Below are 72,089 nucleotides of genomic sequence, written 5' to 3' on the forward strand. Positions count from 1 at the left end.
CAATTTTGCTATGACACTTTCATGCTATGGCACCTTCCATTCAAATTCAGGTCTCTTTCTCCACAGTCCACCAGCAAAACAAACAGGCAAGCAGCTTTCTTTCATAGGCCATGTGCAAAGCAACAGGGATGAGACTGAGGTATTTTGTTATAAGTGAAACAATACTTTTTGCTTAATGCAGTGCCAGATTCTTGCTAGACAAAGCTTTGGACAAGTTAAATGCAAAGTTATTGTTCTTAAATTTGTGGCTGCAAGAAATCAGGAGTCYCATTTAATACAATTTTAACAGCATGATTTTTTAATCACAGTATGGCAAAAGGAGCCTTGACCTTTTCCCTACTTAAGCATAAAGTACTGAAACCTTTGTGTCTTCCCACACTGAGAAGTAAAGAACTTTTTCTCATGTGAATTTATAATATTCAGTACAAGCTTCTTTTAAACTTGCCTGTTGTTGGAGGTACATTTTTCCTCCCTCTACTCAGGTCCTTTTAAGATATAATTTATTAGAGGTTTACTCTTTCTTCCTTCCTGTACTTTTCTGCTCTGGATATTCTATTTATAGTTTTTGTAATGTCAAAATTATCTCAGAGGAAAAACACAGAGTCATATATGTCAGCCACATAAATGGCCCCCATTTCACTGCCCAGCCCAGCTCCTTTGCACCTCATTTTTCCTTTAAACAGRGGAAAAATTTCTCCCAATTCGTATTTACATACTAATTTCCCTGCATTTAATCTACATTTAATCATTTTATCTACATCTAATTTATGCTTATACAGTAGCCTTTGTCACTCCACATGTGCATAGACCCCATCTCCCATTGCAACCCCTGCTAGGCTGGCACAAAATGTTCAGCCTAAAACTTAACCCATATTGGTCTGGAGGAACAATTCCTTCCAAAGCCTCTACTCCTCACAAAGCAGTTATTCCCAGGCACAGCCCCACTTTCCATGACTGTACTGAAGGGCTACAGCAAACTCAGTGATATTTGTTCTTTGCAGGTGCTGCTTTGTTTTCTGGGGGTTTTTCCACAGAAAGTGAGGAAACATTGCATCTGGAAAATTACAAGTTCTGGTCATGCCAATAGCTATTTCTGGAGAAGTAGCCCTGTGACACCATTAACACAGTTAATTAGTAACAAACCGCRAAGATGTTTCTTAGGTTACGACAAGGAGAGATAGTAGAAAAAGTAAGAAAAAATAAAATTCTGGGTAGGGGTCTTCAAAATGGGAAATTTCCTGAAGAAACTAATATATGAGAATTAAAAAAAAATTTAAAAAAGAAAGCTGAGTATTTTAAGCATGTCAGCGAAGCACAGAATYACAGAATGTGCTGAGTTGGAAGGGACCCACAAGGATCATCAAGTCCAGCTCCTGGCCTTGCACAGGACCATCCCCAAGAGTCACATCATACACGTGAGACTATTGTTATCTGAACTCTGCCAGGCTGGTGCTGTGACCACTCCACTCTTCCACTGCCCAACCACCCTCTGTTCTTCAGTAAGAGAGAGAATTTAATAGAGGGGGGGAAAGTATATATTTTGTTTACAAACATAGGTGCAACAGACATACAGATAAACAACAGAAACAGTCATGTACAAACTCTGTCCAAAGATCTGGCCTCTTCCATCTGCAAAACCTCACAGGAAAACAAAGAAAAYCTAATTTTGCTATAATATTTTCCCAAAATAATTATTTCATCTGCCAGTGAATTTATTATACTAAATTGTCTGCTTATTTATCTGTGTTAATTATTTATTAAAGGAGAAGTAGTAAAAATAAGAAGTGCAAGAACTATATGCAATAAGAGGAAACTTCATATTGGAAAATAATTAACTATTCATAAATAGTCTTGTTAAACCTACTCTTTATAACAGACTCAAGTATAAGCCATTATAGGCAACTCCCCCTGCTCCTGTTAAGACGTATTTTATATACATATGATCCTAATTTTAATCTTTTCCCTCTGGGTAACAATGCTAGGTGCTATTCAGGTTAATATCACCATTTGCATTTATTTTACTTCTTTTTATAATATCAAAAAATAAAATTGAAATGTATTCACACTTACATTTGCTTTGGAAATCATGCAGCAAGACTTTTGGAGACCTTTTCTCCTGCCAGGTTTCACTAACCCACACTTACCAATTCCTTTTAGTGGTTCCTTTCAGGAGATCAGCTGCATTAATTTAACTCCTCTACTGTGATTTGTGATTAAGGAAGACTTAACCTGGGATAAAAGGAGCTTGGTGAGTGATTTTGTCTATTGCTATCACCTGCTTGGTCTGAAGGTAATGGTGGCAACATGGGCAACGTTTTGGTTTTTTTGTTTGTTGGTTTTTTTTTAAAAAAAAGAAAAGAGGAGAACTTCAGGTTTGCACTCTAAGAAACACAAGCCAGAGAGAAAGGGAGAAGTTGTTGAGAAAAAAGCTGAGCAAAGATGAAAAAGCATCTTTTTACCTAAATTTTTCCTGTTAGGCTCCTATTTCAGATGTTTAATGTATCCAAGCAGCCAATCCAGCACTGCACTACCATCACAATCTATATGATTGCCCACCACSACTCTGAGTTCTCCACATCCCTGCATCCCCTCATCTTTCCATCCAGCAGAAAGGACCATTGAGCTGGGCTGTTTGCTGGTGCCAGAGGCCACACTGCACGGGAAGCAGAAGGGGTGAGACCTGCAGATCCTCTGCACCCCTGCAACGTGCTGGCATTGGAATATGCATGTCCAGAGATGGGATCCGTGTGTGTGTGTGTGCACAAGTCTCTGTGTCCCTCCCTACACTGCCTTTGGCTGCCTTGTGCCCCAAGTGGCTCTGGGGAGCCCTGTCCCCATGGGAGACACTTCTCTCAAGAATGATGTGTCTCACAACATAAATGGCAAAGAAGCACCTCAGTCTCATTTCCACCAAAAAAAAAGTCTTTTTTTTTTTTTTTTTTTTTTTTTTTTTTTAGTATCTAAGCTCTCTAAACAAGAGGGAAGCAAAGGGCATTATTTAGCTCCTGCACAGTAATGAGAAATATGTGGCTAAAGCATGACAAACTTAGTACTACAGCTGAAAACCAAAACACCTTAGCACACAAAGAAAGCATCATTCAAAAAACATAAATCTGCAGATGATTTCAAAAGGGCCCAARTCCCTCAGGATGGGTGGCACTGGAAATGTCAGGGGAGGGCTGGGACATTCCTCAGCCAGTCTTCAGGGCCTGGGGGACACATTCCACTGCAGGGACACGCTGTGCTCRCAGGTGAGGCTGAGGAGGGAGGGATTTGGCACATCCCAGCAAGACAGGGAACTGCATCAAAGACTGCCAGAACAGTCCCATAYATCCAGAAGGCCCTTTGTATGTGCCTCTTCACTGCCTGCAGCTCCAGGAGCTGAAAGAAACACTTTGTGACTCCATGGAGATGGGTGCAAGCATGATCATTAAACATCAGGGGAAGTAAAATAAATCACAAAAAAAAAAAAAAAAAAANCTGCCAGAACAGTCCCATACATCCAGAAGGCCCTTTGTATGTGCCTCTTCACTGCCTGCAGCTCCAGGAGCTGAAAGAAACACTTTGTGACTCCAAAGAGATGGGTGCAAGCATGATCATTAGACATCTGTGCCTGTAAAATAAAAAACAAAAAAAAAAAAAAAAAAAAAAAAAAAAAAAAAAAAAAAAAAAAAAAAAAAAAAAGATAGCTAAACAAAGCAAGAAAGGAATCTTTTTATAAAACATCAGGGTATCTCAGATACATCACTGTGATCTGTAAGTTATGAGCCATTGCCTAATACAGCTTATACCACTTGGTGGCAACACTTCCATGTTTGATTTATTGAACTTTTCTCATAATCTTTCTTCTGATACTTAAAAGGACAAGTGTAGGCTCTGGTATGTGCAATTAATTACAGCAAAGAATAAAAATTAAAGGTTTGAATGGATTGCCACTACTTTCTGTCCAGGACCCATATAAATTCTTTTCAAGACAATGTCATGTTATCTCCTTAGACATTTCTAATAGGAAAATTTCACATTCACCAGACATTGGTGAGAAGCCTTGTACAGCAATCTCATGTTAAATACTGGCAGAAGATAATTTCTTTCAACGTGCAACCAGAACCAAGACAGAAGTGTTGACCAGYTCCTTGCAGAGCACAGGTGTTCAGGAAAGACAAATCAGATGGCTGCCACTGTGCAGGTTTCTCCATTGCAAGTGTGTTTTAAGACTGCAGGTGAACAACTGAAGGGCATTCAAGCTGTATGTAGTCTTGCATGGTGCACAAGCAACAGCCGTGCCATGGCTCACTGTTGCCGTTTAAGTTTGATCTGCAAGACTCATTCTTCCAGCAAATGTCACTCAGTATCCCCACCTGCACAACTCTGGGTACCCTGCTAAACCTGACAAGCAGTGTCATTTATGTCAATAATTCCTAAATTGAAGAGTGTGCAAATTCACTGGCACTGGACACATACACCTGCAGTTTGTGGTGTCCTGTTCTGCCACCTTTCTCTAGGTTAGCATGTCACCCTCAGGCTACCAAGGGCCAGGCAGGGCAGCTTTGGGGAAAGCAGCCCAAAGTCACTCAGCGACCATGGGGTGGTTCTGAGAATGGGGATGCTCCTGGGTCTCTGTTCACTGTCACGGGCAGATTCTGGCTGTCAAAGCAATCCRCAGACAGCTGCAGGTGAGGCCCATGTGCTGCAGTAGCCTGCAGACCATGGCAGCCTCAGCCAGAATGGGAACAAGCACAAGGCACTGTAATGACCAGGTGACTGGTCAGGATTTAGGAATGCTGAATCAATGCAATCACTACCACTGCTGGCCTCCGTGGGTGCCCTGCTGCATTTCAGCTTCCCTCCATGAGACCTCTAACTACAAGCCCCCTATGAGACTGAGGACTTTAAGGGTTTTTACAAGAATAGGTTTTTCCACCCATATGGAGCCTGTAGCCTGGGTTGCATTTGCCATAGAAGGAGCTGGGGATGCTGCTGRAGCTGTGCTGGCAGCCATGCTCCTTCCTGCTCCACACACAAGCCCACCCCAGCCAGACAGATCAGGCATTAGATCAGTCAGACACATGGGGAGCCTAGCTCTGGCACAAGCCCTGTCCTGCAGTCACAGCCTCCAGGACAAGCCCCACAGCCCCAGCCCTTCCAGCCCCAACACTCACCTGCTGATTTCCAGTACAGGGAAGGTTTCTGAACCACCCCAGCTTTCTGATTTACCCACGTGCAAAATCAACAGCAGGTATTAATTGATACTGTTGATCACTTGAGCTGAGTGAGCATAAGCTTGGGCTCAGCTGGAAGGTGGTGCAGGAGGCAGGTGTGAGTGCAGCCAGGAGCCTGTGGAGCCAGTGGGAACTGGGCAGCAGGGCAGGCAGGAAACGGGCAGAGAATTGGAACCAAAGGCACCAGGTGCAGGAGCACATCAGGGAAGCAATATCTTATCAGCCTGAACTCCCCCGACCCAGCAAGCTGAGACTCACCATGGCACCAGTGCAGTCCCTGGCAAGGAAACACTGCCTGGAAGAGGCTGGCAGCTGCCTCTGCCCTTCAACAGGTGCTGGAACAGGAAAGGTCTCACCAGGCTGCTGTAATGCCAGGTTCCAGCAAACCATGGTCCTGACCTGTGCCAGCACAGCCATGGTGCAGAAGAGCCTCCTGGCTCGCAGCTGGACACTCCTGAGCAGCACATGTGGCCAGGGACCTGTTAAACATAAACAAATATGCCACAGATTCCTTGCACGTGTCTGCATAGGAGGTGACCCTGCTAGAGCCAGATCATTTTATGGTCATTAAAATCTGTATCTGGCTCTGGGATGTATCACCCAGCCCTATCACACCCAGGGAAACCAGCTCCACTTCCTGCTCTTTAGCATTCCCATCAATGCTCACCACAACATCCTGGCTTGGGCCAGAGCAGTAGTTTTCTCCAGCACAGGTGGAGAAAAACACATGCTTGCAAGGCTTTCAAAACTTCCCTTGTCTCACATCGGGAAAGGTGAGCAAGAGGAAAGGCGAGCAAGAGGAAAGGCCACCCATCCCAACACCTCCCCACTGGGGACCTTGCTTCCCTGCCTATGCTACCCTAGCAAGGGCAGCCACCCCAAAGCTCCCTCTGAAGGTTGTCTTCCAGCCCAGGGCAGCAGCAGGCATCTGACGGTGGCAGCTCTCACCCACTACAGAGCTTATCCTGGAATGTTTCCTAAGCTGCCTCGTGAGCTCAAAGGACTCCAGCAGGAAGATGTGCTCCTCCAGCAGCTGTGAAACCACAACCCACAGCGAGTTCCTGCCTGCTGGGTGTCCATAGCGTGTATCTCGACAGCAGCGTTCCAGGCCTGTGGGTGGGGGTKATGGGATCATCCATCCATCATGAAGATGGCAATGCAGGGGATCTCATTGTGCACGGGGTGCACACCTGATCCTGCCCCAGAAAGTCCTTACAGAAACCCATCCAGCCCCCATGGGGCCACTGCTGCAGAGGCGCAGCTCTGGGTGATGAGACCGGCCATCTTCACAACTGGGGTGCTCTCAGCTATTCATCAACTCTCAGGAGACAGAGCACAAAGAGAATAGCACAGAAACCTTGAGATCAGCAGTGGACACAGCAAGATGAGACACTGAGTCTTAAAATTGCAGGGAGAAACCTCCTTTGTGCTGCTGCACAGGGTGATGCTGGCCAGGGTGCTGGCATGGGTGCCCTGTCCAGCGTGGAGGGCAGAGGGACCCATCCCCTCAAAGCACCAAGCCAGCTTGGGGAAGACATGTCCTCCAAAACAGCCTCAGCTGCATATTATGGTCATGATTTACTGACAAGGGGCATGAAAGGAAACTGAGACTCCAACAATTTTCATGTGTTCCCTGGGCAAATTTGCACATAAGCAAAGGAAATACACTAACAATAAAGGGGAAATGTTTAGCTTATGATATTAACATGTTTATAGCAGCAACAATAGCATAGGTTCCAACATTATATAAATTTTGATAAACTGCCAGTTTTAAAAGTGAACAAAAAGTTTGCAAGAACTGCTCATGGTATTTAATATTAATAAAAAYATATCTAGGCTCAAGCACTGATATTCAAAGTGGTTGAATTTATGATCGCATTAGCTAATTCGAGTTCTTTCAGATGTGTGAATTAATGACTCAGCTGAGAGTTACTTAAAATATACTTGAAAATCAACACAAGTTTGCAAAGGGGAGAATATGTTCAATGGACATAGAAAACGCTGACTCTCAGGCAGAAATGCTCATTCTTTTTAATCAGAACATGAACTTGCAGAGAAAGGGGAGGTTCCTGCCTTTAACACCATATGGCCCCAAAGGCTAACTTCTGATACCCCACTGCATCATTTCKTCATCATTCTCTTTTCTTTACCCTCCTCCCCCCCCACCCCCAGCATTAATTCCACTAGTAGTGAATGATTGGAGATGACCTATAACTACACATTTCCTAGAAAACAAAGAATCCAACCAGTTTCATGGCTGCTCTGGACAGGAGGGCAAGTTGATTCCTACTGTACCTTGAGTCTGGTTACAAAGAGGCATCACACTCAGAATTGCCCTGAATCTGAGGCAGGAAAAAGAGGATGAGAGGGATCCAAAGCTTTAGGTTCAGACAACAAATAGGACAATAAGCGTAACCTGCATGGACTATCCAACAGCAAGCGGGCTCAAAAGCAGATAGTGCAGGAAACATGGGATCAGCTCTTTGCTGCCCAGGAAGACAGAGGTGGTGCTGAGCACAGAGCAGTGCCAGGCAGCAGGATCCTCCTCAGCTGTGTGCTCACCAAGCCCAACCCTCTGTGCAGTGAATGCCGATGGTACCTGCAAGTGGATCACGACAGAAACAAAAGGGCAGAACAACCACTCACAGCAGGGTCTGGCTGAACTGCACTCCTTGGGAAGGGCAGCCCTGGCCTAGTCCTGCAATAACACATGGTAGTGCTCTCCAGAGCCTTTACTGGAACAGGACAACCTCAGATCTCTTCCCTTCATGGGGTGCCTTGACCATGTAGGCTCCAAAATAACGCCTTCCACTGCATGTAGTCCTTGCTCACTGCTCCAAGAGATAAAAAATCACTTCTACTTACACCACTCCTAGCAGACATTTCTCCAAACAAATCTCTGGTAAGGGCAACTCCACATCTTCAGGCACTCCAATGGTTCAGCACCCCTGCTGTAAGAAAGCTTTTCCCACCAGCAGACTCGTAACCTCCTTGCAGCTATTTTATCCCATTATTTGTGTGCTATGTATCACAGGTATAGAAAACAAACTACTTCCTTATTCTTTGCAGTAACATTTCCAGTATTTTAAGACCCTCATAATGCTTTTACTTCCTCCTTCATTTGTCTTCTCACTCATGCCTGGAAGGAAGAGTACCAGACCTTTTAGCTTGTCCTCACCCATTATATTTTGTAGGCCTTTGATCATACTCCTTTTTTCTAGCGGACAGATAGGGGAACATTTTATTCCACATCTTTCTTGAAGACAGAAGCCACAATATTCGAGTTCACATAAATTTCCTCTTGAATTAATGAAAAGATATTTATTCCCTCAGAAATGCAACAACTTCAATGGGTTCACCAGAAAGRTCACACTCCTCCCTCACCACATGACATGCTGCACAGCTTAATACTGAGGATCTTCTCCTGTGGGATAAATGAAGTCAGTCTGACWCTCCTTGGGTAAGCCTGGTGTCTGACCTTTAGCATCCTGCATCCATGCACTGACAGACAGGGACCAAAGAAGGGTAGAGGGGGCATTCTTCCCCCTCCTGCTTTTGTCTCAGTGCTGGCTTTGGCCGAAGTAGAGTTAATTTTCTTCGCAGTGGATTTGTGCTGAACACAGGGTTGATAATACAGAGATGTTTTCATTATTGCTGAGCAATGTTCCTACAGAGCCCAGGCCTTTTCTGCTTTTCATACTGCCACAGAGGCTGCAGGTACTTGGGATGCTGGGAGGAGACACAGCCAGGACCAGTGATCCAAAGTGACCAAAGGGATATTCCAGAGCAGATGACACCATGCTCAGTGCATAAAGTAGGGAGGAAAAGGAGGAAGAGGGGGACATTCGGAGTGATGGTGTTTGTGTTCCCAAGTCACCGTTACACGAGAGGGCCCTGCTCTCCTGGACATGGCTGAACACCTGCCTGCCCAYGGGAAGCACTGAGACTTMGGCAGCTCTTGACCAAGCAGCAGCAGATCTGTTGGTGCTCTGGCAACTCTGCTAAAATAAAAATAGGTGACTGCAGTTGTAGGCAGGAGGTTGGGAAGGTCCAAATGTAGATCTTTGGCACACAGTGCAGCACTTGGGCACCCAGGGCCATATGGTTATTAGTTTAAAAAGCTGAGCTGCTTAACTGATGGTGGCTCGGATTCCTCCATCTTCTTGGTCCTGGGACGGACCCAAGCACTGCTCTCATACAATTGCACCAGAGACAACAGCACTGGCTTGGCTCTGYATGTCTGTGCATTAGGATTGTAGTACAGGGAGCTAGAAATAAAGCAATCAACCTTTCCCAAATCAAAGAAAGATACTGCAAGTGAGAATGAAGAGAGCGGAAGCTAAGTAGAAGACAAAATAAAACATTTGAAGAAAGAGAAATCAAAACAACTTTCTATATTGACACTTGTTTTTAAACTAAAGACATTATTATGCTGTAGCGAGCCTTGGCTACAGAGAAAAACATTTAGTTGGGAACTAATTAGAGAATTAGCCAGTGTTTAGCTTCTCAYAGATAAAGAAACATAAGCTTTGAAACATAAGTGTTTGCAGTATGCTTTTGAAAACTCTCTGAAGACAGCCAAGCTGAAGTCTATTAAGACACTTCCTTTGACTATTAAATGTCTGTTCAGATACCTTTTTTTTTTCCTTCCTTGATTTTTTTTCATCTTATAAGAGAAGTTCCTGGTACCTCTTAAGAGCAGGCATTTTCTCCCTTGCTTGGAGCATGTCACAGGTATTACCATGTATCACAGGTCATCCACTGTGCCACCATGTAAGTGGGACAAGTGTCAAAGTTGGCATAAAGGACAGTGATCGGTAAATTAAAAGCAACCTGCTGCCACTACATGCCGCATCAACCCTGGAAGCTTATGTTCTAACCAGACCTTTCCCAGGCACCAGGGGGATCAGCACCTGTCCTTGATAGACAGCCTCCGGGTGCTGCAGGGGATGCCAAGTCCCTTTCAGGAGGTTAACCAAGTTCTTGGTTCAGCATGAGGGGACAGTGACAGTAAGTGCTGTCTCTCATCACCTTCAGCAGCTCAACATCCTCTGCCAGGGAAGGGATAACCCATCCTGAAGAGCAGGAGTGACCAGATTCTACACGGGCTCCCATGGTGTGTATCYGGAGCTGGGTGCTCCTCTTGGGGATAACTTGGGCCTGGCCTCAAAAGCAACTTCTCTGCTCTGCTCGCTCTGCCCAGGAGCCTGATGGGAGCCATGAACTCATGTAACCACACGGGATTTTCAGAGCTCTGCTAGTTTGGACTGCAGGTTCCTTCTCTCCAGCYCCACCTGTCAAGGGCCAGTTGCACTCTTGACTTCCCTGCTGTCAAATCGGTGTCCAGGGTGTTGCCTATGATCAGGGATCGCAGACTGTCTCCTCTCTAGCAGAAGACTGTGGGTGCCCAGCAAAGGAGCACTGGGCATGCTGGCACTGACAGTGTTTGCCACCACATAAGAACTGCTGTTGACTGCAGTTGACCCAGTGTAATTCATTTAGCATCTCCAGCTTTGCTTAAATAAGCACACATGCAGATTAAATTATCCCTATTTTCCACGAGACAGATAGTTTTTTTATCTATGCTTTGTGGAAACGGATGAGAGTTTTACCAAGTCTCTGAAGTGGAAGTACTCCACAGAGACAACATTATGTGGGAAAGGGGAATCAATTTTTACTAACCTCTCTTCCACTGTCATGCTACTTTGCAATTTTCAGTGCAACCTCTGATATTCTCAAGAGTCATGAGAATTGTCAGTGCAAATATATTTAGCCATATCCCTTTGGGTAGGTGRGGGAGGAAAGAAACCCCTAAATAGCTGTAAGATAACAATTACTCCAAACATATTTGCTTAGAGAAAGTTTAGTCAGAGTTCAAAGTCCTTGGCAGCTGGATGGCCAGCGGCCAGCTTSTTCTCAAGCTGTCCCTACAAACCTTTACTCTTTGAGGAGCATGCTCAGAAGAGAAACCCCTCTGCTTTCCATAGGTCTTCTCCATATGCTCTAAGAACTACTCAGTCTAAAAGAAATGCTTAAATAAATGGCAAATTATTTAGACATCTCTYCCCTCTTTAACAAAAAAACTCAAAAGTCAAATCCAAGCCCTTCACGATAGAAACCATGTTTCAAATAGGAAAAGGGAAATTCTCACTATTCATAACATTGCAAAGGAATCAGAAAGTTCACAGCTCTACCAAATGAGTGAAAAAGCCCTGGCTTTCATTCAACTGAACTGTTAGTGGGAGTCAGGAGAATCTCCCACACAGCCACAGGAGAAAACTGTGGGATTAAGACTGGAAAAGTAGTAGGGGGAGGATGTGAACACTGTTAAAAATAAAACTTATCAGACAACAATTGAATCGTGAGAATGTTATCTGGTTCAACAGGAGCATGAARACAAATAGGCATTTCAAGAAGAGGGTCACTAGCAAGGTAAATAACTTCAAAATACCAGGAAGTTACCGAAGAAATGTGCCAAGCTGAAGGCAATTTAAAAAAGGTCTCTCCAACAGCAGAAGACAGTCATGGATACAGGTTTCACTGTCACCCTACATGCAGCTGCGTGGCACCCACCCCTTGCATCCCTGACCACAGTAAGACACAAGACTGAAGAGATTTGCACAGGACAATGTTCAACATGACCCAGTGTTTATTGACTCCTGCTACATTTTTTTTTTTTTTTTAAGTAACAGGAACACAAAATGTGATGTGTGGTAAAATACTACTAGGGAGTTTCTATATGAATCCAATGCAAAGTGCCAGCATTGTTGACCAGCATACAACCTGACAAGAGAAGATGTAGTCATAACTCACTCTCAGATATTTGCTGGGAGTATATCACAGTCAAAGTACAACTAGTTATTTGCCTGCAAATATACACATTTTTTCCTAGATGCAAGTGGTGTTAGAGCCAGCTATTTTGCAACAAGAAATACATATAATATATTCCAACATTTAAAAAAAAACCACAATCAGAAAGGACTAAAACTGTTTAAAAATAGAAGGAAAAATATGAGTGGATTTTTTGACACTATTTTGTAGAAGTCATTCCTCATAGAACCAGAAGTCACCTAGACAAAAAGAGCTACTTTGCTCAAAACGCCAGTGTTGAGAATAGTCTCTTCATTTTCAGCACTGACTCCTGGCCTTTTTTCCTCCCTGCACAACAAAAGCCACCTGTTGAAGACTGTGGCTTCATGGCTCTGCACATTTTTCCCACACAACTGCATTAGAAAAGGCAACCATGTTTTTTAAAGAGCCATCCAAAACTTGCATGACACGCACATGTGGCATCTTCACAAATTCGAATGACGAAGGCACATTACCTAAAGGTTAAAAAAAAAACGAACCAGAACTTTTAAAGGATTCAAAGCTAAATGCCTTAGAGAACGCACTCTTTTTCACAACTGGCTGATAAGGGCTGTTTAGCCATTTGATTCAAACAGTTTGCTATGAAGACAAATACCCTCTTTACTGCAGCAACCTGCTTCCCTTACACATTTCATTCCTACAAAGAAGTTTGCAACAATTCTAGAGACAGGTAAGACAAATCTACATAGAAAACATCACACCTGTGTATTCCTACATGACCAACATGCCCACACCCCACCCCCAATTAAACTACAGCTTCTTCAAAGAAATCATCCCAGTGGAAACAGAGTAGAGATCTGAAACAGAGGACTGAGGAATTGGTTTCAAGATCCCATAGCCTCAATTGTTTCTACATTTGATTATGTATGTTAATACAGACAATGCTGTCTGCCAAAGAATTAATTGCTCTGACTTCTATATAGATGAGGAAGATATTGGCTAAAAGTGAAAATATGTACTTTATTTACAATAAATGCAACTATTTTGCTCCATGCTCCATCCACCACACGTGCTGCTGATGACTGCAGAAACCTGGTGGCAGCAACAACGATAACTAAAGTACCTTCCTTTTTCAGCCCTTACACAAAGCCTTTCCCCTCCCACATTATTTTCCACTGCTCCAGGCTCCAGTAAGATGTGTACTAACAATGCTTTCTAGTTCATTTTCAAGGTTACAGTTTTCCTCCTTGTAAAATCATGTAGGAGTTTCAAATTTATGTGCCATTATCAACTTTGCACAGTAATACAGCAGGTTGTATTCCACAACCTTCTTTAAACAGTAATCCTGTGGGCCCCCCTTTCTCAACACCTCACATTTAAAAGGGTTACCTCTCACTCGCAAGGAAGAGCGCAAACTCTTTCTCCTCCCATATGAACATTTCAAAACGACAATTTCAAGTTAACACTATGTTTCCTTCAAGTCTCTGGTGTGTTACTTAGAAGCAACTGTGGTAGAATAATGTTTTTCCTAACATTAAAGGGCATTTATCTTACTCTTTCTAGTCTTGAGCTGTAGGAATATTTGTCACACATGTTCCCTCATATTCCTCTTTTAAGGTGCACAGTGGTCAGGCCTATAAGACCGTAGCTGGATCTCTGGGAGAAACCACAGGTTTCTTAGCACTACAGTGTTTACATTCAGCATCCATGGACAGGCTGAAGAATGCTCAGCTTTTATTTTTTTCTTTAAGATACAAAATTGCTTTAAAAAATATTCTATTTCTATTATCACTTTTTTACGTCATGGAAGTTATTTCTTTTCTGTCCTATGCAGCTGTTACCCTTCTGTCCCTGACATTTAACAGTTGCCATTGCACACTACTTTTCCATTCCCCAGCTCAAGTGCAGCCCCATCACAGCACAGCTGCCCAGCAGAGCATGGGGAAGCGGGCAGGGGCTGATGGTTCAGACAGACAACCTTCACCATCATGGACAGGTGGCACAGGAAAATATGGGACACTGRAGGGGGCATCTATTTGGAACATTTAATAGGGTCTGACATATAYACTGACAACATGAGATAAAAATGAATGAAAGTGAGTGCATTAGGTTGAGAATAATTAGTGTGAGTGATAAACACATCCACTGCCAGCTCCCAGCTGCATTAAGAGCTGTTCTGAACTGTGTAGTAAGTGCTGGTTGTAGAAGCTTAGACAGATTGGAGATAGGTCACCAGTTACTCMTTGAGTCTCAGTTAATCAGTTTAAAAAAGAATGGAAAAAAAAAGTGTGCTTTGCCATTGAATAACTCTGATCTCACAGCTTGGGCTCAGCAGTAGTAGTTAACTGGCATATTAGATCAATTGAAATGGAATTGCAGTTACATTCAAATTACATATGCATGAAAAATTAAACAAAGTGTGTTCAGTAAGAATATGTGGCATAAAAATCAAGTCTAAGTTACCCATTATTATGCCAGACACATCTTTCGATTCATTTCTGTGTCATACAGAACATAGCAGATGGAGAAGCCACAAAGCAAACACCTGATATATCATTGGCCTTAAGGGCCAGTGCATTGTGTGCCACAAGCCTTCTAAATTTACCAAACCTTTGGGAGAAAATAGCTGCTTTACCAAACTGTGAAAATAGAAAACATACAACCCACCCTGCTCAAAACAGGGGGAAAAAGGTTTTATAAAGTTGTGAACAGAAACATAACTACTTTGCCTTCGGTGCTGGGACAGAAAGGGCAGTACAACTGTATGGCTAGGACTAGCCTCTTGAAAAGCAAACAAAATCCAGAAAACGCAATGACTGTGYAGACAAAAATCTGGGAAGTCATGTTATTGAAGAGCTGAAACAATGTTCTGCRCAGCAAAATGATGAACAGTACATCAACAGGTCCATTTGGGACAGACTGTAAAATGACACTCTACAAATATCCAATTTCATTTCACATGTCCAATATCTCTCTGTGCCCATTAGCAGTCTGCCACGGATTTTAAACTTACAAAGCTTCTTCCCATTGAGCTAGAATTTTTTTTTCCCCATAAAGTGCAAATAAGACTCAGGTTTTTACCACTAGTTCCAATGACCATTATCTTCGTTTCAAGAGTGATCAAAAGCCAGTGGGCTGAGCCACTATCACTGGGCTTAGTGATACTCTTGCTGTTTTTTTTTTAAACCCTGGTTATTTTTTCCAGCAAAAGGCAAAGAGAAAACAAGTCTTTCTTCTACCAGATGCAGCATGAGAGGAGACTGCTTTAAGTACCATCAGCATAAGATGCACATGCTAGACCAGTGCATTCTTGCGCATAAAAATGATTTGCCCTTGTTTGCTGGAAATGGAAGTCATCTTTGGGATCTTATTTCCTCACAAAGAGTTCATGAACAGTTGATCAGTCTTCATTAAGAGGTGCTTCTCTCTTCCTTGCATCTACAGCAAAAAGAAGAAAAAGCAAGAAGTGGTTAAACTAGAGGTTTCTGACTGTATTCATCTGAAAACTCAAAACCAGAAAAAAGTTGTTTTGTTTTCAATGTACTACACTTTCCATTTCAGAATGAGGGTATGAATCCACAATGAAGACTGAACTGCTATGTGATGCCACAGTATGTTAATAAGGACAGTTACAAAAAAATCTTGTACAGTTGTCATGCTGAAAATTGAAAATTATTCATGCAGTACTTAGGTAGCCCAATAAACTTTGAGACCCCAGATCACCTCTTGGCCCCTTTTTCATGATCCTCTTTAAGGGTGAAGCCAGTGTTTGCTTTGCATACAAGCTACAGAGATGACAACAGTCTGTTCCAAAAATCATTTCACTAATTGACTAATTACAACTTTGCCCAGCTGCACACATTTTAAAAAGACAAGTGCAATCCACACTGTATTTTGAGGAACCACCTGAGACAGCCCCTTAAGGTCAGATCTTAAACTACTCTGAATAGCAAACATTTGATCATGGTCCCAGATAGGATGTTGGAACACATCTGGACAACTCAGTCCATGACTCATGTGCCATCACTGCAGTAGCAGGCACTGTGGCTGCCATTACAAAGTTGGGTCACCTTTCTGTGGGCTTCTGCCCGTTATTAATATAGAAGACAGACACTTCTTACRGAATAGAGAACATAATTATTGAACTGTTGATGAAAGTCTCATGAATTGGTGCTAAACAAGGTTTGGAGGAGGCAAATATACTTCCCAAATAACAAAAGAAGAGCTGACTTCCTGTGACTGGAGTAGCCACCTGGGGTTGGAAAAAATCTCAGTCATTYGGGACTCAACTCAGAAACTCTCTCCCATTTTCCGCATTTTGCTCATCAGGGATTCTAGGGCCAGGTCTGAATCTTCTGTCACAACTTCTCCATTTTGTATAAAGTAACTCAATAGTGATTAGAGGTGAAAAAGTTTTCTAAAAATGCATTACATAYGCCTCTAGCTACAGAATCATTCAATCTGTCTCTGACTTTGGAAATATCAAAATTCATTAATTTCTTTCTGATGAACATTCATTAAAAAATCATACCAGTTAAGTTCCTGAACTTCTTTTTGGCTTCTGCTCTTTCTTCGGCATCAAAATACCACACAGTCATGGCATATCTATAAAAGAAAGAAACCTTGAAATTGTTTCCACTTTTGATACTAAAATAGAGCACTGGATTTTAATGCTCATGGAGAAAGCAAAAAACAAAACTGATAAAGTAGACTAAAAAAACAGGATGAAAATGACACATCTTTATAGGCAAACACAGACAGCATTTTAGTGTGTATTTTAACAAGTCAAATAGAAATATAGGTGAGAATTACTGCTGGAGGCACAAAAGAGAGCAAAGCCCCTGGTAACAGAGGGCAAAAGTAGCTTCCAGACCTTTGCATGTTTTTCTGTTCTGGGAAGCCTGTAGGAAGCTTGGAGGCTGCCCTGTGTCACATCAGCTTTTCACAGCTTGCTGACAGATGGTAGTCCCAACAATCCCTGTAGTGCTACAAGGGCAAAAGAATAACCCAGCACCTCCCAGCTAAATAGCTGTGCCTGGCTTGGAGGATTTCTCCTGTCAATGGCTAAAGGACTTTTCTTCCATCACACACAGAAACGTATCATTCAAGCTTGCTCCTCCTTATTTAATGAGAGAATTCCCAGTGATTCAAAACCAGGAAATTCACTCAAAACCTGTTGATTTTTTTATGCACATGTATTTAAAGATGATGGCCATAATTTGGGATACAAATTTAGTAGAAGCTTTGGGGTTTTTCCTAGTCAAATGCCAATACCAAATATGCTATCTACCTGGTTGCATAAGAAGGCTGGACTTCATGTGGGTTCCTTCGATCTGACCAAAAAAAAAGTAATCGGTCAAAAATCGGCTCCACATCTGCTACATAGGACTTTCCTTCTGGGAATATTCGAAGAATTCCACCATGCAGCTGAAAGAAAAGGAAAGATTGCTATTTACACATATAAAGAGCCACACATACATATGAAAAGACTGATTTCTCCCTCCTCAACACCTAACAAATGGGGAACAAATATCTAATGATAAACATGACAGCTATATGACAACACTGGAAAACCTTACTGTGTCTCTTGGCCATTTTGATTTTCCCAGTTTGTAATGTTTCAGCATAACACCAACCCTACAGCAAACACTGGGAAACTTCTGAGCTTCCAGTTAGATTTCTAAGCCTTCTGAAATGTATTTTAGATCCCAGCCACCATTTTACCTACTTATAACACAGCCTGGTTTCTCTACCATATAACTTCTGTCTTTCCATGTGCCATGATTTTCAGGGAAAAGGTCTGGCGATCTGCACCCACTCTAGAAACTGCAAGAGACAAAGATGAACCCTGCCTCCTCCTGCTGCTAAGAGGGCTGTTTGGAGACTTTCATGCTGCACCACAAAGTGCAGGGAAGGTGCTGTCAACACAGCTCTGAGCTGACATGGTACCTCCACCCCACATGCAGACCTCAGGGGGGAATTATTAAGTCAGGTTTAAAGCTCCATGGTTGCTTTCAAAGCCCAGGATGATTATACTCTTATATTGCATCTCTCCAGCATACACTTAAATAAAATCACCATCACATCTACATAATAAATTCCATCAGTGTCCTGGATTTCTGTTAGCTTTTCTTAATGCTCACTTGGGCGCTTCCTCACCATTTCAATAAGGGCACAATGCACAAAATAAATTGGGTATTTGCATTTCCTCCCACATCTCCACCTTCATTTTATTACATTGAGATGTTTCACTGTCATACTCTGTAAAGGAAAGTGCTTTTCTATAACAGTGCATTTTTCAATGGTATTGCCTCTATATCTGAATTCACTTAGGGGGTTCATAGTATTTACATGTGCTTAAAGAGCATATTGGTCTAAAAAGAGGKCCGAGAAGCAGAAAACATTGGACAATTTTCAAAAGATAACCCACGTGCATGATTTGTGCTGCATTATAATAACTGACTTGTAGACATTCTGCAAACCCTTCTTTTGTTTCTAACTTAGAGGTAAGGCACATTCAAGGCTGACCTAACTGCCYTATGGTAATATAAGAAACAAGAGCTCCATCCTGTCAAGACACCCACTGGTGGAATCAAACCATGTGTTTGYTCTTCTTACTAAGCCCTATTGCTTCATAAATAAGAAAACCACAAAGGAAACTGCCTGAATATCTTCTGCAGGTTAGTCCTAAGTATCAAGGACAATTAAGTTACAAATTTGGGCTGTCATTTTAATCTGCTCCCAGAATCTATTTATTCTGTAATGGATTGTTCTTCTGCTGTTTCCTCTAAATAAAGTGTTAAGAGCACACAGCCCAGTGCTTATAGCTTTATTCTGTAGCAACAAAATTGAGGGGGGAGAGGATAAGGAAACAGTTCAGATTCTTACTTCCAAAGGATTGCCAAAAACACCCAGAATAAAAGAAAAAAAATTAAAAATAAATAAAAAAAAATAAATAAAAAAAAGAAGAATAGACCAGCAGTTCAGAAGTTCAGCAGAGTTCACAGAAAYAGCAGACAGCTCCAAAGCTCTGCTTCCAAAGTAGATTTTCCTTCCTGTTCTGCCTCAGCCGCATGGCTTACTCACCTTGGAGTCCCAGTTCTTATTCAGATAATAAATACAGGTGATGCAGCGCCCGTCACCATTTGGATTGTCCACATGACGAACATACCCAGTTCCATTTCCAGGATAGCAAGCAACCATAGCCTGAAAAACAAAGATTGTAAAATAATTAATTCTACAAGAYGCCTACCTTCAGTTTTAATTTGCTRAACATCCTCCCACAATCATTTTTCAGATGATCAATCCAAAACCTAGAGCAGACACCAGCTGAAGGTATCTTTTCACAAACTTCTTTCACAGAACAACTCAGCCAGTGCAAAATTCCAAACAGGAAAATAAATAAATACCCTTCATAATTCACAATATATAAACTAAAATAAAAGGAAAAAAAATGAATTAAACTAAAGTTCTGGTATGTATGATACAGGTTTGTTGTCATTTACAAGCTACGTGACTTTGAAGCAGTTTCAGATTAAATTTGCTTGGGTTTCTAAAGGTAAACAGTCATTGCAAAACTGATTTTCCAGTCATAATGAAAGCAGAAAGCAATCCCAGGACGTCATGCTTCTACCACCATCCTTCTCTATTCATAGCTTGCAGTYGTTGTCATATAGACCCCTATGGCCAACACAAAGTGAGGGTCCCCAGGACGTGTGGATAGAAGTCCACAGAGCAAAGTCTGCAAAAAGCTGCAACTCTTTTGTGCTGTGTTTGCACAAAGCAATGCATGTTTGCTTTCATGGACTGAGCCACAGAAATAACCAAACAGCTTTCAGAGCATACTTCTCTCTTTGATCATCTTCAGACTTGCTGATAYAGCCACTTAATTCATGGTTTAAATTTCACCTTGAATGATGAGATAAGCCTAACATGAATTACTCCAAACCACAAGAAAATCAACAGGCCTTAAAAGGTTTTTTTTACAGCAAAAGCATATTAAACRGAGTTGACATGATTAGCAGCTTAAGCCGGGAAGAGCAGGTAAGACTGCTAGCAGGGTACTAAATCTTTGTCTCAGAGTCACTCTTCACTACTGGGGCTGCTTGGTAGTGATACTGATCACCACTAAAGCTGTGACAACGGAAGTCTTGTCTTGTTCCCACTCCTCTGACATCTCCAGATTGCTTGCCAGAATTAGAAGCAAGAGTGATGGGAAATGGACTAAATTCAGTTGGGAAACTGCAGATAGTGCTCAGATGTGGTTTCCACAGAGAKGAGGAGAGTGATAATCACTTCTCAATCTAGATGCTGTGCTCCCATAAATATGCTGTGAAGGAAGCATACCATAGGCTAATGTTCAGCTCACGGTCCACCAGGACCATCTGAGGCTTCCTAGGTTCCCCTGGGAAGTAGAGCTGCTGGCAGCCCCCAGCCTGTACTTGTGTAAGGGGCAGGAGCAGCCTTTTGCCCATGTCTAATTTCAAAAGGTTCCTGTTAGCCTGTTTCCCCAGACCCTCCATGCTCTTTTTGGTGGCAGCCTCTCCCTCAAGGGCATCAATTGATCCCCCTCAGTTTGGTGTCTCCTGCAGGCTTCAGGAGAGCACATTCTGCCATCTGCTTCAGGTTACTGATAAATAAAGGTGTTTAACAGGACAGATCCCATGACAGATCCCTGGAGTGCTCCATCTGGTACCAGCCTCCAGGTATCAAATGTTTGATTGACCATGACCCTCCAAGTCCAACCATCCAATCAGTTTTTACTCGTCTAGTTTTCCATCYATTCAAACCATAACAACCATAACATCCTAACTTCAGATATAAGAGTACTTTATAGAATGAGGATATGACTGTGCACCATTTGTGTGACCTGCCCCAATGATCTGCCATGCAGATCAATTATATTCATAATGTAATTGATAATTGGACACTGACAGCACAGGCTTCACTAAGAGCAATTGAAATCTTTATCTAGGAGCCCCAGAAGTCTTGTTTTCTTCTTCCAAGCACATGCTAAAGCACATGCTGTTCTCATGGGACCCATGAGCAGCTAATATAGCACATGCTGGTTAAATCACCAAGGAAATTTCACTGTGCCAACACCAGCCAACACTGTGTCAGCACAGAAGCTACTGTCAGCCAGCAGAGTGGATCCCTTGAACCCTCTGCTACCAAGAATAAAATCTATCTGGAGGAGTCAACCATGTATGAATAATTTTCCTCCTCTCAACAAGCACCAGAACAGTACCTGCAGGCAGCAGTAAGTCACCAGGGCCCACTCTCCACACCTCAGGCCACAGATGCCTGGAGGCTAGTGGCCTGCAGGGGGACGATATTATCCTAAACAAAAGCAAGTACCTTAAATTCCAAGTAATAAGCCCTGTTCCATCGCAGCTGGCAGTTAGGTAGATGCCTTGCTGTAGGTTCTATCTGTTCTGTTGTCACTGTGCTGTTACAAATGGCTCCACAGGTGTACTACATTTCACTATCACTGGAAATAGCAGTAAGGGCCAGCCTACAGCACAGTGCTCCAAACAAGTTTGTTTAGGGTGTAAGTTTGGTGGAACCACAAGCCAGCTGTATCTGCAATGTAAAAATGTTCTGAGGGAGCTGTGCCCTCACTGGTGAGGATAACCCACCTTGTGCATACCCCCCCACAACAGTTGCTAGCACAGCACCTCATGCAGGTGCACCTTCACCCATCCCATCAACAGTGAGCTGCATCAGGGCTAACAATAAAATAGCAACCTTTTGCAAAATGGGATCATCGTACACTGGGAAACATCATCGTGGAGCCCTTGAAGCCAATCCATCACTCCCCTCCTCAACTGAGCACAGCTCCTGCCGAGGACAGGTGCACCCACACCACCAGTGAGGCTCAGTGGGGCAACCACACCAGAGGGATGATGAACCATGGCAATGCTACTTTGTTGACTGATAATTCCTCGTTTTCAAGTCAATGTACAACACAAAATTATGGCAGCCTTAAGGCTCTCTTTAGACAGTATACATTACTCCAAGATTACTGAACTGCCCAAAAATCAATCCAATATTACTGCTATTTTTTAATGCCACAATCAAAAAGTTACTGAACAGCAGACTGAAGAGCAGACCCTTAAAGGGATTTAGGTGCTTTATTTACTATGGAAATCTGGGCAAAAGGCCAGAGTTTTCCCTGGCCTTCCCCACGTAATATGTTCTCTTAGCAGAACATGTGCTTTGTTTCCAACACTGATGCATAATTTATTTATTTACAGTGTTCACCTTTTGCAACTGAAACATTCAGTCCCTAGAGATCAAGTGGAACAATTCCCACAGAACCCTAAACCACTGGCCACACTATAGCTCAGCTTTCAGAAAAGCGAAGAGCAGCAGCAGCAGCAAAAGAAGAAAAGCAGAAGCGAAATATCCTTTTTCCTGGCACAGCGAATATTTGAATGAAACCTTAAACAATGAACGGAAATCATTCTGGTCCTCCTAGAGACTGTTGTAATGATATCGAGCTTTATCAGAGCACTGGCTGGAGCAGTTCCAGAGCAGATCAAGCTGGCCTCAGCAGGGATCCCAGCTGTTAGCAGTACTTTTGGATTCATTTAAAGCAAACAAGAAACAGGAGATGAGATGCGTGACCCAGACTTAATTTAGGTAATTTGTGAACACTGGTATTTGCCAGTTTAGTGCACAGTCTGGCTACAAAAGCCAGAGGCTTGATAACAATAATCTAACCATTTACCGGGTGTGCACGTGGAGCGTTAGTAAAAACTGTTTCCTATAATTTCGGCTATTGTGTCCAGAAGAGCATACTCCATTTTTGGAAGCCATTCCTCCCTTCATTAACTAACTCCAAACCTAAACTAGGTAAACTACCTATAGCAGGCAGTAATGAGCAGGAACGTACCCAACTTTCCTTTTCAATACAATCCATTGCAATGGCTGTTTGTTGGCTTAACCTCCCAGTGTAAGCACTCAGAAAATTTCTGCAACACTGCCCTCTTCTAAGTTAAAAATGAAGCGTTTGTCTAACACAACAGCTGAATAGTTAAAAACTGATATCCAGATGCATGCCTTTGGAGTCACACAGACATACCGCCATATGAAGACCAATGCTCTGGTAGTCTAGTCAACAGACATAAATTAAACCCCACAAAATTTGGACAAAGAAAAGCAAATCATGAAGAGTAAAGTTTCTGCTCTTTTATTTTTAGGGATGCTAGCTTTCTCAAGAGGGTGCAAATCAACCGGAAGTCAAACAGGCAGCAATTACCAGCTTTAGTAAGAACCTAGGAATCATCAGCAAATTCCACATTGCACAGAAGCTTGCAAAAATAAGTTATCTATCATTCAGTCTAAGTATTACACTCTAGTCAGCCAGAGAAATCTGCAAGTCAAACTGCAAGGCACTAGTGAAGTTTGAAGGCAGACAAAAACCAACTGTTCCATTGAGAGGATTTTTCTCTGCCTCCCAGTGCTTCTAGCAAGGAGAAAAACATATTCTCTCAGCTGATGGCCAGGATCATGCTGTGAGACATGATTCTGCTACATTTCACAAAATAAGCAGGGCTAGAGCAGCCTGATACTTGGAACAAAACATTTCAGAAAATATCTCCGATAGAAGATGCTTGTAAGTGGAAATGAACAGTGCTTCATAGGAAGCAGTGGTGACACCAGGTCAGAAGGAGAAGCTCTCCGTGCCCACTACCACAGGACCAGGGCCCCAGTGCACTCCCAGTGCAGACAATATAGATGGTATTGTAACCCCAAACTAATCCTATATTTTTCTCTCAAAATTAGTATGGTCTTGCAACGAGCAGAGAAAATCCTGACCTGTGCAACTCTATCCTGCCAACACCAACCATCCTGGCAGATTAAGCTGAAGACTCCACAATATGCTTTACCATTTTCTATGCCAGATTTATACAGTATATTGTTTAACAGCATCTATTTTTGGATCCTATTGTAGATCATCTCTGTGTACAGCTTGCTCATCAAACACTTAAATTCAGAAATTACTTGTCAAGTCAGTTGAAAGGTTCTATATAGCCACAAAGCAATGCTAATCTACGATATCACGATGACGGTTGTCTAGAAAATCAAGATATTGATAAGAATTAATAATGCAATAGTCACTGCAGCTTTCACATATATTTTTATTTGGCTGCACACTTCCCAAATTTCAGCCCAAAACATGGTTCTCAGTCCTGAACTTGAGGACAAACAAAAATCACTTTTGATTAGTCCTCTAGGAGTTGAGGACTACCTGGGTTCACTTGATTGTCTTAGTTCTGAATGCATATTGTGCTCAACCTGTTTCTAGTCCATAGATGTGTACAGTCTGTACATCCAGAAAGGGAAAGACACCCAGCATGCTCTACATTAAAAGAACATGAGTAGTCTGACATTTCATGATCAAAGACAAGAGATTCTCAGCTTAGGCTTGTCTGACACACAAACACTATGGGGTGCTTCTTAAGTAATTTCTTATTGCACCCAAATGCACCCAAGTGTTTTCTGCCGCATAGCTTATAATGGTTACGTATAAAATATTCATGAACATTATTAAATACTAGCTTGTTTGCATTTATGAAAGTTAAAATACTAAACTGCTATAGTGAAGCAGTAACTAGGAACATTGGTCTAACTTAATACTCAGTAGAGATGAGAAGGAACAGAGGGAAGAAAATTATGTTAAAACACCAGCAAATCAGAGACATTAGCTTAGTGCCTGCTGGAAAGGGAATCACCAGTCCCAACAGGGAGTGAAACCCTGCTTGATTCAGTCAAGCAACACATAAAATGGGCATTACATGAGAAACTGCTTCCTCATCTCCTCACCATAACCTGGTTATCAGTCTTCAATAGTTACTTGAAACTATTAAAAAATTCTGTTTCCATGGATAGCATTTTAGCCAGGTGGTACCTGCTTCTCCTTGCTTACATGCAACCTTGATCATCAGATTCAGATCTTCCAGGAGCTGAAACCTCATCTCTCCCTTTTTATTTTATTCTCTTTTGCATGCACCATTGTAGTATGCTTGTTGTTTGCAGGTACATAATGCACTTTGTAAAAGATTTTCTTGAGGAACGGCCTGAGAGAGGGAATTGTGGAGAAGACGATTCTATCATCAGCAGGAAAAAGATGCCAAGACACTGGTTTATTTTTGCTTACCAACCAAAAGTCTGTTATTACCTGATAATATTCTAATTATTTTAAGATGGAAAACTGTTCCTGCTTATTACATTTCTTCTAAGAACGAAGGGTAGAAACAAGAACTGCTCATGAAACTACTCTGTTCATTGATTATCTCCATGCCACACAGCTGTTGATGACTGGCATGTTATCTGGTTGTAGYTCAAGGAGTCCCTAATAAGCTTTCAAATCATATGGAATGTGTCTGTAAGGAAGCCAGTTCACAGACTGATGCTGCTTTAAAAATGAGCTCACTGTTAAATTAATCTGTGATGGGGTTTAGGAAGTTTTCCTTATGATTGGCAACAAAATTTAGTTTTTCATAGCCTATTAATATGAAGGACTGTTTCAGCCTGTGACTACTTTTTTTTTTTCTTTTTCTTTACAGAATGCACACTTAGAAATAAATCTGGATGCCCTTCAAGTTCAAGCTGGCTGCTAGAGCAGTGCCTCAGTGAAATGGGAAGGCAGGGAACTGCCTCGCATAGGCAGTGGCCATCTKCAGCTGTCAAGAGAAGAGGCAGCATTTGCGGACCAGCCTTTGGAGACAGCACTGAGCTCTGCTGAGTTGTCCCCAGTGCCGGATACTTCCTGAGATCCTATGGGATCCTAAAGTCAAGGGACAATTAACAAACTGTGAAAGGATCAGACCATGGAAGAAGTTTTCCAGGCTTCCAAGGAAAGAAATCTGACTTGTGGCTTCCTGGGCAAAAGAGTCCCAGGCATACATCTTCCACTGTATACAGTCTACATTGCTCACATTTTTTAAAAAGCCAAGTAAACTAACACTGCTTTCAGACCACCACCCAAATTCTCTATATTCAGCCTCTGGGCACAGCAAGGAGAAAACAGAACAATGAAAGTTTAGGCAACAAATCTGCAATTGCCATAGTATCATAACTGTCCTTGCAGTGAGCATCTTTGACTGTTGTAATAATTAAGAGCATTAATCTCCTTCCTTGTATGTTTAATTAATCTACACATGTCTGAGTGCATGCCAATTAGCACTTTTCTCCAGTACTTCAAGTGCTCCCCTCATCTGCAAATGCACAATCCGCTAAGATTTTTATTTTACATCCTCCTCTGACCTAAAACTASATTTTGGTCCGGGTCGTTGTGCCTCGCACGCACACAGCGACACCGCCGCTCCAGGAGCGATTAGCGCGCTGTGAAGAGCAGGCATACCATCGCGGCAGGACCTGAAATTTAAAAGGCTATTGCCAGTGAATCAGTTCAGTCAAGGATATTCAGATTAAGTCTCCAATTAGCAGCTGTAAACATGCGCAGTGCATCGATGTATCAATAAAGGCTGTTCAGTTGAGAGAGACCGCCCGTCCCTGCGCCTCGGAGCCCTGGCTTGGGGCCAGCGAGATGATGGCTTAACGACAGTGCTACGTGCGGAGCGTGAGGCGATCGGCGATCAAATGCAAACTTTACTCCAGAGTGCACTTCAGACACAGGCTGCGGAGGGAACAGGGGAAACCCACACAGGCAGCGAGCACACAGGCGCTCAAGGCACTTCTCGGCTCTCGTTCTTACTGGGCTTCCTCTCCCTCCTGCTGCACACACGCTTACCTCCCACACATAAAAAAAAAAAAGTCTCATTAAATTTTAGGATTATTTTTGCCTTTTGCTGAAGCCCTCTTTCATCACCAAGAAAACTCTTTCAGTCCTCTCCCCCAAAGAACCAAACCTGGCCAAGCTGCACTAATGAGAAAGCATCCCAAGCAATTGATGCAGATAGAGAAAGCATCCCCTGTAATGAGCCCTGGGGGACACCGTGACAAGAACCACCCCCGCAGAAAGGCAAATTCATAAATAAGTGCAAGCTCATTAAGGAAATCTGTAAGGACCGTCCTGTATATTCAGTTTCTCAGCAGGGAATAAAAGCATGGTAACCAGCATCAGGCATCCTCTGAGGAACATTTCTCATCTGTGGGGTAGAAAGATTATCTCACAGTTCCTGAAATATTCCAGCCTTTCATTCTTCATCAGCACATCAGACCTTTTCAGTCACTCAGAGGATTACATTATTTTTTTTTTTGCAACATTTAAAGAACTGCATATTTGATGCTCTTGTGGTTGAACTAATAAAGCTCAGGAAAGCCAGTCACAACACAGGCAAACTTTTGCTGGTGTCGGAGCTGCCTGACCTGCCAACATCCTTTTCTTATTATTACCCATTTATTTTTAGCCTGTGGGCAGCACTGCCCACAAGGTTTTATCAGCTCACATTCCGTATGCAGCACTTCAAACACTTCCCCTGAGCTCACAAAGGGCAGCTCAGGRGATCCTGGCAGGCAGAGGTGATGAGCCACCACCTTGAAGCAGGAGTGCCAAGGGGAMGTGAGGCCCCAGCTGCCAAGAACAGTCCTTCCTTGGGGCCACCACCCAGGACACCTCTTGTGACCTCGCATGATCCCGCCACACCAGGGGCAGCACCATACAGGGGGAGATATTTTCCTTTGTCCCCTCTGACTCAGTGAAAAACACCCTCCACTGCCAGAGAGGAATGCAGGGTTCAGAAAAGCACCATCACACTTGGCAGGTACCCCAAATATGCCTCAAGGGTCCTCCCCTGTCAGAGCCCTCTGGGCTTCTGAGACTGCTAAGACATTACTGCCCKGCATAAACAGAGAGATCAACATTCTCAAGTGCTTGTTATCACAGCAGCAGCACCAAATTAATGCGAATTGATGAGACCAGTTACATCCTATGTTAATTTTGGAAGGAAGCCATCTCACTCACTACCCACACATCTTTTGCTCACCCATATCTTTACAGAGGACCTTGCCTAGATAACAGTATTCCTGCACAGGATTTTGTGTGAATGAATATTCAAGGATAAAACCCATTAAAATTATCTATAACAAATTACCATCAGAMACAATGTCTACTATGGTTGAATAATATGCAATCTTTACCTCTAAGGCTTTGTCTGCACATGAAGTTGTACTACTCTGTCTACAYATGCACTTTACAACAGTGAAATCTCTCAGTTAGAGGATAGGTGTGTATGCATTGACAAACGGTCTTTCTGTGCAGAAAGAGAAACAAGATATTCAGACTCAAGGCAATTTTGTAATAACTGTACACCTGTTGTAAGGCTAGACAGTAAAATGTATTGGTAAAAAACCAAATCTTCCTAAGTGTTTCAGTGCCTTCCCTCTCCACCATCTACACAGYTGGTACTTGCACCATTAAGGTATGTGTAGACAGACACTCCACAACTCTGAGCACAGCAAGCATGCATAGACAGAAATGCACACACAACAGACTGCCAGCCATACATTTGCATGTCTGAAAGATACTCACAAAAGCTCTCAACTCCTAAACAAGAAGTCTGCTTCTTAACCCAGCCATGGACAACACTAGTTTCTGGATTTGAACATGGGCTGCTGAATTCCCACTTCTCTTTTTCCACTGGCCAAGTGTTTCCCGTGGATTTATGCTGCCACCACCTGACAGAAGAAACCAGCCCTAAAGGAGAGCTGAGTTGTGGCCAGTGACACAGGCTTTGACTCTCCTGCTGGGGCAGTGGCCCTGCACAGGGACACCGCCATGCCTGACAGGTTTCAGCCTGCTCACACCTGCTGCTCTGCTTTGCTGCTGTCCSCTCTGGAGCCTTACCCACTCATTCCCACCACCACAAATCACTGAAGCAGCAGCCCTTGGGAGATTTCTCAAGGCTCATTTCAGGACTGAGTCTCAAAGCAATAATGTTCTATGGCATCTAAGGTAGTTTTTGCAGGAAGCACGGCAACTGTTAATGGACGCAGTCTCTCTCGTGTGACTTCAGGATGTTTCCTGAGGATGCAGAAAGCCTGGAGTGGTCTTTCTGGCTCATTTCCCTCCTTTTTCCTCTTCCTCTCCATAATCTTTCCTCTGGCAGCCAATGTGACAAGTGTAGTATGTACTCAGGGGACAGTATGCCCCAGAGGGGAAGCCAAGGCTGAGCCAAGCTGGAAGGCTGGACAGAGGCTGCTCTCCCAGGATGCCAGCTGGTTGGGCAGCCAAAGGAAACAGCCCTAATCCCCATCTCTTCCCGGAGATGGACATGAGAGAGAGTGACTGCATAGGCATGACAGGCTGTGGTAAGAGCAGGGGTAAGAAATCACTTAGTGGGGGTCCTGCAGCTGGCTTTGCTGGAGATATGGGGCAAAATGCATGTCTGCRATGGGAAACACAGCAGGGAAGGCAGGATAGATACTCAAGGGGGAGGCAGAGCTGCAGGTTACATATGCCCACTTAGTTCCTACTTGACCCCACATCTATGTCTGTCYGTGACTGTGGTCACCATTGGCACAAACAGTGCCTTTCCTAACTGCAGCCAAAACACTGTACTAATACAACTCACAGCYAGCAGCAGTAGCTTCTACAGATGGCAAGCAGAGAAACAGGCTTTTAACCAAGTGCCAGCAAAGAAAAAAAAACTGTATTTGGTTCAGTTGCAGACATCCAAGTGTAAAGAAACAAACAGAAAAACCGCATCAATTACATTTTTTCTCTTGCCAAGAAATTATCAGTGCAAATGTGAGACTGGCACCGAGCCTTTAGGTCACCAGTTAAACATCAAGTTATGTACTCAAATATATTGGTAAAATGCACAACTTTGACACTTCAGCGTTTGACCACCATGAAAGGTTGAATTGCACCAAATTTGGCAATGAGGAAGAAATTCACAAATCCTCTCACCACTCCTCCATGAAGAGGAAGTCTGTAAAACAGTTAACCAGGCAGTGACCCTTCCTGTTGGCCTGTTTCAGAGTCATCATGCAYGTGTTCCAGACAGCAGATGACAGAGTTGCAGCAAGTTAATTTATTTAGGTGGAAACATTGCTGAATATTGTAAAGATCAATACATTCTGGGGAACTCTGTCCTGTTTGTGCACAGCTGCTTATATGACATGGCTTATATGTCTTAACAGCAGGACATGTTACAGCATATTATGGTGAAGCTTCTTTTTTCACTTGTCAAACCACTTCTACCAGATTTACTGTGGGAAATCAGAAGGGGAAGGTGCACTTACACATACAGTCTTCAGCAGCAAGCACAACACCCTAGGACTGTTAACAACCCAAGAACAGGCAAGTTGAGGACTAATTGATACTTTCCCCCCCACACATACTGCTTCTTTGATATCTTTAATATCTCTCAAATTCTCGTTCTGCTCTACTTTTTCTGTCCACACAGTCCAGTGAGGAGCCRCATAAGATGCTGTCTTCACTCCCTGGAGTCTCAAGGCAGTCAGGAAGCTCAATGCCAGCTTCAGCCACCTCAAAGYCCACTGTTCTCACACCCCAGGCTTTTCTGTTCAGTGTGGCATTCCCCATTGTGCACTGCCTAGCTCTCTGTATGCATTACTGGAATAACTGCTACTGTTAATAGTATCAAGACAAGGTTGCCATAAGACAGTCAATTGCAAAGAAAAAAATCCTAACTACTATCTAGTTCATCAAGTAAGGCTCCTTGCAGACTCCCAGGAGACCACATAAAAGATTAACTGCATTTCAAATGTAAGAAAAAAATTTATATGAAGACTGGGATGGCACAAGAAATATAACTGCTCCTGAAGTTTTCTAAACATTTTCTAACACAATCTAAGCCAAGCACCAGAAGATATGCTTCAGATCCCATTGATTTGAAAGAGCCTATAAGAAAAAGTAGTTAAGTGAATTGCTGAACTGGAGCCAAAACTTTAAAAACATTTGTCTTATCACTTTGTATAAAAAATTACGGTGCAAGAACACATAAGCAATGATTAATTATATTATGACTTACAGACAGGAAAAATGCAGACATATATCTTGTTTGGATTTTCAGGTCCAGAAAGCAAGCACAGAAAACAGACTATTTATTTTGACTAAAGGATTCGCACAAACTAGATGGATACAAGACTCAAAATGGTTATCTTTTTTTTGCTAGGATGCAATTCCCTGATGTTTGGCAAAAAGATGTGGCTACTTTGCTGTTTCCAACTGCAAAACTTTGGACAAACTGTGCTGTTTCCAGTCAATGCAGATAGAGTGCTATGCAGTACTTCTGTAATTTACACTACTCATTTTTATCTGGGTGGTTCGACATGAACATTTAGTAAGCCTCCATGGAAAAASTGCAGTCAGCAAAAATCTCTTGCATTATTTTATTTGTGAAAAATTGGAGCAACAAGTAGGTTGTTTAATCAACTGCTTTCTACTAAGTGCTTTGCATGTTGGCACAAAGTTTATTCACCTACTAATCTTATCAAAGCACAACGTCAAGAGAAAAATGACTGTAGGGGAAAAAGCTCCTTTCTGTCACTGAGAGATAGTAGATGCCTATGTGTGAGTGATGGAGGGGAAACAGGGCTTACAGCTTTCTTCAAATCGCTCACAGGAATGATCACGAGTGCTGTGCTGACAGGATGACGTGCCTGTGAATAGTTTAAACAGTAGGAGACAGATCATTTACTTGGCATGATCCTCTTTCGTGATCCTACTCCACCTCACTGCCTGAACAGAGAAACAGTCTTGATTTTCTGACCAACTCCCTATCAACTCATTTCAAAGCAATAAAAGGTCTAAACTAAATTGTTATGTAGTGTTATGCATCAGTCAAAATCTCCTGAAAAGCCCCACCAAGTTCTGTACCACAGCATCAGCTATTCACCCTGAGGCCCACTATAGCAGCCACTGGCCCTAGGCACAGGTACCAAAGTTTCCAAAACACCTTTTCCCATGGGCTCCTCTACTAATAAGCCATACCAATAAAGCCTTTTTACAGAACCTTAGGGAGATGTGTTGCTGGCAGCTTTCCAACAATGTTGTTTCAGTCTTCAGCATTGTGACAAAAGGATTACAGTCATGACAAATCCAACCCAGGGCTTTAAATTCCCTCAAGCTGGTATGCACACATCCTCCTTCTCCACACATCTAAAACCAGTAACACTTACTCCTAGGCTTCCCTTCCCAACATCCTCAATCTCTCAAGCCATCCRCAGCAAAATTGAGGAGTACTATGGGGCCTGCTGGTGCCAAGGGACCAGTTGGCCTATTACACAATGGGAAAAGTCAATCCAATTGCAARAAAGGCAGGAAAAAGTGAATACCCCAAAGAAACAAAAAAGAAAGAAGCACCTTGTCTTACTAAGAGTCATTTTGAAATATTTGATAAAAGTATTGATCTCTTCCAAGTGTATCAAGTTTGTTCAGCAAACATCAAAAATTCAATTCATCTAATTAAAAATGCATTCATGGTTTTATCTTCTCTCTCTCTCATCCCTTCAACACACATATGGAAAGGACTTGCAGTACTGTTAAACACCACTACCATCACCACCTCATGAAAAAAAAAAAACTTAAAAATCTTGGTAATATAGAAGAAGAGGACAGAGAACATACTTCCATGTAATAATTCAAGCAAATTTCTCAGGAAGCAATATTCCAGATAAATCTGTAGTACATTAAGCCACCATCCAGATAAATTTGAAGGTCAAAGAAAGAAGAKTGTACTGTGAAATCAAACAAAAACACTGGCATTAACACAACTGGAATCATTAATGCAAAGAAACAAACCACTTTTACYGTGTACCTCCCGCACTGCATCAGTGTTATGAGTATCAATGTCCATTTTAACATATACTGCTATTAGCAATGAACTGTATGTAATGGACTGAATTATTCATTAACAATTGCCTTGGGAAAAGGAGTACAAATATTAATAGCAAGGATCATTAGGAAGAAATTCTTCACAGAAGGGGTGATCAGATATTGGAATGGGCTGTCCAGGGAGGTGGTAGTCACTTGGAGGTTACTGGATGTGGCACTTAACTTGTTTAGTTGACACAGTGGTGTTCAGTCATAGCGTGGACTCAGTGATCTCAGAGGTCTTTTCCAACCTAATTGATTCTGTGGCCAGCTCTCCTCCCTCCCAAAACGCAAGCTCAGCGGGACAGGGCACTGAACTCTGAATCTTGCCATTTCCCCAGTGGCTCTCCCAAGGATACTGCACCTTGCAATGCAGCGCACACACCCCCATGAGTCCAAAGGACAAACACTTCCATACACAGAGGCCTTAATGCCACCTGTATGACAACTACGCTGGCATTCAATGAGCAATGAGTCCTTATATACAAAAGCAAACTGCAACTCATGCTTATTTAGGGCTTGAAAGTGATGAAGCTCTTGGCCAGCATACCAGTAAGACAATCTCTGCAAGTCCCTGGCATTAAAGAGCTGCTCTGTAACAGCGCAGGTACAGCAATGAATAAGAAGTTACTGTAAAAACACACTACCAATATAGGAGAGATTGTGGGAAATTTCACTGCTTTACCACCATTGCGTAGCACCAGAGTCCCGAAGAACTGCTGGRCTGCAAAACTGCAGACAAAAAAAATTGCCCCGATGCCACAAAAACATGSACAAACTCAGGACAAAAAAATCATTCAGATCTTGACATTGCTTGAGAGCACTGACATTTCCCATCATTTCCAGGATTAACCATCTTCTGCCRTTCTCTGGGACTACGACCATAAAGCATGGGGACAGGCTCCTGGTGAGCATGATAAAGGTTGCTGGGTGGATATAGACTTCTCCTCTGGCAAGAGGGGGAAAGGAGGACCAAGAGAAGCCACATGGCTGCCAAAGGCTCTGGTGTAGCACACACTGAAGGCAGCATGTTTTTGCCATCATGAAAAAAATTTGCCAGTGCAGTACAGTCAGGTTTTTAAGAGTGATGATACATAAGAGGTACTGAATTTAAGCTGCTTGCAACTTCCACACGTGAGTATTAACTCAAACACCATTCCCTAGAAGCTTCCCATGCTTCTGGACACACTTCAGATATGTGCATCACTGTCTGTAAAATATTGATCCATTTCTCCAATACCCTGTCCCTGCTGAAAGAAGAACTAATCCAAAACATTCTCCAAGTGCCTCTTTCAGAGAAGTAGTTCTTTTAAAAGTTTCAAAAGTCATTGAGAATAATTTGATGAAGAACAAAAACAAGYGTTAATATGCCCAAGTTTATACTCATCTGATTGTCAAGTAAAAATTATACATTCCTGTGTATAATTAACCAGGCTAACTAATCTTGCTTGACAAACACAGATATAAACATCAGCTTTGACACTGAGCCAAAGCAACCACACTAGGATCTGTGCCAATGCTGAATTCTTCAGTCTCATATCATAAAACGGCTTGTCTGTTGTATTTACAGTTCCACTGGCTCTGGACTCTGCCGGCAGCTGGCCAGAAGAACAGATTTGAACTTACACATTATGCCAGAACATGTGCATTTGATTAGAAGAAAGAAATTATGCACATTTCTTCTGGATGGTGGGGTTCATCAGACCTCCCTAAATTGCAACTAATTGTAAACTAATTGCAAGGCGTGTTGCTACCCAAGTATCAAAAATACCTTGTAACATACAATAAACCAGTATATCTCAAAAGGCAGTATTGCTGTTCAGCCTACTGTAGCTATAGTTTTCTGTTATCCCACTCTTCAAATCTGTATCTCAAGTCAGAAAATTCAGCACTTCACTGTGTTTTAATTGCAAACTATAGAATTTTAATGTTACAGAACAGCACTTTTCTTTCTTTGTATATAARTGCAAAATTACCTTACCTCACTACCTGAGTTACGAAGGACTTTGTGAAACTAGTCCTGTGACATCTCATCTATTTCTTCACACCCCAGGAACAGAGGTCTTGGTAACAACCTGCTAGGCAGATCATGTGTCAAAACCTACCTGGGAACACTCCATCATGTGATAGGCAGAAGAACCCATTCTGGCTTTCAGCAAACACTCACCAGCTATGAACTGTCACCATGAAAGACCTACTTCTCCTGTGACCATCAGAGAGAGTCCACCAGGTGGGATGAGCGGGATGGTGTAGGGGCAACAGCAGAGAAAGCAAGTTTTCAAAAAGATTCACATCCCACAGGGACTTCTAAATTAACTAATCTCACATTGAAAATACTTTTTTTTAAACTTCAGGCCATATACTTGCTACTGAATACAACCAGTTTTGAGCTGAAAACATCAGTCATAGGCTTCCTTCAACATAGAGCAGCTCCTAAGATTATGAATTCTTGCTTTATTTTCTAAGCAGCAGGACTCACTGATGTCCAGCAGGTGCAGGATGAGCTCAAGGTCCCCAGTGGCAGCCCTGACATGGATTTCAGCCCTTGGTGGTACCCAGGGGGGTATCTGTGACTCAGAGCAGGACGTGCTGCTGTCATGACGAGGTGCAGAGTCCATTCAGAGCGCAGCCACACCAGTTCAAAGTACCTTCCACCCCTGGCCGTGAGGACCAACGCAGGCGCTGGCAGCACGTCAAGCGCTGACTCAGCTGAGGTGGCCCAGGGCAGCAGGCACTGACGGCATTGCCCTGGGACCCTGCCCAGCCACAGCGAGAGCTGCCCTTCTCCAGCACAGGCAAAACGACAAAAGGGCAATACCACAGCTTCTTAGCAGCACGCGAGTTACCCAGACATCCCACTGCACACACAACTTTTACGTTTCCACACACGAGCCAGCCAACCTGGTTTCTGCCAAAATCTGTCCCCTGCCTCCTCACAGCAGGGACTTCCAAGATTCCCCAGGTTCTGCAATGCCTAAACAAAACAAACAAACAAAACAAAAAAAAAAACAAACACTCCAAAGACACTCCACCCATCACCAAAACATTTCTCAAGTCTTGAAGGAGAAATTTCCAAAATGGTTTCTCCTCTGGAATGTGATCCTGTCTTAAGAAAAAAAAAAATAAAGTTACTGCTTTTAATTATTTATAGGACAGGGGTTTTCTACAGGGCACCCCTCAAGCCCCTGCAAATGCCAATTAATCCCAAAAAAGAACTTTGGGAGATCTGGGGAGTCAGAAGTTGCAGTGTATCACCCTTTCACCTGCAGTCCCTGGAGCATCACCCGATCCAGAGGGCACTCTGGGTGACCAGCCTCGCAGACCAAGCTGCAGCTTTGCTTCTGACCCCAAACACCCACCAGCTTTTCTCCACCAAGTAAAGCCCCAGCAGAGTAGCAACAGGTCCTCAAAAACAGAATGACTTCTGTCCTCAGGCTACAACATCCCTCTRCAAAAGGACATCAATCTTCTCACTCTGAGGACAGGACTGAACTTGGGTCAATTATGCCTCTGTGATGTYGTTTGTCATTTACCTACTAGAAAAGGAAACCATTGTATTATCTTATTAAAAAGTGGAAACTAGTTGAGGAGAATGCAAAAGCCAACAAGAAGTGCATTGGATCTGTCAACCTTTAACCATGTTTCGATCATTTAACCAACTAATATTTTAAAATATAACTTACACTGAAGATAGAATTGTATCACTGGTCTGCAAAGACAAAAGGTTACATTTCATGATCAGCCCGCAAATGTCAACCCGCAGATCCTATGAATATCCAGTACCCTTGAAAATTTTACTACTGTCCATCCTTTTTGATGCAATCTTAACTTTCTCAAAATGCTCTTGAAATTCATTTGGAAACAGCACAATCCTAACTGACTTGTTTCCCTCATTGAGCTACAAGGAAAAATTCCTTTATTGGATAAAAGTTCTTTGTGTCTTCTTCTTTTTGTGTGATGACAGAGACATGAAGCATTTCACATTAAAATGACATAATCTGGCATAAATTAATTTACTAGGCAAATCTCTCCCCCCTTCCAAAACTTATCTGAAGACTAAAGTCATACTTTTTATTTAAAAGTATAAACTTTTAAATAATGATGGGTTGATAGGACATAAGTATATTTGCATRAAAAACTGAGTTACCATGTAGCTAAAAGCTAACATTTTAAACAAACTGTTCTGAACTCTTATTTCAGACTAATATCCATATCCCTAAACAGTAAGTTACAACAGCACATATCCTGCAAAGAAGTTCTGGTCCAGTTGCCACAAACACCCCACATCCCTACAAATGTTAAGCTGTGAAAGTTTTGTGGGCATTCATTTACATGTGCAATCTGTCCAATAAAATAAAAATACATTGAATTTAAATCTGGGATTTGTGTGTATGYATTCATTAGACTTCAGATGATAAGCAGAGTAAGAAGGTTTAATGGTGGAAGAGAAATGTCTTTAGGCGACGTGGGAAMCTGCATGCACTGTAGTAGTCAGTTGTTAGTCACAGGAATAATCTTCCTGCTGAAGGCATCCCACATCTCAGTTACAGATGGCAGCTGCTATTCCAGGACCTCACATATCMATGGTACTTATTATTATAACAAGGGGATTGGTTACTATTAACATCTGYGAAAATTTCTCTGCATTTAGTTTTATAAATGATATTGACTCCCTTTCAGTCCTGGACTGTTCTGTAGCACTTTGCATGCGCTGTTCAGARTCTGACAATTTTCACATTACAGCACAAGAGCCAGAAGTCTGTCTTTATAGCAAGTTGCTTGCTGTCTATTCATAAAACAAGTTCTGACCTGTTYGCTATTACCATTTGTACAAAAATTACTTCAAAAACACTACAACTCTGTTTTAAAATCATCTCTACAACCCAAAGTCACTCCCCAAAACACCCTTCTTTCCAGCCAGTGCCAATTGCCTTCATTCATCCTGCTGATTTGTTTCCCAAATACCTTGTAAAAACGCTGGACAGCCTCCTTTCACCCCAATCCAACCTTTAAATAATCCCTCTCAATATCCACCTCTACACATACCCCCTCACTCCCCACACACCCTCTTAGCCAGAAATGCCCTTTCAGCAGTAAATAGGTAAACAGAATYCACCCAGAGAAATTATGAGAATGACCTTAAAGGTGTGCCAAAGCAGGATGGTTATTTATACCTCGTAATACCAGGCTCTCAACAGCAGTAAGTGAAATCCAATCTACCTACATTTTAGAACATATCTACCTAAGCTTTAACTTAATTGATGATCAGCAACTCAGTGGAGCTAGGCATAGGATCAATGTTTCAAACTTTTATTATTCCCACTACTGTATGGAAATGTGCAGGGGTCCATGCACAGGTTTCAGTGTGTTCCCAAGAACTGGTAAATATCACTATACAGTTTTTTTTTTATTTTTTAGAGGGGAATCTCAGTACCACTCATACATGCCCTTAATCCAGTGCAAGTCAGGATAAAAAGAAATGCCTAACTTCTCCCTATTGTAATTTTTTTAAAGTTTCATTGGTTTTTGTTTCTGRCATCTCTAAAAGCAGTTGGCATTTTAAAAATGTACTATGTATTACAGAATTCAAGTCAGAAATAAAGAAATAGAGATGCTTTTAGCATTTAGGACAATGAAGTAAGCTTATTTCCAAGCTGGTTCACTTTGCCATCACAAAACAAAGAAAGACAAGTTGTCCCAAACTAATGACATTGCAAGTGCAAATAAACTCCTTTGGGAAAGAAACCAGTAATACAAGTGTCATATAATTCAAGTGTCTTCTCCATTTCTGAGAAAGCCTACAAAAGAACAACTTTTCTCTTTAAAACAAAAGTTTGCTGTGCTYAAACTGAGCATCCCGTATTTTGTGCATACCCCATGCAGTAACGATAACCTCTTCAGCTGTAGAACGGCGGCATGAGTTGGAACCTCGAAACAATTTAGAATACTACTACGTGGCCAAAAACATCCAAATAATCGGATCAGAGCCGGTTACGTTCGCACGGAGAGAGCTTGCTCCCCGCCAAACAGAGTCACGGTTAGATGTTTTTGGTGGGGTACGCCCCACGCTGGTCCACCCTGTCCGCACCTGGGGTGAGCAGCGGGCAGCGGCGGGATGCAGCTGCCTCCAGCCCCAACGCGAGAGGCGAAGAACCACCTGCAGCCCCCGGGATGGCTGCGAAGTGATCGCCGGTGCCACACAGGGGAAAAGGCAAGGGACTGCCCGGATCCGGCAGCCGAAGAGCCCGACGAACRCCCAGCAAGGGGAGGCGCGAGGAGCCGCTGGCACCGGCGGGGCGAGGGAYCCCGCACTCGGCCGCCAGCGGCAAGGGCCGGAGAGCCGCTGCCGTCACGGGAGCCCCTCGGACAACGCACGGCACCTCCGCCAGCCGGGACGGTGCTGCGGGACACAGGCACCCGCCGACAGCGCGGACGCGACACGGGCGAGCGCCCGTGGAAAGTTTGCGGCGGGTCCCTTCGGCAGCTGCGAGGCGGGTCGGGCCGGCCTAGAGCCGGTGCCGGCGGGCGCACGGGAGGGACGGGGACCCGCGGACCCTTACCTTGGACCGCTCTTTCACGTAGTACTTGCCGAGCCGGCTCCCGCAGTACATCACCAGCCGGTCTATCAACGTGAGGAGAAAGTTGATGGCTTCGCAGCCCTCCTCCGTGCCTCCGATCCACTTGATCTGGTCACCGCGGAGGTGCCGCTTGGCGACACCGCGGCTGGGGCCGGCTAGCTGCCCGTCGGCCAGCTCCCCGTCGCGGTGCATCCTCTTCACCCGCTCCAGCACGCAGTCCCCCACCACCTCCCCTAAGAAGTTGTCCAGGTAGCAGAAGCCGATGTCGTGCAGGCAGGGCACGACGTACTCCAGAGCGATTCTCTCCAGGTCCAGCCTCATTATGTGTCCCAGCGGCATGGCGCGGCGGGGTCGGACGCGCCGCTGTCCTGCCGGCGCCCGCGTCGGGAGGCGATGCCCGCCGGGCCGCCGTCCGCTCCAGGCCGAGCCGGGCAGGGGCTCCGCCGCGGCGCGGGGCCAGGCGAGGCGAGGCAAAACTTTGGCCGCGGCGGGCTCGGCTACGCACCGCGGCCCGGCGCTGCGGGAGCGGCGGTGCTGCCGAAGCCCTGCGCTGCTGCTACTGCCGCCGGYACCCCAGCAGCGTGCGGGACCGCCCCGGGGCGTGCGGGAGGGCGCGGGCAGCCCCCGCCCGCGGTGAGGAGGGCGGCAGATGGCCCCGCGCTGATTAATACGCCGGCTACGTGCGGGATGTGTGCTCGCGCCGCCGCACGTGGGTGGGGCCGCCCGCCGCGGCAAGACCGCCCCGCCCCCGGGGGCGCAGGCAGCCAATCGCGTGCGGCGGGGCGGGGCCGGCCCGCGGGGACAGCGCGCCCAGCGCTCCCACACGTGCGCGGGGGGCGTGGCCCGCCAGCCCCGCCCGGCCGGGGGTGGGCGTGCGCAGCGCCATTGAGGAATTCTGCCCTGGCATGTCGGCTGAGACCCCCGCCCGGCCCCGCAGAGCCGGCCCGCGCCCCCGGCAGGGAGCACCGCACCTCGCCTCGCTCCGCCGTTCCGGGGGTCTTGGACTAGTCCGAGTGAAGTTTGCAAATGCCTTCCCGGGACTCTCCGGCCGCCTCTTGCCTCCGCCTACCGCAGCGGCAGTTTCAGCACCAGACAGAACTGTTGCATTAGGCGGCAGGTACAGCTTTTCTGGGCGAGGAACGCACCGCTTTATAAAAGGTTAATATAGCAAAAGAGCACTTCCCTGAATTATTTATCGAAGGGGTCCGCCAGGTTGGTGGCTCTGGTATTAGGAAACACCTCCCAGACCGTCAGCGGCTTCGTGCCACGCCGAGACAGCTGCAGTCAAACCGTGACAAACTTCGTTCCAAACCAAAACTCGCCTTTCCCCCGGGTGACCCCTTGCCGGTAGCACTGTCCCTGCACCGACCGCCCGCCAAGTACGGTCCCGCGGTCGCTGTTGGGTCTGTCCCARCCGAGAAACATGTTTTCACGTAAAATGCCTCCTGAGAAGCGAAAAGCTGACAACCGCTCAGCTCCGCTCACACACGCAACGTGCCCGGGATTTGCTAAACAAACAAGAGAAGCCTCCACAGAAACCAAAAGCAAAGCGTAGTCACGTTGCGGAGAGGTGCTGCCCGCGGCCAAGCCGGGCGGCACAGRCGGCCGTGCCTAGGTCGGTGTCTCTGAATTTACCGGCATCACGCCACACAGCCCCGCAGCCCTCCGTGTGCCGAGGGCATCCATCCTGCTCGGCGGCGACCTGTGCTGTGCCCCGCCGAGCCCGCACACACACGCAGCCCCTCCGCACCTCCAGCGATGGCAGCGCGGCTGAGCTGCCCCGGGATCCCGCAGGACGCGCGGTGTGTGTGCGCCTGCCCGTGCGGGACGTGCTCGCACACCGCACACCGCCCGGCAAAGCGGCGGGCACAGCCGCTTCGGCTGGAACCCGGCACATTTCGCCCCCAAAAAAGGCGAAATATGTGCTGGTTCTTTTCTACCCCTTCACGTCGCGAATCCTGACGGGATTACAAACAGTCCGCGCTGCTGATGCTGCTCGAGCTGCAAACCCCAGGCCCCGGCATATGCAGGAGCGGGTCACGTATCCCACGTTTGTTCTCCTTGAATCCAGTAGTATCTACCCTCTGTGCATAACAGTGAGCGCAGGTCTAATCCTCTGAAGTTATTCCCCGACAGCTCTGTCAAGAGCCAAGCAGTATTACTTCAGATAACTTCAGATACGGACTGTCAGAGGACCTTATTTGATTTAGGTACACACTTCACATTAAAGTGGGGTTATAATTAATTAGATACAATTCTGAATTTTATTAATCCCTTAATGCTTGCCTGAAAAATCAGTCAGGTATGATAAGAGCAGTTATAATCAGCAAGGGATGCAAGATTAGCTCAACTGCAAAATATGTCAACGTTATTAAATTTGGATACATTAGGAAATATTAYTGATGCATTTTTGCATTGTTCGCATATTTTTTGTTATGTAAAAGCCATTATRTGCCAAAACCATTTGATTTTTCTTAGATTTTCCATTTTCTCGTTTACATACACATGCAAGCACACAATCCTGTACCAGAATCAAGAATTTGTAGATGCTGAACTTCTAGCCTTTCTGTCAAGTGTAATGATGTCACTGACAAGTCAAGGGCTGAGAGGGATGTCTTCTGGCAGTAACTGAAGTTGGTCACTGCAGCTTTATTTCTGTCCTTTTGAAAGCTTTGAATTAGGAGTTAGACAGATCTGCATCAGAAAAAGTTACCTTAGTTAGAGGTTTGTCTTAGAAAACTTAGTCCACAGTCCCACTTGCAGATTCATATTCACAGAACTGTAAATACTTCTATACCTCAAGCATTGATGTAATGTCTTCCCCAGGAGGGCATTCACTGCCTTTTGTTGGCAAATCAGGCTTTCTGGTGGACGGTGTGCTTTGTCCCTTGAAGCATGATGTGCTTTTCATATCAGCATTTGCAGTAGCAGTCAGATGCATTACTTTTCCATGTGAAGATAAAACATCAGGAGAAATAAACCCTAAGAGCAGTGATTTTATTTCTTTTTATTTACTGGTGCTATTTTACTTCATCTCTTGGCCCCTTACTTTGTGGGAAGCATGATGATGATGATGAAGGTGTACGATAGCGATTGYGATTGCTTAGGTTAGAAATTCTCCATGCATACAGACTGCACCCAGAAGCAGTACTCATTCCATCATTATACGGGAACGAGTTTTGTAACCTAAGCCATCACAGCCCCTGTCACGCATCACCTTGATCATCACCAAGAAAGAACAAATTCCTGCCRAGCCCACAGGCACTCTGCAAGAGCTCTCTCATTCCCCTTTGGGGTACCAAAGCTGAGTCAAGAGATGCTGGGCTGCAGTTGCATTAATTCCCAAGCTAAACCATGAGCTTTCCAGTAAAAAGGCAAAGCAATTCTCAGTGCATACCATGGTATATGAGAACCACCCAGAGGAAAAAAGAGCTGGAACAGGACTAGGCATTGAACCTTCAGTAGCACTTCTTGTGACCACTCCACTGCTTCCCAAACAAAGCTATCACACAGCTTAAGTGTTGCACAGGGCACACAAAGGCATGAAGGTGTGAAATCAGCTGATTCACAATATCACCACACTTTTGTACATGCATAAAGTTTGTTTACCAGCATGAAAGGTGTCACCAAATTTTAATTAAAAATTCTACATCATTCAGTTATATATGAGCAATCCCTCTGCCATGTAAAACTCTGTTTATCCTTACAATGTAGAAAATTTTATTTTTGCTTCTAAAATTCTGTATTTTCTTATTTTCCATTTCATCTAATTTTCAAAACTCCTGAGTCCTGTGTATCTGTTGCTTTCACTGCCAGTRTGGCACATATTAGAGTTCAGTAGACTAAAACAGGACATTAGCATGCTGGCAGAATGATTTTAAGGAGATTTGTTWTAGAGGATTAGAATAATTGGTGTCAGTCAAGCCTGGATACTTGTTATACACTAATGCATTTTCTTTTTTGATGACAGAATTTACAGATTAACTGCTTCACACTTTTATAGAGCAGAGAATTTTAAACATTTTGAGTCTTGTTTTTGGATTTTTCYTGCTGGAAAGCCAGACTACTTCAATGCCAAGGGCTGAACTGCAAAGGCCCCAGCAAGAAAAGGGGAAGAAGGGAAGAATATTCTTTATATCAGTGACAAACTGTAAAATAGTACTTTTAATACCTCACAACATGATTTTTAGAGTTGATGTTTCATGATCTAATAAGGCAATAATTGAAGTTCTGCCTACAGAAGGTACTTTTCTGATGATGTTGGTATGGTCATACAACCCCTGTGGCCAAGGGCAGGTAGTGTTTGTACTGGGATGACACACCAGTACTGGCACTTCTTGCCGTGACACTAACCCCCCTGCCCTTCCCATCCCTCTGCTGCAGGTTTCAACCTCTCTCTGCCGGCTGGCAGAAGGGAATGTGAGTTTCTGTGTCAGCCCTTTCAAAAGTGCAAATTCCAGAGCCTTACATGCACCTTCACTGGGGGCTTAGTTTGACACAGAAACAGCTGGGGCATCAGCAGCTGTGCCATTCCTTTCCCTGCTGTGCAGGTATCAACTGCTGGCAGAGCAGCCGTGTTTTGGTCTGGTGTCTCCTCTGATTGCACCTTGACAGAGCTCCTGTGTCAGCACCCTTAACATTGTGTCATMCTGAAAGCAGGCATGAGGGCAAAGGTACGTGTCATGGCTTGAGCTGATCTTACAACTCGTTCAGCACCTTTTCCCCTGCACCTCTCTTTGCACTTGTTTTGCCACACTTTGGACTCCTTGATGGCTGATCTCCTTTGCTAAGGTAGCAGAAAAGAAATCCTGAGGAAAAAAAATAGTCATTTGGCAATTTGAATTATCTTAGGTCAGGTTCAGTGAGATGTGCTGGAAGGATGGGAACCATTGGGACTGACCCCTTTGGACAGGAGTGAACGATTTGATAAACAAGAAGGAATACCAGCTCTCTGGCTGAGGTACTCAGCAAGTTCTTTGCCACAATCTTCACTGGCAGCCAGGTTTCCCCCAGCCTCTCGCTGGCAAAGTCCCTCCACTGTAAGTGAAGAGCAAGTTTGAGCCGACCAATGATCCTGGATAGGCACAAGGCTATGGGSCCTGATGAGATGCACCCTGGAGTCCTGAGGGAAATGGTGAACGCTGTTGCCAAATGACTCCACATAGCTGAAAAGGCAAAGTCAGGCAAAGTTCCTGTTGACCAGAAAAAGGGAAATACTGCTTCTATTTTTGAAATGGGGAGAAAGGAAGATCTGGGAAACTACAGACTGGTGAGCCTCACCTCTGCCTAGTTAGATTATGGAATGGATCCTCATGGCAGGAGTGTTAATGAGTGCCTCATGGCAGTAATTACTGATGTCCTCAGGGCTCTGTCTAGGGACCAGTGCTCTTTCACACCTTTAATAGACATCTTTCGTAGACAGTGAGATGATGGACATTTGCAAATGACACAAAACAGTGCAGTTGACACAACAGAARGAAGTTATACCACCCAGGGGAATGTGGACACATTTGAGAAGTGGGCCCTTGAGAACTTCGTGAGATTATCAAATCCAGGTGCAAGATACCGTACATAGGTCAGGGCAATGCCAGACATGAGTACAGACTGGGTGAAGAACTCATTGAGAGCAGCCTTGCCGAGAGGAACTTGGGTTTTTTGCGGGGGTAAGAAGCTGGACATGAGCCAATAGTGTATTGGCTAACAGCCTTTAAAGGCCAACCATATCTGGGGCTACATCAAAAGAGAAGTGGCCAACAGGTTGAGGGAGGTGATTCTGCCTCTCCGCTCTGCCCTCATGACACCCCACAAGAAGTGCTGGGTCCAGATCTGGAGTCTTCAGCACAAGAAGTACAGGGGCCTCTTAGAGCAGAGGGGGCAGGAAGATGATCAGGGGCTGGAGCAGTGAAGAGAGCTGGGAGAAGAGAAGGCTTTGGGGAGACCTCATTGTGGCTTTCCAGCATTTAATGAGGGCCTTTAAAAGAGAGGGAGAGGGATTTTTTATATTGCCAAATAGTGATAGAACAAGGGGGAATGATTTAAACTATAAAAGAGATTTAGATTGGATATTAGGAGGAAATTATTTGCTGTGAGGGTGGTGGGGCACTAGAACAGGTTGCTCAGAGAAGYTGGGGATGCCCCAACCCKGGAAGTGTYCAAGGCCAGGTTAGATGGGGTTCTGAGCAATCTGCTCTACTGGATGGCATCCCTGCCCAGAACAGTGTGTTTGAAATTAGGTGGTATTTAAGGTTCCTTCCAACCCATGGCATTCCATGATTTATGATACCTCAGCACTCACTGGTATCTTTCCTTCCTTTCCAGTCATCCTGACTGCACGAGGTTTCAGAATTAGTTAATATGTGATAAAACTTAGGAGTAGGCTTTGTCTAGTCTAAACATCTGCTAAAGATTGCCTTGTTTGTAGTGGGCTGTCTGATGGACCAGTGAGTATCTTCCAAATCCCCACCTTGGGATAAAACAGCACTATAAATGTTGTTAGAGCTAAGGGAGCTCAACTAGCTGTCAGCCACAATCAAGTGTTTATCAAAGTTTTCCTAAACCAGTCTAGGTGTAAAAATGGCTCTTTGGGAAGTGAGATTTACTGCTTCCTGATAGAATTGAGTGCTCCTATCTTGTTCAGCAGCTCCTGAGGAATGCCAAACCTTAAACTTGCAGCTTTGAGTGGCCTGTGGTGCATCTCTTGTAGAGCAGTGGATGTTTGTGGCATGTTGTCAGCTGCTTGAGGAGCCATGGGGTGTTCCAAACTGTCCTGCAGTGAGCTAGGAAGTGAGCAGAATGCAAGGAGAGAAAAGTTGCTTATTAAATGCAATTAATGCACAGTCTGACAATATAGCACTAGGCAGTTAATTTTACAGTTGTCAAGTATCACACTATCAAGAACTTGGAATTAAATATGGTTATGAGGAAAAAAAAGGCAATCATTGAGACTTTAATAATGTAAACAGAGAAGTTCAATGTGGTAAGTTAACAGCATGAAGAAGGGAAAACGATAAATTTTGAGAGTTTAATATTTTTGTAAAACAATATTTCAATGAATTTTAAATTGTTAACATCATTGTAGCAATCTGAGTGTACAGATATCCATATGTATATTTCCATGTTTCAGAGAGGTTTGTCTTATCTCTTTGATTTGGAGTGATCAGTTAACAGCTATATCCAATGAAAGTACTTATGTTTGAAATTAAATAGATAATTACCACAGATAACATTATGATTAACTTAAAAGTTGCCTCCTTTTTAAGTAGATATTCCTCCCCAGAAACCATATCCCTTTCTCCCAAGTAWGCCTCAGTGTTTCTGGAATTAAACAGTAAATCCTGATGACAGAGAASTAATTCTGTCCCAAATAGTGAATTGTAACAAAATAGAGAATCTGTCCTGGAAAACAATAATAATCCAAGATCCTTTGATCAGAAGACTGGAGCCATAGATCTGTGAACTGCATTGCCAAGAATTTCAAGCCAGAGAAATACAACAGTCAGAAACATAAATTTTGACAGACCAGGAATCAAAGTTCTCAATAGTAAAGAGATATCTGTTGGTAAGACAAGATCTCAAAATCTTTTCTATGTCTTTCTTCCTCAAAAACATTAATTGATCATGAATGTAGATTAAGAAGGCCAGAAATAAAGTGTTTAAAATACTTTCCCTGCTGGTTTGCCATTGTTGAGTTTTCACATTTCTGGTTTTCCCACAGCTTCCAAGGGAAGCAAGAAATAAGTACGTAATGTAAACAAAAATCAGAACAAGAGAATATTTGAAGAGAGACAATTTTAAGGATCAGACTTTCCACTTTTCCTCTTCTATTAGTTAATGAAAGAGTATTAGTTTATTATCTGGGTTTTATAATGAAAGTCTCCAATGTGCAATTGTTAATACAGACAAATTTAATTTCTGAGAAATCTCTAGCTGGCAAGAAAAATTATGGTTGACTTTCAGCAGTTACTGAAATGTCAGAAAAATACTAGAACTGTCTGGGTTAGGTTGTTGACTTTTCTCTTTGGATGTTTTGTGTGTGTGTGTGTGCGTGTGTGTGTGTGTGTGGTTTGGGGTTTTTTTTTTAAATTTTTGTAAGTTGCTGCATCAGAGACAGCAAAAGACCTCATAAGGGAAGAAAATCAGAATTCTGGCTTTTCTTACCTGTTTCAGATCAATATGACTACAAAAATAGTCATCAACATGGGACAGTGTGATTTTGCTTTATCTTATTTCATCTSCTTGCCTTTTTATTTAGGAAGTCCTTGCCTACTGGTGGGAAATTTTTAAGCAGCTTAATGAGCATACGTTTTAACTCTCATGCCTTATCTCTCAAGAATTATGGTCTTCCATTTTGCCTTTAGATTAAGACATGATACGAGTTAAACAAACAAACTAAGAATATTTTTTAAAAGTGTCTGAATGAGAACTTAAATGTTTGTAGATTACTCAAGATAATTACAGTGGTGTGTTTCTGCCCTTTTATTTCTGTCCTAAAAGTATAGGTTTATACTAATATATAGACTTTTTTTGCATCAGAAAGAGAATAAATTCCATAAAATATAAGGCATAATCATTTTATTAAAAAGATTATTAGCATTTTTGCATAAAGATCACAATAAAGTTTTTTGGATTTGGATTTCTGTCATAATAAATTAATACAAATATAAGCTTTTTCTATATTGTAAGTTTGATGATTAGGAACAGATGTTCAAGGACTTGGACATCTTACCCTATGTATAATTACTAGAGCTGTCCTCTTAATCATAGCATACAAAACTGATCACTTACCATATCTAATTAAAGCAATTTTTCCTCCTAATGTAGAACTGTGAAAACACTGTTCCCTAAATTCTCTTCTGAATAGCTTGCTAATAAAACTTACACAAAAGATTTGTTTTCCCCTCTTAAATTAATTTTTCTAATAAAACTCATCWATTTTGTAGGACAGTTGCCAGATGTTACTCTGAGCAATACTGCCTAACTTCAGTTACATAAAATATAAAATACACATTCATATCAACCATACCCTCTCCTTCGAAGAGGGACAATTAAGTCACCAACATTTTTTTTTCATGAGGGATCTTTTGAGCTGACTTCCCTGCGCAGATATTGCAGTAATTAGACTCAGTTCAAAATGCTATTCTTACTTAATAAACAAATCAATCTCACTTTGCAGTTCCTTCATTGCCTTTCTGGGGCTTTCCAAGTCAGAGGGTAAGTAGATATTTGCTGCCAAGAAACCTAATGGAAGTTCAATAGCAACCTCAGGAAAGTTAAGCCTGGACATCACAGGGCAGCACCACCTTTGGGAATGTGGGTGCTCAAACCAGAGAAGAGCAGCTCGTATCTTCAGAGATTTACCCACATTAAGGTAATTTGAGCAGATACAGGAAGCTGCCRTATCCAGAGACTGGAGCAGCCAGGTTCATGTTCAAGGCTTTATGTATATAGTGAATGARCCTCTACACAATTCATTCCTTAGCAATTTTCTGAGCAAAATATCTAATTTTTTTTTTTTTCTGGATGTGTGGAAGAATTATAAACAGAGAGTACCCATGACTAAACTTGTCTCCCCACTGTGTGGTCGTGAATGGAAGCTTCATCTGGGCTATTATCTCCACTGCKATGCTCTGAAGGATCAGATAGTATGAAGAATTAAAAATCCCATCTTTAAAATTGTTCCTTTTCTTTCTCCCCTAAGGAAGAAAGAGGTGTTTACATTTTGCAAAGAAAGATTTTTGGCAAATGACTGCACCCTTACTTAACTAGGAATCACTGATGATGCCCTCTGGCTTGGGGGTGAGGAATCACCTGAAGAGATCTGTACCACAYAGCACTGTAATTTGAGAGGTTGATTACACTATTTGCTTAGGCTTGATCTAGGCTTGTGTTTATCCTGTGGTCCGAGGAGAGTATTCTTAAGGTCCTGTTATATCCCAGGAGCCACTTTTATTTATAAACTCATTTACTGTACCTGATGAAAAATCCATTGAAATCTTGCATGTGACCTCAGTCAAGTCTTGGAGAAAAAAGAGATTTCTTCCAGCAGATTTATTGCTTGTATGGAGGCCAGATTATCAATAGGTTATTGATCATATAGTGGACTGAGTCGTGTTCATCTTTTTTTCCTCAGCATTTTTGTTATAAACTTCTGTCTTTTCCATGAAATACAGAAAAGATAAATTAACATTTTAAAGATAATCTTTAAAGTAAGCTGCTGTTTCATCAGCAAGCTGTCTGAGTATATGTGTATTATTAAATATGTAACCTGGAGTAGATACAGCATTAATGATAAGAATAGGTTGATTTTATAGAGAAAAGTGGATCATCCTGTTAATCTGTCTTCTATTAGCAACATACATTTTAGTGCAAATGCACTATGCACTAAGAAGCAAAGAACATAGATTAGATCTGGGTCTCTGTGTGCATGTATATTTAGATGTATAAAAGCTAAACTGTATACTATTTTATGCTCTGGATTCCAGACGATTTTCAAAAGGCCTTAGAGGTCAGGGAAAATAAGTTTGCTTTGCAGGGTCATGGCTGAGAAAGTGATGCAGTCACAACAGAATTGTTCATCTGAGCACAAAACTATGCCATGAGAATTTACTTTGCTCCAGTAGAAACGTGTGTGCATCCCACCTRTATCTACCTGGCACTGACATATCCTGCTGACACTTTGGCACACTGTTCTAGCAGTGCAAACCCCTCCCAGTGGGCCCCCCCAGAGCTGTGCAAATGGTGACTTACACTGATAAAGCCACCTCAGTGTAGGTCTTCGCACCTTCCACAGTCAAATGTCTGCAAATGTTTTTGAAGGCTGCTATCCATAATTCAAAGACACAGTGATATTAAAAGGCTTTTTATATTATGAGATGCTACCTTTCCACTTCTATTCCCAGTCAATGAACATGAACTACATGGTCAATAAGGTGTAGAGAGGAAGTAATGGATTGTCTTGGACAGAAAGGCAAAGTACAATAAATAGTACAATAAATACAAAGTACAATAGACCAAAGCCCAGCATTGGTCCATGTCCAACATTAACACAGAGACAGAGCCCAGAATCTCACTCAGATGCCTGAACTTTTATTGCTCCACAAGAAACAAACATTTGATCCTCATATTCTCTGTCAAATTCCTGAAGAATAACCTTGAATTGAAAGTAATGTTTACTGCGCTGAAATTTTGAGTAAGCATCTCTGCCCCTACCTTCCTAGCTGATAAAAACAYGTATAAGTGAAAATGTGGGAATCCTATCTTTCTTCCAGCTCATTCACATGCTTTCAAATTATCCCCCATTTCCTCTCTGGCAAGATTTTTTTTTTTCTGATTCTCCACTGTCCAAAACAAACAAACAAACAACCTCCAAAACCCCAAAGATTTTCCTAAAAATAGATCATAAGGGTCCTCAAAGTCACTAAAATCCTCTTTTATAACAGTTAAGTAATTTACAATGAGCGGTCTCCTCTACCCTCCCGTAACACCCAAAGGRAGTTAATTATTGCCAAAAGCTGAATGCAAGAGCAAAAGGCAGTGCTTGGGGAGAGCAGCATTTTCACCTCAGTGATACAATGCACTATAATTTGTTGATCTTTTTAAAGCATGTGATTCAATTCATTAATGAAAAATATTTAAATCATATGAAGTGTATGATATAGCATTTTTATGATAAAACTAATTTTCCATAATGCYATCATATAGAAAAATAGAGGGATAAATTATATGGTAGATGCATACAAACCACACTTGCTGTGTTACATTTGGTGTGAACTGTGATGCACACATATAAGCAAATAAGAGAAAAGACATTGAAGATAGCTTACGGAAATTCAATTACATTATTTCCAATATAACATAGGTGGTTTTTAAGTAGAACAGGATTTTTTTTCTAATAAAAATTCAGTCACAGATAAGTAAACTTGTGTGTGCATCAGAATCCCACCTTTTTTGTTTAGAGGCAGACTTGAATAGYGGATCGTGCCATGCATGTTACAGGTCATGCTCTGTCTTAACAAATGATAGAAGTACTGCAAAGGCAGTCTTYATTCAGGGCATGGGAAGCAGTGGCATCATCTGCAGGATAATGTTAGGTGCTCTAAGGAGCTTCTCGGGCACTGGGGGGTCTGCTGTGATCCCCCCCSTGCAGACACGAGGTGATGAACCCCTAGTGGAGAGGGAGAGGGGAGGCAGACACAGAATCCTCTTGGCAGAAGTCGTTAACAACCCGCTGGAGGCAGCCACACTCAGTGCTGTAGTTTATAGCTATGGAAACCTGTTAGCACTCCTGTATTTAAAGGCAATATTTCACAAGATGTCTAATACTTTGCCAGCACTGCACACAGGAGGAAACTGAATGGGGCAAGAAAGGAAGGCGTTCCTCATATTATTCCACTAGCCCTTCTCAGAAGGCTGTAAAGGATACTGGCTTAATATTTTCCCAGCTTGTGTCTTTSCACTTAGGGATTCCTCTAGAAAGATATTCCCTCAAGGATTCTGTCTGGACTAATTTAACATCCTTCACTAAATACTTCTGCTTACCCTTCCCTATCCCTTTAGATCTGTATTCCCWGGAGTTTTACAATATGCTGATCATGCACAATAAAGGAAAAAATTCTCAACACCCAAGGCCTTAAATGGAGTGTTTGCTTCAAGCCTCCAATAAAGTTTTAAATATATATTTTTAAGTGGGGAAATAAAAGGATCAACTAGGATCAACTATCTGTTCTTTGTTTTTCCAGTTCATCCATGACCTCAAGAAGGAAATTTCTGCAATTTCTTACTACCCCTCTGAAAAATTTCTGGTCAATGTTGGAACCATAGGAGAGGGAAAAAAGAATGGTGAGCATATATGAGCATATATTTTGTAAGCTTATATTCAGAGGGCAACAAAACACCAACAAAAGTGGTTAATCCTTCAGTATCTACTGCTTCACAAGGAGAGTGGTAAGTAGCCGCATTTCTTCTCCAATCTAGTATGGCCATCCAGAATGGCAAATAAATACTGTAGAGATGCAGCTGGAAACCATCTGGACAAGGAAACAGGAGACACAACTACTGTGAACTACAGTGGGAATACACTGGCAACCACAGGAAATATAAGCCCAGACCTGTAAGAGCCAAAGACATGCAAGTCATTGCCATGAGCAAATACATCACTCTCCATCAAGCCTCCTCCTCCTTCTGTGGAACTCTCAATTGACTTCATCATCTTACAACAATGCCTTGTTAATAAAGTTCAAGTGTTTTGTAAATCAATGCCCTTTTATTGTAAGTGATAACCATAACAATAGATAGGAGATGAACAACAGAGAGAGCAGAGATAAGCACCAGGGTGCAACCTTACAATCACATCTATATCATGATCACCTGCTCTCAAATTAGTGCTGCATTGCCCATTCCCACCTCAAATGGCAGTATACCCACATACCAAAAGTGAACTTCACAAATTTATGTACCAAAAACTAAACAGGGGWGGTAGCCATATTACAAGCCGCATCCCCTTGCCTGCTGACTTTCTGCAGAACTGCTCCACACCCTCTATGATCACCTGCCCCTTGTCTCCTTTAGCAGGAAGAGAGCACTGCGTTTCACCAGCTGGGAAAAGAAAAGAGACAAGCAGGGACAGCTATTAATTTGCTTAGCATCGTGAATATCAACAAGGTGATTAAGGGAGGGAGAAGTCCTTACAAAAAGCTTTATCAAATGCTTCCTGAATTGCCTCATGCTCTTCTCCACCCCAGGCTGATGGTACTGAGATAAGTACAATTCCCAGTAACTTGCATGGGAGTTACTAGCTCTGTTATCTTCCTGGCAGGTGGGTGAGGATGTCTGAAAATAGCACCCACAATCAATTAGGAACTTGGAATGAGTGCAAGTGGGAACTACAGTCTCCCTGTACATTTTCTTGCTGAAAATACACAGCTCCAAGGACATGTTGCACCCTGGGGTTTTAGTTTCTTTGCTGGCCAATCTAATAACCAGATTCACCAAATTGTTCACCTGCCTTGAAAACACAGCACTCACAAGCAGTTATGCTCTATTCCTCTCAGGAATGTTCTCCACCCTTRGGCTTAAACAGTTCCAAAGTCATTCCCATTACAGCAGCATACATGCTGGCCTAACAGTAGGAAAGCACTCAGCTATTCAGTCCTCATCCACGCAGGTGAGAAGAGGCTCAGGAATGAGMCAGTCAAATAAATTAATAGATTAAACAAAGCAAAAGTCAGTGTTTGAACCTTAGCTCCCACGATTATGAGGAGAGCTGGTATGCTGGCAGGGTCTCAAGAGCATCCCTGCTCCCAGAGGACTGGCTGCAGGGTGCAGGGTCCCTTTGGTGCTCTGGGAAGAGACATCCAGGCAGCACTCCTGAGAACCTCAGCAAGGGCTGATCTCCMTTGTGGGAGTTGCTTTGAGCCAAGTCTCTACCATTTGCTTGCCACCTGATCTTGACCATCTCCGGGCTATCTGACCCCGGTTCCCTTTCATGGCTTGTACTAATACAGGGGTATCTGACACCACCACACACCACACCAGACAGACCATGCAACTGTACAGTCCAGTGTCCTATTCCTGTTTAGGTCATTCCTACAAAAAAAAAAAAAAAAAAACCCGAAACTTCCTAGAGAGAATCATAGGAATGGCAAAAAAACCTGCTTTATAATGGAGCCCAATGAGACTGTATTACATAAGGGGCACAGCGAAGGGAATAACTTACTCAATGCAGAAATGAATTTTTCACTATTTGAAGTGTGCCTCAGAAACCTTCCAGCATCCTCTGACTTGATCCAAGCTAGGGACTAAACTAGGAAGGACCACTGAAAGTTCAGTGGTTTCTGCTATGCCTATGGGCAGATGATACTTCCCAAGGGCTACTCCAGATGTCCATCTACAGTTATTAAATTGTTTATTTCCCCAAGAGTTTGATAAGAAAGGATTATTTTAGGGGTTTTGTTTTGTTTTGTTTTKTTTTAATAAGAGCAAATATCTTTTACCGAACTTGGATAAAGATGTTGGAAAGTACATTGGCCTTGATCCTGATCTGAGAAAGAAAAAAGAAGAGAAAGGCAATGGGAGGTGATCCTTTCCCTCCACTCRGCATTGAGRAGGCCACACCTGGAAYACTGGATCCAGTTTTGGACTGCCCAGTCCAAAAGGCATCAGAGAGACATGAACATACTGGAGAYAGTCCAGTGAAAGGCYRTGATGAAGGAACTGGAGCATCTCTCCAGAGGGAATGCTGAGAGAGCTGTGGCTGTTTGGCCTGAAGAAGATAAGGCTTGGCTGCATCTTGTCAATGTGCACAAATACCTGGAGGGATGGTGCAAGGAGGACAGAGACAGACTCTTTTCAGGGGTGCCAGGTGACAGAAGCAGATGCAAWGGACTCAAAATGATATTCAGGAGGGTCTATCTGAACATAGGGAAATTTTTTTTTATATTGTGATGGTGATTAAGCACTGGCACAGGTTATCCTAAGAGGTTGAACAGTCTATCCTTGGAGGTATTCAAACTCTGACTGGACATGGTCTGGGGCATCCAGCACTGGGTAATCCTGCCTGAGCAGAGGGTTGGGCCATATGACCTTCAGAGGTCCCTTTCATCCTCAACCCTTCTGTTGTTCTGTGTTCCTGAGAACAGACAAGACTCAGTGGGTAGCCATCAGAATTATTTGCATATATTTCTGAAAATGACATTCCATTACTATTTTTTATTTGTATCGTAGGTGTTTTTTCTCTCTGGTCTGTGGAGCTAGACTTTCCTCTGAGTTTTATCAGCAGAGACTGAAGCCAGATTAATCCAAAGAATCTGYGATATGTTGTCCTTCCGCTAATCAAAAATTCATCTTTTTTGATACAGTGCCATTTATACCTGGGAATATAATGAAAGGAAGCCTATGTGAACTGCCTGATTCATCTGTGCCAAAACTGTTTCCAGGATAAAGCACTAGCACCTTTAAATGGGAGAAAATATTTCATATAAAATACCAGATCCTGTGCCTGTTCTAACACTAAAAGGGTTAAGCCTTCTAATCTGTTAAATTAACAGAAGCACTATGACTATTTCCTCCTTGCTTGCCAGCATGGTTTCCTCTGCAGTAACATCTGTGACACCATGGAATTTTTTCAGGACCTAATTAGTGATGTTAGAAAGGAATGTTAGTTCACCAGATAGTTTGGGGAATAATATAGTTTTTATGTCCATATATATGTATTTGTTTAGCATCCTCAATCTTCCTCACATGCCCATGAATCTTGTGTGAGAGCAGCCCTGGAATGCAAAAGTAATCTAGGGAATTTCTGATCACTGAGTTTAGTGCTAAAGAGCCAATGGTTTCAGTATGCTGCATTGCTTAGATGTGAGGTTAAATTCAGAGATCAGACTAAGCTGTTTTTCTGGAAAACCTAAATAGAGTTAGGGTGTGCAAGTTCCATTTTTACTGCATTAGACTGTGGAGGCAGGATCCTGGAAAATGCAGAACAGTTTATTTAGGAGAATAGTATCTTGGCTAAGAAAGAAAAAGATATTTAATCAGTTTTWTATTTCTATTCCCCAGTGATTAAAATATTTTCTGTCACCATAAAGAGAAGTGTTAAAAAAGACCACTGGCTTTAAGGAAAAGCATATTGGTTGAATTCTTCAGAAAAACAGCTTATGTGTAAATTTAATTCCTGCATCTTCAAAGGAGTCAGCTTATAAAAACTGTCTTATATAAATTAAAATGTTCAAAGGATCTAGTTCCCTAAAATTAAATGTATCCCACTTCAGTTTTATAAATTGTTCTATCTAGAAYTTTCTTTTCAAACCATGTTAATGTCTCTCTTGTTTAACCCTTTTTAATCTCCTGACCTATTTTTAATGGAWAAGAAATTGACTTTTAGTCGTGACTATATCTCACACATCTCTGAAGTGATCTTAAAGGTCTTTTCCAACCTAACAGATTGTGTGATTCATTGATTCTATGGCTGCTGAGTTTGTCCAGAATTCTGTGCAGAAGTTCTGGGCAGAAATCTGTTTTTAATGGCTGTAGCTGTGCCTATAAAGACTGTGAAGGAAAACCATTGTGCAATCTGCTAGACATAAAAGAAAAATAAATTTATTACTGTAACTGGAAGTAGCAGCCCACCATGGGGAAACAATTAAAAATAAATTATTTGAGCTGTATTTACATACACAGGGCAAAAGACAGGTGAATCAATAATAAATTTKAAAAATATCAAATACAGTCCTCTCAGATTCAAATCAATTCAATTCAAATACAGTCCTCTCTGTGCCAGATTCCAATAATGARAACAGTTTAACAACAAATACTGTGACATGAGCAAAAGATATAAACCCATATTCTACATCTATTTTCTTTTACCCAGTCTTGGTAATCTCAACAGAATAATGAAATATGATGATGTGAAGATAATCTTGGAGCTATAGAAAGTGCTTCCCATAACACAGCAGTATCATTACTCCACACCAGCTAGTATTTTAGAGAAGGTTCACAAACCTATAGTATAGAATAATATTTTCTGACCTTTCATGCAAGGCCTTGTAATGCCTTATATTTACTTAGCATAACCTTTGAATATGATTCAGCAGTAGATCGTAAGTTTTCTGCAAGCAATTTTTAAAGCCTCATGTTTATGAAGTTGGTGGCATATTTATAAAATTGTGTAGCATGTATTTAATCTTATACATAGAACTGATAAATTAGTGTATATGAGAAAGACAAGTTTTCCTACCTAAGCTAATTAATTTGTGCTGAGAAAAGTTACAGTTAAGTAAGGAAAAGCAGAAGAATATAATGTAGGTTTTCCAATGCAATATACGTGGCTTATCATTCCTTTCTCTAAGTAGATTTAGACAGACATAGTGCAGAATGTGAACCCCTWTTGACAGTAAGCAGAAGTATAATATGGCAGTGAAACTGGTAACTTAAGCATTTCCAGAGAGATTGCCTACTGTTTAATGCAGGATACTTCCAACAATCAAAGAAAAATCTATGCAAGCTCATTTTGCTGAAGGTACTGTAATTTTCTACTAGTGACATGTACTGCACTTTGCTATTTTATAGCAATTGATGCTATTSTATCCTTCTGCAGAAAAAAATAATCTTCAGAATTGTCCATTTCTTTTTGTGGTAAGGACAAAATAAGCTTTCCACAAAATTAAACTAGGTTGTATATTTAAGAAGCCCAAAACATTCCCTTCTGATGCTATCTGAAAACAGCAGCAGGCTGCATTGGCTATTACCACTTTTTTTACATTGAAAATGTTGTATGTAGAGCAAAGGTAGCTGACAATAGTAAATCAGTTATGTTATATACTGAAATGGTAAGTCAGAATTACATAAAGAAATAGAAGACAAAAAAAAAATCCATAAACAGCATTTCAATGACAAGAAAAGATTAGGCTTGACCAAGCAGATTATGAATACTAGCAACATTTTTAGTAAATGTGCACTAGCACATAACATGAAAGTTGCTTTGTAATGACAAAATTTCYTTCACCCCAAGGTGAATTTGATGCTGAAATACATTTCTAAGAAAAGTATTGTTTTCTTGAAAAAAATAGATAATCATAATGACTCTTTAATTATTAGCTGAGACTTAGGACAAAATACATCTGCACCCAGAGTTGCTAATAGCACCCGGCTGATGTAGGTCTTTGTTCCTTCCACAGAGCTCAAATCACATGAGGATAACATTGACCTTATTTCAAGGAAGAATTATTCATGTCATTTCATTTAGTTATAGAGGTTGTTCACCCAGTCACGCCTGACTGAAATAGAAAGGATGGATTTACAAATTCAGTGCCAGACACACTGGGTCGACAGAGTGCTTCATTTAATATGTAAAATTAGTTCCAGAGCTATGAAAGGCAGAGGAAGAGACAGATCCAGCATGCCCATTGAACCCGGTGATATGAACTCTAATATCATTTAGGACCTCAAGCAGTCACCTGTCAAGTTCTGTAGTCTCTTCTCTGCAGACTTTTTCTCTCTCTCCTTAATACAGTCCATATACTTGTCTAGCCACACTGCTCTTTAGTCATTTGTTTTCTTTCCACTTCCACTATCATCTCTGCACTACCATCTTTCACTTCACAGAACTTCTGGAAACCTGGCATTCTTGAAGATGCCTTTTGAGGATTGCTCTCTGAAAAGTAGACTTATTCCCACCCCAGTCATCAGTCCTTCTATTTTCTTGAAAATCCAAGTAAAGAAAATAGAAACTCRGATACGCTAAGGTGACAAAGAAAAGCTATGCTAAGCAGAGAATTAAATTCAAGATATCTACAGTCTTCACAAGAGGATATTATTCATGTCTTCCAAGTCCCTTTCCCTCTTCCTTAATTCCACTTTTACTGGTAATTGGAATTTAGCCAGGGCAGTTACGTGTAAAACAAATGGCTAAAATCATGAGGAGTCCAAACCTTTTTGGTCCTACATGTGAAATGAAAYGTATTTCTGCCTAGCAAGTAAAGCTCCCTAGATTTGGGACACAGACCTTAAAATAACTCAGGCTACCCCTAAACCCCTACTTTAATTTGGCCCTAAGAGAAGAAATTGTTTTAACTTGCTTTCATTTTGAGTAGAGTGTCCATGCAGTAGGATAAATAATGTTCAACCACTACATTTTGGAGTCTCATTCAGAGTAGAGAGATAATCCYATACACAGAAGCCTTAATGGATTTTCCATTCAGGTACTAGTCCAGTCATGCCCTGCTCAGCATTAGAGGTATGCCTTACAAGACTCCTTGTTTTGCAGATATATGTTCTGTGTTGTCCACTTTTGGTAAGATATGCTATGGGGCATATCACTGGGTGCCAGATGTCTTAATTTTTRTTAAGTGACTCATAAAGGTCAGCAAGTGACAAGGATTGCTTTTTCTGTCATACACCATTACTTGACTGGACATTACAGCAGCCAGCACTTCTTCTCACGTTTTAGTCCAATATGACCGCTGATTTCCACAATGATACAARAGCAGTAACAGGTAATAACTACCTCATGACAAGCTTATTTTGTGGAACTTGAGAGCCCAAGCAGTGAAGGGATTAATTGTGCTGCTTTTATAGGTCATTTTTATATTGCTATGGAAAACAGCTAAACTAACAAGATGGCAGTTTTTCACTTGAGTATCTTTCTATTTCATCTCTTTTATGTAAGTGCATCCATTTCTGTGTTTATTCCATCATCTCACTAATACAGGAAATAATTGTGAGACTTTCTTTCAAATAGAGCTCTGCATCATTGACTCTGTTTTATCTTTGCTGTAGTTATGCTAATAAAAACAGGTATATGAGCTATGAATGGCCTTGTCACAGCCATTATCTTTCTCCTGATGGCTCTTTGTGTTTAACATGAACTATTTACATGTAGCTTTTGGAATCACAGAAATGGGATGGAAGGGACCTCAGGAGGTCACCCATTGCCTCTCCCTGCTGCAGGGCAGAGCCAAAGAGCTAAACCACAGCTAAATGAGAGTCCTCCCTCGCTGTTACCATCTGACCCTGTCCACACAGCTGCTGGTGGCTGTTTACCTCAGCTTCAAGATCTGATCTGTTTGTAGCTGCTTTAACCTGAATAGGTGATGGGATCCATGCTGTGCATTGCATACACAGCTCTTCTCATTCCATGCTCTTACTGTCTCCTTTCACAATGCTCTGTGTCCTCTGCAGGTCTGGAAATCTACACATTGCTGTGGAAAGAAAGGTATTTCCACTGTCCCTATAACAACCCTRTGATCTACAAATAGCTTCATCATCCTCTGTGTCCTCAGATAAATCCTCGGCTTTCACAAGCCCGAGCAGTTAWAAATAGCAAGACATGATATCATGTCTTTAAAAAGCCACAAAACTTCGCAAGAAACCGGTTGCCCAACAGAAAATGCGRGAAAAAGGGCAAAACTGACCACAATATAACAGGTAAACAAAATGAGACTCAGTTTCCTGCTTTCTTTCATTTGCAAAATACTCACACACAAATGTCATTTTAAAAATTAAGTTTGCTGAGTCCGTACAGAGCTTTCCCTGAAAATCCTTTTGCACAGTGGGAATTCCACTGGGAGAATGTGACTTGGATAATGAAGTAGTCTCAGTGCGGGTGGTCTCTGTTCTAGAAATGGACTACTTATCCATATGCTGGGTTTATTCCTGTGGCATGCATCATCTTCATAGTGCCAGGTATTGGTAAAATTGCTGGGGCAAGGCATGTTTGTAATTGTAGGGACATTTGTGCAACTATAAGAATTTATCCACAGCAAAACCACAGCAAGGGAGCAAAATGCTACTCACTGAGTAGGAATTTTATCAGCAAGTCTCAGTTTTCATCCTTGAGATTGCCCCTCTCTTAGAGTTAGGGATGGGGTATAAAAGTATCACTGGCTTTGCTTCAGCAGGGGAACATCAGACAAGAAGTAAACTGCTCTATCACTGTTGCTGAAGGAGTCTCAGAAATAATCCCAGCTCACTGCCTGGCAAACCTTGTCCCTGTGCTTTCTTCTGATGGAATAGCATTGGCAAGCTTTACAGCTTAAAACTTCGTGTAGGTTTTGTAGGGTTTTTTGTCCCCCTTTGGGTGGAACTAACCTGCTGCATTGTGCTCACACGATACAACCAATTGTGAACTGTAGGGCAGTCCCAGGGACACAAGCCCGATAATGTGGAACAGACTGAGAATAACCAGAAGGGGCACAGGTTTGAAGTGTAATGGCACTTTTCAAAGGCTCTAGATACAAAGGGTCTTTTAAAAATTTGAGCTTCAACCCACTGTGTAGCAAGGAAAAAGGGGGGAAAAAAAACAACAAAAAACATAGAATCATTTAGGTTGTAAAAGACCTTTAACACTGAGTCCCACTGTAAACCTAACACTGCCAAATCCACCCCTAAGCTATAATAACCCYACTGCCTGCAAATAAATGAAAGCTTCACAGCCACTTGGCAGAACTCACATCCCAATGCTCTCAAACTTGTACACCCTGGCTGTGTATAGAACACACTTCAAAACAAATGGCAGGGGATAAAAATGAGAAGTGAGATTTGATTTACACTATAAAAATAGAAACTTAGAGAAATTAAATAAACAAAATGTTAATTTCCAGATGTAAGTCCCAGGCAAAAATTACAKAAATGTAGTCCATTCCCACCTCAGGATTGTGCCCTATGGAATTCCCAYAGGAATATTCTGGATTATAAGGCATCATGCTCAGTATATAAARTGGGGAGAAGGAGGACATTTGGAGTGATGGTGTTTGTCTTCCTAAGGCCCTGTTAGGTATGATGAGGCCCTGCTCTCCTGGAGRTGGCTGAACACCTACCTGCCCATGGGAAGCAGTGATTTAATTCCTTGTTTTGCTTTGCTTACCTGTGGAGCTTTTTCTTTCCCTATGAAACCATGTTTATCTCAACCTCAATTTCCCAGCTTTTACCCTTCCAATTTTCCCCCCAGTCCCACTGGTGGGGGAATGAGTGAGGGGCTGCGGTTAAACCATGACCCAGAAAACTTATATACAGCAATCCTAAGAAGAAGTACCTAAAACAGCTAGATAAACCCTTTATAAAAAAATGCATCATGTGAAAATAAAAGCAGCTAGGAAATGCAGCCATGACATGGATTTTCAAGTGTAGAGTTTAGAAAGTGAAGACACCAAGGAGCCATTTGTCAGGCTAAGCACATATAGTGTGGCTTCCAGAAGGGGTTAACACCAAGGTCCCAATGGACATCAGTGACAAATGGTGTTCCTCAGGACCAGTGTCATTTAATATCTTCATTGATGACATACTGGAAAGGATCRAGGGCACCCTCAGCAAATTCACAGATGACACCAAGCTGAGTGATGCTGTTGAAACACCTGAAGGATGGGATGCCATCCAGATGGACCTGGGCAAGCTCAAGCAGTGGGTTGAGAATCTCCTGAGGTTTAACAAGACTGAGTGCAAGGGGCTGCACCTGGGTTGGGCASCYCCMRKWWYMAMMMMRGSWKGGRAWKGRMMRRWYMRRRSMMCCYKKYCMMMAGGRMYTKGKYSYKGKKGGKKRRRRGSYKGRMMWKRMCCMRSCMWKGGSMMYYCCMRSCCMRRRRRRMMRWKGGGKYCYKGGSYKSMWYCMRRRSMRSSKKGGSMRSMRGGRRRRGGRRGGGRWTKKKSCCCYYYKSYYYSSYYYKSYKRRRMCCCMMCYKSMRKGSYKSMWYCMRCCCTGGGGTCCCAGCACRGGAAGGACATGGAACTGCTGGAGTGAGTCCAGAGGAGGGCCATGAAGATTAGAGGGATGGAGGATCTCTGCTGCAAGGAAATCTGAGAAGATTTGGATTTTTCAGCCTGGAAAAGCAATAGCTTAGCGGTGACCTAAACTGCAACCTTCCAGTGCATTAGAGAGCCTATGAGAAARATGGAGAGGGACTCTTACAAGATCATGTGAGGACAGGACAAGGGGGAGTGAATTCAAACTAAAAGGGAGTAGGTTTATGTTAGATATTAGGAATAAGTTTTTTACTCCAGAGATGGTGAGGCCCTGGAACAGGTTGTCCTGTGGCGGACCCATCCCTGGAGGTGTTCAAGACCAGTCTGGATGGAGCTCTGAGCAACCTGGTCTAGTGGAAGGTGTCTCTGCCCATGGCAGAGGGTTTGGAAATAGATGATCTTCTAGATATCCCTTCTGACCCAAACCATTCCATGATTGTATGACTCTATGCAATCAAAAGAGAATGGAACTTGCTGGAAGTTAACAGTTCATTTTGGAACAGAACTGTGCTTTAAACTGCTGCCAGTGGAAGGCTTAAATGATGCTGTTCTTTCTTGTCCTGCAGCAATTTAGTTATGTACAGATATGTGTGTACCACTCACACCAGTACTGCTCCTAGGAAGGGAGACTAAAGCAATGGGTCCAGAGTGTTACAGAGTCTGGTAAAAGGTCAGATTGATGCAGAAAGTGATTYATGATTTTCAGAAAGAAAGGAGATGAGAGCATAATATCTACAGAGGATGCTCAGCTTTGGAACGGTATGAGCAGAAGGGACTGTGAGTATGCAATTTTGCTGAGGATATACAGTGTGGTGGACCAAGTTTCCACTCCTTTCCTTGGCTGTACCTGTCTCACAGGTTGCAGATATCTCCAGCACCAGGGCTTCCAGCCTTGCTCTGAGCAGGTCTCATCAATAAGGATTTGGAACCGCCTACAGCACCCAGTGACTCACCTTATATAATGACTCAGTGTTGCAAGCTCATGGAGCTTAGCCAGACTGAACAACAGTGGAAAGTTTTCTTCTTTTTTTTTTTTTCTTTTCCTTAGACAAGATTTTTGAGGCTACCATCTACTTTTCTGCTCACAGATCCCTGTTCAGAGCCCACTGACCATCCATTTCATAGATCTCACTGCAGGGTGCTTCAGTTTTGAAAATTGYTCAGTTCCCACAGTTATTCTATTCCTAGCATGGGAATGACATAGTTACAGCATTCTTCCTGGGGGATGTCCCTCAGAGCATCTGACGTTTTAATGCAGAGACCCCAGATCCACAATCAAGTTACCAGATCTGAACTTACACGATTGTCCTTATAAGGAAATATGACTCAGGAAAGCAATTTGCTTTCCTGGTTTTACAGGATTTTTTTTTTTTTTTTTTTAATTAACAGGTTTTAGAACTGTAAATTTTATGTATGATATTTGTATTGCAGAGCAAAACTCGGTGGTTCAGTTGAAGTTGTACTACCCATGTCTAACCATTTACCTCCCTATTACACTGCAATAATCATGTTGCGCAGGGACAGGCCTCCTGGAAGTACAGACMGTGTGACAGATTGCTGATATTCATGCAAAAAAGCAAGACCACCAAACCTTTGAACTTGTCAATATTTGTATTCTAGCAGTTGGTGGCTAACAGCTTAACACATTGATTCTTKTTGCCCTCCCCCCTGTATTCCAGGAAAAATAAGATTCAGTTTCCCAACTCGGGGATTAGAAAAAAAAAAAAATAGAAAATGCAACCCAGGCCTAGCCTCCAAAATAAATATCATTTATTCTCAGAGTCCTATGTATCCAAATACACCCCAGGCTTTTCTTTAAAACAAAACCAAATTAAATAAAAAGCCAAAACCAAAAACACAAAACCAGAATCAACCCCACCCACTACAAGCGACAAACGCAGCAAGGACAGGGACGCATATTTCAGATGGAAAGCCTCAGAGTTTTGGCTGTGCAAAAGAGGAGATTTGTACTTGACCTGGAACCAGAGGCTAAGGCTTATAGACTCACATTTCAGCAGCCCATCAGCCAGGTCAGGACAACCCACCCTGTGCTTTCTCACCCAAATCCTGCCTGCAATATTTGCATCCAGCTTGCAGCCTTGTCTTGGCTGAAGTGGGGATGRGAGGTTCAAGCAGCATCCTCAGCAGTAAAGTGTCACCTCCTACATCTCTGAATAGCATTGCAACTTAGAAGAGCTGCCTCTCAGCACTTCCACTTCAGTAAAGGATGAAGTAAACAGGAACCAAATTCATCCTCTGCAGCAGCGCAGTCAGCACAGGCAAATCTCTGCAAAACAGCCTGCAAAGGGCCAAAGACCTGAAGGTCAAATCCTTTGTCTGCCAAGATCAAGCATTCATCATTCCCATCCACTGAGATCAGCATGGATCATTACAGATCATTTCACTCCTCTTGTTTAATAAAATAGCTAATATTTAATAAATTTTTTTTTAACAAGGAACTCTCTGCTTGGCAAAACCAAACAGATTTGTACTTCTTTAAATGGGCAGCCACATTTCATGCTCTGTCAGGGTGGAACTCACCAGTAATTATAGTCTGATTTCCTTAACGAATCTCTGAAACTATTTGGCTTCAGTTTCACATGTTTGAAAAGAAAAAAAAAAATGGAGATGGGACAGGGAAAATAAAAACTGCCCAAGGAATCCTCAAATTCTTTTATGCTGTGAGTTTTCTGCCAAGGCTATCCACAGAAATTGAAGCAAAGGAAGGACATTTATAGTGAAGTGGTGCTTTTGCAGACTCTCCCTTTAAAAATTGATTTTGCTAGAAGCCTTAGCACAATTCTCAATTTATAGCAAGATTGTGGCAAGATTACAGGAAGAATACAGATCCTTCAGTTCAAGGATCCCATTCTTAYGCCTGTGCTGCCAATAGATGCTGTGTGAAACCTATTCCCTCTGCTTGTACACAATCCCAGAGGTGGCTGATGCATTGCACATAACAATGCCAAGGTAAAATCCACAGATGTTAGAAGCCTGAAACTGAGAACAATCATCTTCTTCTGGAATATCTTCATTAGGCAGCAGCACAGCAGATTTTCTACCTACAATTATTTGTTCTTATGCAATCGCTTGTTTATTTAATTGTCTGTAATACTTACCTTTACCTATCTGTAAGGGTAATTATGACTGACACAAGCATGAGCTAAAAAGCCTGCTTACTTTTTAAAATGAAAACTTCTCAATTAAAAAACTAGTATTGCAATGAAAATGTGGGAGGGGTGTTTTGGTTTTGGGTTGKTTTTTTTGTTTTGGTTTTCTTTTGAGAGAGAGAAAAGATTTGTMATTTTTGCTGGAAATATTTCTCTCCAAGTTTAGGTGAAATAAATTTACAAGTCAGTATTCTGGTTCAAGACGTACTCAAATCTGATGGTTTTTGGAGGATCCTTTTATAGAAAACAACCAGAATACACGTGATTGTGGGTTTATTCCTTTTCCTATTATTTTTTAAAGTTTTTCACAGAAATCACTTATGGATTTGACAGAAAGATAAGGCCTGTGAGTATATCAGCCATATTCCTCAGGGTACCACAAAGACATTGCTATTCCTAACCCAGGGTGTTGGAACCAGACGATCTCAAAGATCCCTTCCAAGCCAAACCATTCTATGATTCTAGTGCTATGTTTCTGGCTTTAAAGACAGACATCTTAAACTAGAAAGATCATCATTTAGCTACAAGTCCTCTGCACTATCTAAGATGTTCAGGTAGTAGAGTGAGACAGGTAATTTACATAAAGTGGCAGAAAGCTCTGGGTGAGACTCCCAGATGATACAATGCTTCAGTTAAAAAATAAAATACCTGACCACTCGAGTTGCTACAATATATTGCCAAAATAAACTACAATTATTTATTCAGATGTTCCTTAGCTTTCCTTTCAGGAAAACTGCCAGAAAGTAAATGAAGTATTCCCTGAGTCAACAACACAGAAAAGATACTTAAAGAATGATCTGAAGTCAGAATATGCAACATACTTCATTTAGCTAAGCAATATACTTAGATAAAGACTAGTTTTTCTTTAGCTTGCTAGGATTTTTTATCATTTAAAATTTATCATTTTTATCATTTAAAATTTAATGAGTTTATTTTAAATGAAAATAATGAGTGAATTATGCCACCAACAAGAAAATAATTTACAGAACAATAATTTTATTTCCATTCATGAGAAGTATTTTCCTCTCCAAATTCTCTCATTCTTATCTGCACTACTTGGCCAGTTTGGCCTTTAATGATTTTGCTACACAATTTATCATACACAGAGGACAATGAAGTTGATCATTACCTTCTAGTTGTCTGGGATTTTTCATTAAACATGTACCTAAGAGTCTGGTTTATGGGTGCAACAAACACAGGTAGAGGGCAGTGGTCTGGGGTTTATCAGCCATCAGCAGTGTGRAAATACACAAAGTCAAAAAGGCAGGCAGCTTGAGATGTCAGTTCAGGGTGCTAACAAMTGCTGCTTGGTATGGGAAACGTGTGGGAATACTCTGACTTGCCTTGGGCCATCTTCCAGGAGATGGACACGGTGGAAATTCAGTCTCCCATTCTTTGCTGTCAGGATCCATCAGCTTTGGAAGGGTGCAATGGAGGCAGTGACAGCCATGGGGAGTCAGCCAAGTGGGGTGGGTCACTTAAAGAGAGGCACACAGGATGCCAGGGTGTAAGAGCTCAGAGCCCATGGCACTCCTGCTTCTAACTGCCATCYGTGTGTCATCGTGTGCTTGAAGTAAAACAGACACTGGCACAGAAAGATAAAACACCCAGTGGCTGCAACAGTGATTCCTGTAGTGTTAAAATACTTCCTGGGTAAAATGACTTAACTGATACATCTGATAGGGSAACTTGTTCCTTAATGCCTAAAGCCTGACTAAGGCAAACCACATGAAGACAAACTACATTAAAATATACCCTGTCTACAGTTCATATGTTTGTTAAGTAGATTAGCTCATACCTACAAAAACAGTGACATAATTCTTTCTCTCCCCTTACCTTTTTCCTGAGGAGGTCTATACCATTGGAACAATTGATGTAACCTTAACTGTCTGGCAGCAAATGAAACTCCCCAAATTGTCTCATTAAACCTGACTAACATTTGGGTCTAAAGCACTCCAAATGAAGAGTGAGCCAATTTCTCTCTAAAAGACCTATTAACAATGAGGAAAAAACATGAATAGAGAAGTTTTGAAGAACCCTAACTTGCATTCTGTTGCTAAGGGATACACTTCCTTGGTATACATAGCCCCATGCTCTCACAAAGTCTGACTCACAACAAGTCTGGTTTTCAGTAAATAACAAAAGCCCGACACTAAGGAAAACAATGTAAGAAGGGTCAAAAATGAAGTAAAATAAAATAACATGCAAATTAAATATTAYTTTGTATTCCATAAACTACATAGAGTGCTTTACCATCAGAGTGCTCTCTGTAGCCTTCATAATGCACCTGGAAAATTTATGTTGAGACAGATGGGATTTTGTTCTATTTACAAAAGTGATGTTTTTACCACTCCCCTTCTATTGAGCCCAAACAGCTCTTTGCTATTTGTGTCTCTTTTTCTTTTCCTTTTTTCTCTGCAGCAAATGCCACTGCCAAATATTCTCCCACGATATCTCCCTGTCCCTCTCACTTTTCGTAACCTCTACTTGTTACATGGAATAGTTTTAGAGGCACAAAGGTTAAGGCCAGAACTTACCCAAGTGACTTCCACTTTTGGATGTATCTGAAACTAGTGACATCTTGGGGATGGAGTGTTTTGTTCCCATGAAGTTCAGAGAAAGTTACTGGTAGTCATAACTTCTAAAATTAGGAATTATTTCTGAAAATTTTCACTAATCTTCTTTACCCTAGAGGTCACTGCGTGAGGCAAATCCCAAGTCCTAATGCTGGTTTTGGCATTTGCTGGGTGAATTACAGGGGAAGGCTGTAACCAACTTGTTCCTCCATAACTTTCAAGATTCTTTCCCTCATTCTGTTATGCTTCCAGCTGCATGTCCACTGGAATGACTGGCTCTGGATTTCCTATGGTATTTCTCTGAAACTATTCACATGAGTGAAGATAATAAGATAATAATGACTGACCTTAACCAACTGATACAAAATATCTTCAATTATGGAAGCTACACCTCTAAAATGCAYAAAATATCTGCATTTTAAAACCAACACAGAATGTATAACTATAATATTAYGTATATTTCTATCTGCATAGCTCTGTAGCTTAGTAATCAAAATATACAACCTGAAAATCTGAGACAATTATAAAAGAAAAGCAAATAAGCAATAMATGTGGAGAAAATATAGAGTAGGAATTTTATCTTTTGCTCACCTGAAAACCAGGTTAAGGGAAATTTTTTCACTATTTTCGAAAGGTCATCTGCACAGCTATTAATCCTGTGACTCACAAGTCACTAAAAGGTCATTAGTTTTTTCATGTACACAAGTTAACTATTATAATATAACAAAGTTAAAAGAAAATCCCCATTGGGGCAGGATAATAAAAACCGGAAAAGAAATGTGAGTAATAGGGGAAGAAGAAAAAATTTAAAAGAGCTAACTTTAAAATGCAACATTGTTTTTGATTTTTACAGCACAGGTGTTACAAGAGGGGAAAAAAAAAACATAAAAAAGGCATCTGGGATAAGTTTTTATGCAAACACAGGAACTTTCTCACAAATCCCTTATCCCAAGTTATTTCCCCTTTTACTGTCATTGCACTCACTATTAAACTTCCCACTAAAATAAATAATTTCTATGAAATCCTGTGTACTAAATCCTGTAGCTCTTGTTCAAGCAAAAATTCCTGCTGACTTAAGTGGCAATTGCATTTGAGCATGGCTTTGATCAAACTTATTTTATATTCTAGACTGCTGTAAGTGGAGCAACAGGAAACTATATCAAGCAGATGAAAATTTGCATTTAACAGTGATCCTTCTGTAATCTCTTCCTCCTAATGCACTTCACAACTGGAGAAATACCCTGTTATCCAGCATTTTATAAAAACATCTCTAAAGTCAGGAGTCTTCATATGTCTCCTCCTTTGCCTCTATTCAGTTCAATAGAGAGGGATGTGAGTTTAGAGAACGTTTTCCATTACATGTAGTTAATTTAGCCATGTTTGTTATCAAATTTACAAATGCTAAACACTGGAGTCTTTAATGCAAAACTACTTTAATGTATAAAGATTGCCAGTGGCTTTATGAAAATGATGTGTGTGAGGTGTTTCTGTTTACTTTGAATTGCAACCAAAACTACAGCAATGTACCCATGTTGTTTGACTGGATCCTGCTTTGGCTGGATCAGGATAGACTGAAGTGCTCTCCTTTCTAAAGGCCTCAGGTCTAATATTGTCTTACATTTCATACCTACACAAGGTAAATTGCCATGCTGGCACAAGAAAAGCAGTATTACAAGAAGCAGAAATAAGTCTTAATGGTTTAACATGAAAAAAAAAATTGACCCCCTGTTGACTGAGGTGAACCAATACTTTGCTTTTGGCTTAACTGGGGTCACCAGTTGATCTAGAAGCATTTGCTCCACTTCCAAAAAGCAAATTTATGGTTTCTTGTGCTGTTGCCTTGGTGCATGGACACCAGAGATGGTCAGGAACAATCTGTTTGTATTTTGAGGTAAATGATTCCCACACTCAAAAGATGTGACTACAGGAGCACACAAAGGCAGGGAAAATTTAAGAAATTCACATCTTCTCAGTAAGTCATGCTGCTAAATTTTAAAATTCTGCATTGTATCAAAGAGATACGTTGAACTATATACATACCACTAAGAGAAAGCTAAGACATATATAAGATTTTGCCCTTTCTAAGTGACTTCCATGTATATGAAGGTCTATCTTTAGAGCTTTGATGTTTCATAAATCAGATCATTAATAATTTATATTGTCTTTTTCAAGAAGCATCATGAGCTGCTCCTTCTATCCTGAAATAGACAGTCTGAGTAAGCAATCATTGTACTGTTTAGCTCCAGAGTTAGGAGCTTCCCATCCTGCACACACTGAGCCTCAGTGGCTGATTTTATACCTTGAAGATTTTTCTCACAACTCCCTGGGATGAAACGCTCCATATAATTGCACAATTACCATCACATCCTATTACCATCACATGCAACTGGGAAAAGATTCACGCAGAAGAAAACATCCACCTGGACTCTTGATACAACCAGTAAAGAGCCCAAGGGTATCCAGTTTCTAAATACTCAAAATAAGGAGATTTACTACCATTGAGAGAGCACTGTAGCTCTGTTGTCACAGTAACAAGTAGCAGCAATACCATTACTGAACCAAATCACATTTGCACTCTCCCAGCATTGTATTCAACAGAATATATCTGAGTGCTTTCCATTTGCTAGCAAAAAGAAGGATGTTAGCCTAAATGAGAAGTAGGGATACAGGATTATGCTCTCATCTCTTATTTCAAATGAAAGCAACATAGTGGGAAAATCATGAATGCATTTTTAAAAATACAATACACAGCATAATCTTTAATGTTCTGCTGCGACTCAAGGCAATTCAGTCTCAATCAAACTTCAGAACTGTGGTCATTCATTTGCAAATGTTACAGTTTTCAGTTGTTTCTTTTGGTTTTGGGGCTTTTTTAAAAGAAATCTGTGACTATTGATACAATTAAGAACTATTCAGCAGGTTGCCATAGAAAAACTWTTTTTTTTCAGCTAACCAAATACTTCTACAGATATTTGAGTTACTTAATGCTTCACTGGAAGTGGAAGATGAGTCTTATATTAAGAATCAGCATGGATGGCCTTTTAATAGAGACAAAATAATTGTCCTCATTAAAACAAAAACAACTTAAAAGTGTCTTCTAAYCTAGTTTTACAGGAAAAAAACCTTMTATTTATCAGGTACTTATAGGGGAAAAAAGTAATAAAAATACTAGAGGAAGAAGCCCAATCTATATGAAGTAAGAGCTTGATTAATTTCTTCTTCTTGCTTGTGCAATTTCATTTTGATTACTTCTTAGAAACATTCATCTCAGAGGAGGAATGTTTGTTGCCTGTGACTGGTTTTCATGCTGAGTCATTGAACCATCTAATTTGGAGATCTCAAAAACAAGCATGTTCACTCAGCAGCCTGGTCTACCAGGAAGCAATAGAATCGAGTCTGAAAATATGYTTTCTCAAACAGGTACTGAAAGTGGCTCAAGGATACAGAAGACCCTCTAAAATGTAGTCCACACAGTTTTAGAATGAGCTTCAAGAACTTTCTATACTTTAGAGAAACATATGTTTTTTACAGACATTCCTTCTAACACGTTAATAAAATACTGTGTATGTGCTTATTAAACACTGCTTTGAAAATACCTTAGAAAATAAATCCAGCCAACTGCACTGATTTATTGTAAACATTGTCGAATGCCACTGACAGAGCACCAGCTAAGCCCTATCCCTGCTGTTCCTATCTGC

General features: G+C 42.1%; 1 protein-coding gene across 1 annotated transcript; it reads right to left on the reverse strand.

The window, feature by feature from the left end:
• Positions 1-11,850: 11,850 nt before the first annotated feature.
• Positions 11,851-40,091, reverse strand: EGLN3 (egl-9 family hypoxia inducible factor 3). The gene is made up of 5 exons (XM_057363922.1): positions 39,402-40,091; positions 19,116-19,235; positions 17,320-17,456; positions 16,561-16,634; positions 11,851-15,467 (listed from the first exon to the last, which is right to left on the reverse strand). The coding sequence occupies exons 1-5, from the start codon at positions 39,756-39,758 to the stop codon at positions 15,430-15,432; spliced, it is 726 nt and encodes a 241-aa protein (XP_057219905.1). The 5' UTR covers positions 39,759-40,091; the 3' UTR covers positions 11,851-15,429.
• Between the last annotated feature and the right edge of the window lie 31,998 nt (positions 40,092-72,089).

This window comes from Malurus melanocephalus, unplaced genomic scaffold (assembly GCF_030028575.1).
Source record: "Malurus melanocephalus ecotype Western Australia unplaced genomic scaffold, MMel_1.1 scaffold_0, whole genome shotgun sequence".
Taxonomy (NCBI): domain Eukaryota; kingdom Metazoa; phylum Chordata; class Aves; order Passeriformes; family Maluridae; genus Malurus; species Malurus melanocephalus.

What these genes read in the sequence shown, in the direction of transcription:
- EGLN3 (XM_057363922.1), bottom strand. Translation starts at nt 39,758, where the DNA reads ATGCCGCTGGGACACATAATGAGGCTGGACCTGGAGAGAATCGCTCTG. An exon ending in CAGCCTTCTTATGCAACCAG is followed by an intron (nt 16,635 to 17,319) that starts GTAGATAGCATA and finishes TTTCTTTTATAG; the next exon opens with ATATGCCATGACTGTGTGGT. An exon ending in GAAGTTCAGGAACTTAACTG is followed by an intron (nt 15,468 to 16,560) that starts GTATGATTTTTT and finishes TTTTTGCTGTAG; the next exon opens with ATGCAAGGAAGAGAGAAGCA.